Source organism: Aquarana catesbeiana, unplaced genomic scaffold (assembly GCF_042186555.1).
Source record: "Aquarana catesbeiana isolate 2022-GZ unplaced genomic scaffold, ASM4218655v1 unanchor226, whole genome shotgun sequence".
Classification (NCBI taxonomy): Eukaryota; Metazoa; Chordata; class Amphibia; order Anura; family Ranidae; genus Aquarana; species Aquarana catesbeiana.
The window spans coordinates 830,649-902,737 of NW_027362653.1; the positions used below are offsets into that span (position 1 = coordinate 830,649).

Sequence of the window (72,089 nt, forward strand, 5' to 3'; positions counted from 1 at the left end):
GGCAAACAGTTAAACACACCAACTTCAGGAACAACATGTTCACTTGCTGCCTAATATATCCCACCCACTTTCAGGTGCCATTGTAATGAGATAATCAGTGTTGTTCACTTAACCTGTCAGTGGTCATAATGTTAGGGTTGATCAGTGTACAGTACATACACACTTAGCACAAGGACGTGTTCGCTCTATAAGACGTTTCTCGGGGCTGCAGTTCTTCTGAATTCCACATGGTGGTGATCTCCACCCAGACAGGACAACTCTATGGAAGACAGACAGGAAGTGATGTCAGGTACAGGCAGGAAGTGATGTCAGGTATATATACGAAGTTCCAGGTGAGAGGTGAGTCAGGAGGAAGTATAGAGAAGACATTGCTGGAAGTGGCAGTAGTGGAGGTAATAAGATCTTATTTTCTATTTACACCCAGTAACCCCCGTCATGTCCGTCCTCTTCCTCCATAGTCACTGTGATGTCTTTTATCTCCAGCAGATGATGATACACACATATATAATGTGGAAACCTAGATTAACCCCTTCAGGGGCAAAACATTTCCCCACTTAAGGGGCCGAAACATTCTCCTAATTCTGGAGATGTGTCACCTTTCCCACCAATCACCTTCTGACCTCATTAGTCTATACTAATGGATTATACAACTTTTTTTAGTGGCAGGGGATGGGAGGTTTATTCAGGGGGGGATTGGAATATGTATGTCTTATAAAATAAAGATTCAAATAGGAAGAAAGAGGGAAAATGTAATTTGTAGTAAATGTCCTGAAAACAAATTTTTTCCATAATGATCCCAGTCTCAGATATCCATCCTAAAATGTGATCAGTAAAGTCTCCGGAGTACATGGAGATCACAGGAATATGATGTGTCCTGCAAAGCCCAATGTTCATTTTTCAGTTTAGGAGAGGTGGGACACACCCGGGAGAAACGATTGTGTGCACAGATAACTCACAGAGTGCCCCCCCCCCACAGCTCCGCCTCCCAATGTCCCTCCAATCAGAGTCAGAGAATCCTTTGACATCACACTGGGAGGAGGAGCTGTGAGTTCGGTGTGATGTCAAAGGATTCTCTGACTCTGATTGGAGGGACATTGGGAGGAGGAGCTGTGAGGTCAGTGTCCCTCCAATCAGAGTCAGAGAATCCTTTGACATCACACTGACCTCACAGCTCTTACTCCCAATGTCCCTCCAACCAGAGTAAGAGAGTCCTATGCAATCACACTGACCTCACAGCTCCTTCTCCCAATGCCCCTCTGTACAGAGTCAGCCCATCCTATGACATCACAGATTAAAACATCCCTCCATCTAAAGTCAGCATGTCCTATGACACCACAATAACCCTACATTCACCTCACACTTCCTCCTTTAACTGTCCTTCCATCTGGAGTCAGCACATCCCATGCTATCACATTGACCTTACACTGATCTCACAGCTCCTCTTCCTAATGTCAATAAGTCTGTAGTCAGCATGTTCTATGACATCACACTGACCTTGCAACTTCCCCTTCAAATATCCCTCCATCCAGAGTCAGCCCATCCTATGATATCACACTGACCCCACAGTTCCTCCTCCAAATGTCCCTCCATCCAGAGTCAGCCCATTCCTCTTTACATCTTCAAAATCTTTAAACGCTGGAAACCAATACTGTATTGCTCTGGTGAGAGTATGTAAAAAAATATATAATATTATTATTTTTTTTTTTTACATACTGTCACTACTCAGTGTCCCTAATCACTGCCACCTGCTCACAGTGTTCCTTATCACTGCTGCATCAGTTACAGAGCCCACGATCGCCACCACACCACTCCCAGTGTCCCTGATCACCACCACACCAGTTACAATGCCCCTGATCATTGTCCCAATGTCCCTCCAATCAGAGTCAGAGAATTCTTTGACATCACACTGACCTCACTGCCACACCAGTTACCGTGTCCCTGATCATTGCCATACCAGGTACAGTTCCCCTGATTATCCCCAGCACCAGTTACAGTGCCCCTGATCACTGCCACACCAGTTACAGTGCCCCTGATCACTGCCACACCAGTTACAGTGCCCCTGACCACTTCCACACCAGTTACAGTGCCCCTGACCACTTCCACACCAGTTACAGTGCCCCTGATCACTGCCACACCAGTTACAATGCCCCTGATCACTGCCACACCAGTTACAGTGCCCCTGACCACTTCCACACCAGTTACAGTGCCCCTGACCACTTCCACACCAGTTACAGTGCCCCTGACCACTTCCACACCAGTTACAGTGCCCCTGATCACTGCCACACCAGTTAAAGTGCCCCTGATTACCACCACACCAATTACAGTGCCCTTGCTTATTACCACACCAGTTACAGTGCCCCTGATTACCACCACACAAATTACAGTGCCCTTGCTTATTACCACACCAGTTACAGTGCCCCTGATTACCACCACACCAATTACAGTGCCCTTGCTTATTAACACACCAGTTACAGTGCCCCTGATTATCCCCACGCCAGTTAGAGTGCCCCTGATCAGTGCCGCGCCAGTTAGAGTGCCCCTGATCCCTGCCGCGCCAGTTAGAGTGCCCCTGATCCCTGCCGCGCCAGTTAGAGTGCCCCTGATCACTGCCGCGCCAGTTAGAGTGCCCCTGATCCCTGCCGCGCCAGTTAGAGTGCCCCTGATCACTGCCGCGCCAGTTAGAGTGCCCCTGATCACTGCCGCGCCAGTTAGAGTGCCCCTGATCCCTGCCGCGCCAGTTAGAGTGCCCCTGATCCCTGCCGCGCCAGTTAGAGTGCCCCTGTTCCCTGCCGCGCCAGTTAGAGTGCCCCTGATCCCTGCCGCGCCAGTTAGAGTGCCCCTGATCCCTGCCGCGCCAGTTAGAGTGCCCCTGATCCCTGCCGCGCCAGTTAGAGTGCCCCTGATCCCTGCCGCGCCAGTTAGAGTGCCCCTGATCCCTGCCGCGCCAGTTAGAGTGCCCCTGATCCCTGCCGCGCCAGTTAGAGTGCCCCTGATCCCTGCCGCGCCAGTTAGAGTGCCCCTGATCACTGCCGCGCCAGTTAGAGTGCCCCTGATCCCTGCCACGCCAGTTAGAGTGCCCCTGATCCCTGCCACGCCAGTTAGAGTGCCCCTGATCCCTGCCACGCCAGTTAGAGTGCCCCTGATCACTGCCACGCCAGTTAGAGTGCCACTGATCACTGCCACGCCAGTTAGAGTGCCCCTGATCACTGCCACGCCAGTTAGAGTGCCCCTGATCACTGCCACGCCAGTTAGAGTGCCCCTGATCACTGCCACGCCAGTTAGAGTGCAGCACACTGACCTCACAGCCACACCAGTTACCGTGTCCCTGATCACTGCCACACCAGTTACAGTGCCCCTGATTATCCCCAGCACCAGTTACAGTGCCCCTGATTATCCCCAGCACCAGTTACAGTGCCCCTGATTATCCCCAGCACCAGTTACAGTGCCCCTGATTATCCCCAGCACCAGTTACAGTGCCCCTGATTATCCCCAGCACCAGTTACAGTGCCCCTGATTATCCCCAGCACCAGTTACAGTGCCCCTGATTACTGCCACGCCCATCACAGTTCCCCTGATTATCCCCACACCAGTTACAGTGTCCCTGATTACTGCCACACCAGTCCCAGTGTCCTGGATCACCATCTGTAATAAAATGCAAAAGTAGGGCAGTTTTACCCCGAGAGGGGATGTGATCTATAAAAGTAGTATGATTATATCATTTAATTCTGTGGTATTAAAGATACAGTATTCCCTTTTTTTCATAATCACTTTTTCTTTATTAAGACAGATTTCAACATACAACATAAAAATACACATTAGACAATATATCTTTATAAATCTTTTCATTAACATACACCACACTAACCCCCCACCCCGAGAAAACACACCGAATCCTTGATCATGTACTCTTCAAAAGAGAGAAAGAAAAAAGAGAGAAAATTATTTTTTTTTTAAAAAGGAAAAGGCCCACCCACTTGCCTACCCATAACCAAAACTCAATTTGTGCAAAACATTATTCAAAGATCCAGTATTCCCTTAATCGGTAAACAATAATTGACATATGTTCTTCAATTAGCATTTGAAAAGGACAGAACATGCCTCTAAAACAGGAGGGTCACCTAGATGCTAATAAAATTCTTTTCCTCGTAGGTGTAAAATTGTCACCTTTCTGAAGCATCAAAAGAAGTCCTAGTCATTTCGGCCAGAAGAACCAGCAGGGGAAAGTGAGGAGCCCCGGGCTGTCTGCTAGCTTTGATTCATATCAACAGATCAGAGGAATAGGTTTTATCACTTATAAAAGCTAAAATATCAGTTGCAGGTAGCTGAAAATAATTTATTTTGATTGTGCACATTTTGTGCTGCCTGTATGTGTAAAATTTTGTAGTGTTTAGTTGTGCTCAAAATTTTGCACACTATGGCAGAAATCATGAAATTTGGCCATTGATATTGAAACCATGACTGATCATGCCAATATAACTGTCCTTTATTGAAGGATAGTGATGATATGAAGCCATTTATTATCACATAGTTGTTTGGCTCCTTTTTAAATCATAATGATGACCAAAATCACCCAAATGGCCCTGATCAAAAGTTTCCATCCCCTGGAATGTTTTGCCTTGGTACAGACACACAAGGTTACACACGCAGGTTAAATGCCAATTAAAGGTTAATTTCCCACATATGTGGCTTTTTAAATTGTTATTAGTGTCTGTATATAAATAGTCAATGAGTTTGTTAGCTCTCATGTAGATGCATTGAGGAGGCTACTCATACTGAGCCATGGGAGCAGAAAATAACTGTCAAAAGACCTGCGTAACCAGTTAATTGAGATTTATAAAGATGAAAAATGTATATAAAAAGATATTCAAATCCTTTAATATGCCAGTCAGTACTGTTCAATTATTAAGAAGTGGAAAATTTGGGGATCTCTTGATACCAAGCCAAGGTCAACAAGAAAGATTGCAGCCACAACTACCGGAAGAATTGTTTGGGATACAAAGAAAACCCAAAAGGTAACCTCAGGAGAAATACAGGCTGCTCAGGGAAAAAGATGGTGTGGTTGTTTTAAAGGTCACAATACGACGATACATAAATGAGCTTTATGATCGAGGTGCCAGAAAGAAGCCGTTACTGCACCAATACCACAAAAAAAGCCTGGTTACAATATACCCGACAACACCTTGACACATCGCACAGCTTTTGGCACACTGTAATTTATATACAGCTCTCATGTAGATGCATTGAGGAGGCTACTCATACTGAGCCATGGGAGCAGAAAATAACTGTCAAAAGACCTGCGTAACCAGTTAATTGAGATTTATAAAGATGAAAAATGTATATAAAAAGATATTAAAATCCTTTAATATGCCAGTCAGTACTGTTCAATTATTAAGAAGTGGAAAATTTGGGGATCTCTTGATACCAAGCCAAGGTCAACAAGAAAGATTGCAGCCACAACTACCGAAGAATTATTTGGGATACAAAGAAAACCCAAAAGGTAACCTCAGGAGAAATACAGGCTGCTCAGGGAAAAAGATGGTGTGGTTGTTTTAAAGGTCACAATACGACGATACATAAATGAGCTTTATGATCGAGGTGCCAGAAAGAAGCCGTTACTGCACCAATACCACAAAAAAAGCCTGGTTACAATATACCCAACAACACCTTGACACATCGCACAGCTTTTGGCACACTGTAATTTATATACAGCTCTCATGTAGATGCATTGAGGAGGCTACTCATACTGAGCCATGGGAGCAGAAAATAACTGTCAAAAGACCTGCGTAACCAGTTAATTGAGATTTATAAAGATGAAAAATGTATATAAAAAGATATTCAAATCCTTTAATATGCCAGTCAGTACTGTTCAATTATTAAGAAGTGGAAAATTTGGGGATCTCTTGATACCAAGCCAAGGTCAACAAGAAAGATTGCAGCCACAACTACCGAAGAATTATTTGGGATACAAAGAAAACCCAAAAGGTAACCTCAGGAGACATACAGGCTGCTCAGGGAAAAAGATGGTGTGGTTGTTTTAAAGGTCACAATACGACGATACATAAATGAGCTTTATGATCGAGGTGCCAGAAAGAAGCCGTTACTGCACCAATACCACAAAAAAAGCCTGGTTACAATATACCCGACAACACCTTGACACATTGCACAGCTTTTGGCACACTGTAATCTGGAGCGACAATACCAAAATAGAGCTTTATGGTCAAGGACGGTTGGTCCTGTATTGTATTTAATGGCATCAGAATGCCTGAAACAAAGCTTTTATCCTAAGTAGTGAAGGGTGGGGGGCACCTCAACCTAAAGTGGGACTGTAATGAAATGGAGACCAGAATGGTGAGGTGAGAAGGATTCTGGGAGGTCACATGACATCACTATTTTCTCTTTATAAAACACAGACCAGGGAGGTGAGGAAGATTCTGGGATTCTAACTTGATATTCCTATTGGTTTCTCCATACAGTTCTTTCCTCGAAGTCAGGAGATTATATGACCATCACAGTATCTCCATGTGACTCCCTAAAACCTGAGAGATGCACCATGCAGAAGATTCTAGAAGTCACCAACATGATTGAAATGTAGAGTTTTCCTCATGTGAAGTCTGGAGATCATATGACCATCACATTGCCTCCACCTCACTTCCTGATAGAATAGAGAAATAAAAAGGAGATTCTAGAAGCCCCCAGAGAGATCACTGAGCTGCTGACAGGAGAGGTGAGCGGTGCTGGGAATTCTGGGACATTATCCAGTAACAGACAAGGGATGTGTCTGGATGGTGACTGTATCATTGTGTGTTTCAAGATGTAACTGTTTGTTTCTCCATGGAGAAGTGGGAGTATTTAGGACACAAGGATCTCTACAAGGACATCATGATGAAGAATCAGCCGCCCCTCACATCACCGGGTAAGAGGAGACTTTATTGTAAAGGAGAGAGCAGTACAGAGGGTCCACCTAGATCCCCCATCATCTGATAAACACATAGAAACAATGTATTCAGTCAGTGTGTGTGTTTCCTACAGATGGATCCAGTAATGGGAACCCACCAGAGAGATGTCCCCCTCCTCTGTATTCCCGGGATTCCACACAGGAAGGTCACATCATCCCTCACCATCATCAGGTAGATGATTGACAATTATTGGTAATTCTAATTTACACACAAGCTTGTTTGTTACAATGAATGTTTTATTGTATATTTCAGAGTTCAATCCTCGGCAATGATAATATTGTTGTTAAAGAAGAGTATAAAGTGAAGGATGAGGAGTATGGAGTGATGGGGGAGTTTTCAGGACACAAGGATATGATGGAGTCACCTAATACCAGGAACCCACCAGAGAGATGTCCCCGTCCTCTGTATTCCTGGGATTCCACAAAGGAAGATCACAGCATCCCTCACCATCATCAGGTAGATGAGGAAAAATTATTGGTAGTTATTACTGTATTTATCGGCGTATAACACGCACCCCAAGTTTAGAAGGGAAGTTTAAGGGAAAAAAAACTTACATTTAAATGCCCATCATTGCAGCCTTCTCAGTGCAGCCATGTCGGTGCAGCCTTGTCAGTGCAGCCATGTCAGTGCAGCCTTCCCCAGTGTCCATTGCAGCCTTGCCCCAGTGTAGCCTTCCCCAGTGTCCATTGCAGCCTTGCCCCAGTGCAGCCTTGCAGCTCGCAGTTTGAAAATCCTGTGATCCCCTGCGATCCTGAGCTTCAAAATCGCTGACCGCGATTTGAAAATGGCGCCGCCGGCGCCGAAATACACAGAGCCAGTCCTCGGCTCTTCTCGGCAGCTCTCGTTCACTTTCGGCTCCACTCGTAGTCCCATCCGGGATGGGCGTGACTGTGAGCGGAGCTGTCCGAACCTAGCCGAGTACACTCGGCTAGGTTTGGGCGGCGCTCGAGTGAAGCCGAAAGTGGCCGAGAATAGCCGAGGACCGGCTCTGTGTATTTCGGCGCCGGCGGCACCATTTTCAAATCGCGGTCGGCGATTTTGAAGCTCAGGATCGCAGGGGATCGGCGTATAACACGCACCCACGATTTTCCCCTGATTTTAGGGGGAAAAAAGTGCGTGTTATACGCCGATAAATATGGTACTTATACACAGCATGTTTGTTTCAATATGTGATTATATATTCAGAGTGGAAACCTTGAAGATTATAATATTGTTGTCAAAAAAGAGTATAAAGAGGAGGATGAGGAGTATGGAGTGATGAAGGAGGTTTCAGAAGGACACAAGGATATGATGGAGCCACCAAATACCAGGAACCAGGAAGACCACACCATCCCTTACTGTTACAAGGTTGGTGGGACAGAGCACCTAAAAAATGAACAATGTGTGCATTTTTTGATGTAATGTCTTAATATTAGTGCTGATGTTTTACAGATGGTATTACTGATCATTCTCATGGTTTAGGGTGAAGATCTAAAAGATATAAAAGTTGAGGATAAAGCAGAAGAAGAAGAGAGATATGTGAGGGATGATCAGCAGTCTATGGAGGAGGATGGAATAACAGGGACATTTATAGAGGAGGACACTCCTACAGAGATCAGCACAGGTGGGTCATTAACACTAAATACATTCCTCCACCCATACTGCTCACTGATTGGTCCAGAGTAGGGCAGGGACTGGGTGATATCAGCCTGTAATACCCTGGTCACTTTCCTGAGCTGTGTTCCCCGTCCTGTACATAACATTTTTTTCTCTCTGAGCCTTGATTTCTATCCAGATTGGGTTTATGTAGATTCAAGAGTTAAGTTGCCAGCAAAACGTTGCTGTTCATCATAGGTGTTGCTTGGCTTAGGCACCTGGGGCATGTTCCTTGGGTCTTCTCCCCCATGGCCAGATCTAGCACGTTCTCTGCCTGTTTTTGTTGGCTGTCCTGGGTGGAGGGATATGTCTGTATAGTCTCAGACCCAAGTCACTGAGTGCAGTCTCAGGAGATGGGAGGCAGCGATGTGGGACCTCTGCAACTTGTCTCATGTAAACATTTAAGCTTCCACTGATTACTGAATACCAAGTCCTTACACTATATCATTTATGTTGTACATTGCATACGCCTGACCCCTGTATTATATACTCCATGTTGTATATTACATAATTCTGACACTATATAGTGCTAAGGGTTGTATCTTATACAATATGGTGTACATTACATAGTCTTGACTTCTGCCCTCTACTCTCTACCCACTGCTATATATAAACATAATATGTACAGTATTTGTTTTTGTTACACCCATTTTCTATCAGCTGAACATTTTATATCTGATGATTTGATTGGAGCACAGACTTTTACATGTTGATAGTAATGTGATAACATCCTCAAACTTTGGAACCCTAAACAGAAAGTGATAATGACGTGTGTGTGTGTGTGTGTGTGTGTGTGTGTGTGTGTGTGTGTGTGTGTGTGTGTGTGTGTGTGTGTTCAGTCTTGGTTGTTCTCCCCCATCCTCACTCTCTGTCCTCTGGGCTGTTATTGATGACCAAATCATGGACTAAAAAAGGAAGTGCAGGACTTCTTGTGTTGGGAAGATAGCAATGAGTGATAGAGGGGGGTGGGGACACTCGTCCTATGATCTCCTCACCGTATGCTCCTCAGAGACAGAGCTGCCTGATGTGGGCGGAGTCCTGGTTTAGGGGAACCAATCTGCTCATGTCTAGTAATAATCTTTTTATTTCTATTTTAGTAGATGGACGGGAGATGAGGAAAACCTCAGAGGATTGTCTCACTTTGTCTCCAGACTGTAAAGTAGAAGATGAGGACATCACACAGTATAGTCCAGGAGAAAACCCGGCTACCTCAAATGTCCATCCGGCACCACACAGTGTAGATGGACCATGGTATTTCTTTTATATTAAGGAACCTCAGACTGTGAGGGAAAGTGTCGTTCTTCCAACAGATAAGAGGTTTACCTGTACTGAGTGCGGGAAGGGTTTCCATTTTAAATCAAATCTTAATGTGCATAAAAGAACTCACACAAATGATAAGCCACATTCCTGCCCTGAGTGTGGGAAATGTTTTTCAAAGACATCCAATTTCTACAGACATCAAAGATCCCACACAGTGCAAAAGCCATATTCTTGTTCTGAATGCGGGAGATGTTTTTCAAAGAAATACAATCTTTATACACATCAGCGATTGCACACGGGGGAAAAACCATATTCCTGTTCTGAGTGTGGGAAATGCTTTGTACAAAAATCCAGACTTGCCCTACATCAAAAGTCTCACACAGGAGAGAAGCCATTTTCCTGTTCTGAGTGCGGGAAATGTTTTGTGCAAAAATCAGCTCTTGTCTCACATCAGCGATCTCACACGGGTGAGAAGCCATATTCTTGTCCTGAGTGCGGGAAATGTTTTTCAGAGAAGTCCCATCTTTACAGACATCAGAAATCTCACACAGGGGAGAAGCAATATTCCTGTCCTGAGTGTGGGAAATGTTTTTCATTGAGGTCCCATCTTTACAGACATCAGAGATTGCACACGGGGCAAAAGACACTTTCCTGTTCTGAGTGCGGGAAATTTTTTTTAGACAAGTCCAATCTTTCTATTCATCAGAGATCGCACACGGGTGAGAAGCCATATTCCTGTTCTGAGTGCGGCAAATGTTTTTCAGTGAAGGCCTCTCTTTACACACATCAGAGAATGCACACGGGTGAGAAGCCGTATTCCTGTCCTGAGTGCGGAAAATGTTTTTCAGTGATGTCGTCTCTTCGCAAACATCAGAGATTGCACACGGGGGACAAGCTGCATTCCTGTTCTGAGTGTGGGAAATGTTTTTCACAGAAGTCCACTTTTTCCAGACATCAGAGATTGCACGCGGTGGAAAAGTTGTATCCCTGTCCTGAGTGTGGGAAGTGTTTTGAGCGGAAGGCAAATCTGCAGAGACATCAGAGGTCTCACACGGGGGAGAAGCCGTATTCCTGTCCTGAGTGTGGGAAATGTTTTTCACAGAAGTCCCATCTGTGCAAACATCAGAGAATACACATGAAGGAGAAGACCCCTTCCTGTCCTGAGTGAGGGAATTGTTCCTCACTGAAGTCCTGTCTTCCTGTACATCACGGATCCCACACAACCCTCGAGGTGTATTAGTGCCTTGAGTGTGGGAAATGTCTTCTATATGAATATTGCTGGACATCACAGCTCTCATGTGGGGAAGAAGCACACCCTGATATACACCTCAGATATACTCCATGGCTGATCTTCATCATGGAAGAAACAGTTCATAAGGAGATCAGAGATCGCCAAAGACATGGATGAAGTGTTATACTGTGTTGGCCATTGATAGCAGTAGAAAAATAAAAATGGAGTCATTAATTTTCATTGGCTGAGTACATGTTGTGGTGTAAACTTTTGCATACACTTAGAGGTCTGTTTATAATAAATTAGTTGGAGCCATGCCTATCGAAGGAAACCAAGGGGTCTGTTTATTCAAAAATTGTTGGACGAATGTGATAAGCAGTGATCCAGCTGTTACAAATTCTGGCTGTATTTTTTTTTTTCATACAGTGATTTCTTATGAACATCAGCTCCATCTAGTGGCTATAATGCGCTATTGCAGTATTTTTCCTGATTGAGGTATTTCAGTAAAAATACCACTAGAAGGAGCTGAGGATTGTAGGATCTGTTTTCTTTGTTAGGCATGGTTTCATACAGATAACTGGGCCTTCATAGTTATGTACAATAGACATTGAAGAACACAAGTTGATTAAATCAACAGTGACACCAAATAAACGGCAGTGAGCCCCTGTGCGTCAACGCGTTTCGCTGTTTTGCTTCGTCAGGACAAACTTGGGGGTAGTTGGAAGGAACAGGTCTCACTATCAAAGATAAAATAAATCCATCAGACATTATATTACAATAACATATGATAAATAACTTTCAAACATTGCTATATCCAGAGGACATATGCACATCAAATACAAGTAGCTACCTTGTCAGCATAGAAATATCTCCACATGGAGAGTTGGAAGACTTTATGGAAGCTGCACAGAACACAATATGGCTGATCCTACTACAGGGCCACATTCAGAAGCTATTGAACACACTGTCTGAAAATCAACTGCATCCATTGTCTTGATGCTGGAGGTAGAAGGTGAAGAGGTTCCTCAGGTTTTGGGTTGAGATCTGTGGGCACATCATGGAACACCTGCAAGGAGAAGACAGAAGTGTGCCATACCTGCTCCAGGTGTAGCACCCTCTAGTATGAGTGCTAGAATTAGTGTAGGTCTGTTAGGGCAGGCAAAATATAGTTAGCTCAGGGCTTTAATCTGGGTCAGGGTTACTTTAGGTCAGGGCTGGGTGACTCATCTGGCAGCTCTCTCTGGCACTTCCCCCTGGTCTGGAAGTTTGTAGAAACTGTCAGAGCTGGAGAGGGGAGGGGCTGCAATGAATATTTATGAGGGCCTCAGCCAGTCCCCAGTAAAATGGCTGGCAGAGGGCAGGCCACCTCATAAATAGGCATGAGTCATGCCAACAGGGTAGTATGATGGAAGGTGGAGATGAAGTGCTGAGGAGACTGTTGGTGGCCCTTGTAGGAGCCCCCTATTTTGGGGGGGTGACCTCGGGCCGATGCTTGGGTGCTGGAAGGTCCCTTCTATGATACACAGGAGGAGGCTTTCCTGGAGGCAGGGATTGAGGACAGCAGAAGCAGGTCAGTATATCTTGTAGATCTCCTGAGAGTCAGCCGGGTGGGCTGGTAAGTGTCAGTCGGAAGGACTATGGGGGAAAGTTAGCCTGGAGGGCCAGTAAAAGGGGCAGCTGAAGCCAGGTGGGTTGGCAGTGCCTGAAGAGGTGGTACTGGGATCAGTAGCCACAGGAGTGATGTAAGCTGGACACTAAATTACTACTACACACCTAAGGGTTCCTGCCCGTAATGGGCCGTTGCTTCATCGGAGTGACTGTCAGGTATACACAGTGTTCCAGCTAAGTTCTGCAAGCAAGTGTGTGCTGGAGGAACAAGAGGAGCTGTATATAGAGACTGTATATAGAAAGAGTTGTCCCTGAAGTTGTTGAATTAAAATGGGCATCCCATAATCTCCCATTCCTATCCAAGTTATTACCCTCAATAAAACAAAGTCGAGGACTGTTCTCTGACTCAAGTGTACTTGTGAAAATAAGGTGTGCCTGGCTGTGTAGGGTGGGGGATCTCAGTTACTTGCGGCTCCTTAGGAGGTGTTCTACACAGGTAACAGATTAGGTTCTGTTTTTGGTAAGGCAAAGCAGCTCTGTAAATCCCAATATAAGTGAGGTGGTAGATCACGGACCGACCCAAAGAGGACAGACTATCGTAAACCACAGAAAGTGGGTTCACATTGACGGGCAGAGCAGCGGACCTGTCGAAAAAAAGAGGTAAAAACTGAATTCCAGGTATGTTTTTTTTTTTATTTTTGCATAGTTACATTGATCTAGCTTAGATTCATTTAAAGCAGAACGTCACCCTCTCAGACCACACTGACTCATTTTAGTAGTTTTGCTGCTAACATTGGCAAAAAGATAGGAAAATATATCATATTTACGTGTTTTAAACTTGTTTTTTTTTTACATTTCTCCCATTACCTCCTGGTTTTCAGGTCTAGACTAATAATGTCATACATCCTAGGAGTTTTCAGGATGGGGGGAGGAGTTTTCTTAGCTAAGCACACCCTCCTGCCTGCATGGCTGAGCTAAGAGCAGATAGATTCCAGGAAGTAAATGCTATTTTTTTAGCAAAGAACCTAGAGAATAAAATGGTGGGGTTGTTGCAATGTTTATGTTACCTGGTATTATTTTTCAAACGCAATTCAGGGCTGGTAGTGGACAAGTGTAATCCAGTAAGAAATCTGAGGTCAAATCAGGCAACAATCCAAAAGAGTCATCCAGGACCAAGGCAGGGGTCAGCAATGAGGAACCCAAGTGACAAAGCAGCCAGTGCATGGCAGGAAGGGATCTAGGTAGCAGGTGCTATGACAAGCCTAGAACCCCTGTGCTTGTGATGCTTAAATAATGCACCAGATGAGTGCAGGCAATCAGGACAGCCAGAGACAGGGGTTTGTCTGCTGACCAATCCAAAGTGACAGGGACCTAGAAATGAGGATACCAAGCATGGGCCTGCTGCTGCTTTGCAATTGGACCAGAGTGGGCGCTGTCCTCATTACCCAATAATGAGCATATGAGTGGCTGAGCAGTGGAAGAAGAAGCGTGATACCGACACATGCTTATAACATGTACTGTGTGGTGTAAAGATTACAATCAAGGGTTGTGCTATAATTTACACTTCTGGGCTTTCACTACCCCTTTTATTGAAAGAAACGTCCTTAACATCAGGATTTCCCACACAGGGGTTTCCAGCATCACTTCACAACACAAAAGCCATAGTATTCAGCCTCCTGGCTTCTTCCTGAAAGACTTCTGATCTGGCCTCAGGTCTAAGTCCTTTGTTCCTTTAGAACAGGGGTGCTCAATCTTTTAAAGAGTCAGGGCCACCTCAGTGATTTGGTAACCGGTCACAGTCCACGGTTCCAATCTCTGCAGATTCCTGTTTTGACACGACAGATGCTAGTCTGGAGGGGTGAATCTTTAACCTGGGGGGGGGGGGGTTTCCCTATCTGCAACTACTTTTGCTAGCATCACAGTGGGAGGGTCGTAAGGCAACTAGGCTCCCTTGTATTAGGAATAGCAATACAGCGTGTGCTTTCTGTGGGGTCTACAGGGACCTTTTCACTCTCAGAGCCGCTCTGATCAGCCTGCTGAACTTCACGGTTCCTGGAGGCTTCTGCCCCCTCCTCAAAAACAAATCATGCAGTCCCCTGGGTCCTCTTTATTTTTTCACACCTTTTCCTCTGCATGAACCTGTTTGTTTCTTGCATTGAAAGGTTTTTGCTGCCAAGCGACCTTTTCTGTTTCCGATGAATTGGTCTCATTTGGTTACAAAACAGAATTTCAGTCCTTCCCTCCAGACCATTCCTTTCCTTCCAAATTGTGCCTTTCCTCACAGTGTTTGGTCTGCTCCCCTTATTCCTGATCCCAGTCCAGGTTCCTCCCTCTTTCTTACATCTCTGATTTCACCCCGTTTATCTACATTCCTCGTTTTTGTACATGTTGTATATAGTTAGTTTGCTAGTTAGGCTTCCTATTACTTAGGGTTGAAAATGTGTTTATTGTCAATTTCACAAATATCACAAGGAACAACATAAAAGTTACAACTTATTGACAACCGCTAGTAAACATAGGCAATGAGTCAGCCTGATGGCTATCACCCATAGCTTGACTCCCACTAACAAACAATGTATTGTAAGGGTTGACAACTGTCGTCTGTTGCAGGGAAAAATTCAGGCTGGAGAGCCTTGTTGTTCATAATAAAACTATATGGAGAAATAATTAGAAAATAAAAGGGGGAGACCAAATCAGATAAAGGGGGGAAGTGACCCAAGTAAGGGCGTAGGTAGAGTGAGAGAGGGAAATAAAGAAGGGGAAACAAGATCGTAGAGGGGAGAGAAAGCTGCTGGGGAGACACGTGTAGATAGAAGTAAATAATGGTCAGAGGGTGGGAACCCAATGGGTAGACACTTCAACTCTCCCTATGGTTAGGCTGCATATTAGGGTGACCCTGTCGGGTTCGAGAGCATAGTCATGAAGGTATCTGAAGCGGAGCCAAATGGACCACAACACCTTGTACTTATCAAAGGTGTCATTGTCTAAGGCCAGCATCTCCTCCATTCTCATAGTATCGTTCATGATCGAGACCCATCGTGACAGAGGAGGAGTGGTGGTTGTCTTCCAAAATGATGGAATTAGCTATCTTGCTGAAGACATAAAAAAAAGGAGGAGATTCCGTTTCTGCAATGTTAAAGATAGGGATGGGCCGAACGGACCCCTGTTCGGTTCGCACCCGAACTTTCGAACACCGCGAAAGTTCGGACCCGAATAACGAACCCCATTAAAGTCAATAGGACCCGAACATCAAAAATCCAAAGTGTCCATTTTGAAGGCTTATATGCAAGTAATTGGGCATACAATGGTTATAGGGGTCCGGGTCCTGCCCTGGGGGACATGTATCAAAAAAAAAAGTTTGTGAAAAACGTCATTTCTTTCTCGAACATCACGGGACACAGAGCCACAGTAATTACTGATGAGTTATATGGGTATCACTGGTGATTGGACACTGGCACACCCTATCAGGAAGTTCAACCCCCTATATAATCCCTCCCCCTTGCAGGGATACCTCAGTTTTTACGCCAGTGTCTTAGGTGATGGACGTGTAAAGATGTCCTGTGCTGAGCTCCAAAGGGAATATCCTAAGATCCTATACTGGGGCAAGCCAGGTGAACCGGATCCATTCAAAGTGAGGGGCGCTGTCCTCATTACCCAATAATGAGCATATGAGTGGCTGAGCAGTGGAAGAAGAAGCGTGATACAGACACATGCTTATAACATGTACTGTGTGGTGTAAAGATTACAATCAAGGGTTGTGCTATAATTTACACTTCTGGGCTTTCACTACCCCTTTTATTGAAAGAAACGTCCTTAACATCAGGATTTCCCACACAGGGGTTTCCAGCATCACTTCACAACACAAAAGCCATAGTATTCAGCCTCCTGGCTTCTTCCTGAAAGACTTCTGATCTGGCCTCAGGTCTAAGTCCTTTGTTCCTTTAGAACAGGGGTGCTCAATCTTTTAAAGAGTCAGGGCCACCTCAGTGATTTGGTAACCGGTCACAGTCCACGGTTCCAATCTCTGCAGATTCCTGTTTTGACACGACAGATGCTAGTCTGGAGGGGTGAATCTTTAACCTGGGGGGGGGGGGGGTTTCCCTATCTGCAACTACTTTTGCTAGCATCACAGTGGGAGGGTCGTAAGGCAACTAGGCTCCCTTGTATTAGGAATAGCAATACAGCGTGTGCTTTCTGTGGGGTCTACAGGGACCTTTTCACTCTCAGAGCCGCTCTGATCAGCCTGCTGAACTTCACGGTTCCTGGAGGCTTCTGCCCCCTCCTCAAAAACAAATCATGCAGTCCCCTGGGTCCTCTTTATTTTTTCACACCTTTTCCTCTGCATGAACCTGTTTGTTTCTTGCATTGAAAGGTTTTTGCTGCCAAGCGACCTTTTCTGTTTCCGATGAATTGGTCTCATTTGGTTACAAAACAGAATTTCAGTCCTTCCCTCCAGACCATTCCTTTCCTTCCAAATTGTGCCTTTCCTCACAGTGTTTGGTCTGCTCCCCTTATTCCTGATCCCAGTCCAGGTTCCTCCCTCTTTCTTACATCTCTGATTTCACCCCGTTTATCTACATTCCTCGTTTTTGTACATGTTGTATATAGTTAGTTTGCTAGTTAGGCTTCCTATTACTTAGGGTTGAAAATGTGTTTATTGTCAATTTCACAAATATCACAAGGAACAACATAAAAGTTACAACTTATTGACAACCGCTAGTAAACATAGGCAATGAGTCAGCCTGATGGCTATCACCCATAGCTTGACTCCCACTAACAAACAATGTATTGTAAGGGTTGACAACTGTCGTCTGTTGCAGGGAAAAATTCAGGCTGGAGAGCCTTGTTGTTCATAATAAAACTATATGGAGAAATAATTAGAAAATAAAAGGGGGAGACCAAATCAGATAAAGGGGGGAAGTGACCCAAGTAAGGGCGTAGGTAGAGTGAGAGAGGGAAATAAAGAAGGGGAAACAAGATCGTAGAGGGGAGAGAAAGCTGCTGGGGAGACACGTGTAGATAGAAGTAAATAATGGTCAGAGGGTGGGAACCCAATGGGTAGACACTTCAACTCTCCCTATGGTTAGGCTGCATATTAGGGTGACCCTGTCGGGTTCGAGAGCATAGTCATGAAGGTATCTGAAGCGGAGCCAAATGGACCACAACACCTTGTACTTATCAAAGGTGTCATTGTCTAAGGCCAGCATCTCCTCCATTCTCATAGTATCGTTCATGATCGAGACCCATCGTGACAGAGGAGGAGTGGTGGTTGTCTTCCAAAATGATGGAATTAGCTATCTTGCTGAAGACATAAAAAAAAGGAAGTTCAACCCCCTATATAATCCCTCCCCCTTGCAGGGATACCTCAGTTTTTACGCCAGTGTCTTAGGTGATGGACGTGTAAAGATGTCCTGTGCTGAGCTCCAAAGGGAATATCCTAAGATCCTATACTGGGGCAAGCCAGGCGAACCGGATCCATTCAAAGTGTCTTTTCATGGCCGAATTGAATGGTACCCGGGCCTCGTGTCCGAAGAAACGAGGTTTTACCCGTAATGCTTCTCTTTTTAGAGAGCTGGACCCCGCAGATCAGAAAATGGCTTTAAACTTCCTAATTTCTGGCGAGGTGCTTTACGGTCCCAGAACTGTTGGATCCCCCTACTGATGGGGGCCCCAGTCTCTGATGGTTTTTTCAAACGGAGCCCACCGTGAGAGGTGAAGATTGGGTCTGTGTAAACGGCACCCTGCGGCTGGATAAGGTAAGAGGAGATTCCACAGAATTTTTGAGTTCTAGTGGCTTTTCTCCTTTAAGGTAAATGCATGCTATGCCTATTGTGACCACCGGGGGCTGCCAAGAGCACAAACCTACACATGCTGAATGTCTGTCTCAGGTGTTGTAATCGCTGTGTATGTCCCAGCGTATCAAGCAGGCTGCAAGCAGGTAAGGTGGATAGGGGGATTTCTCATGTTTGAATGTTCCCCCCCAGGCTAGAGAGGGGCCACAGGGGTCTAGAAAGTGGTTATACCACCCGGGCTCTGTGGCCTAATGGCCACCATCTCTGAAGATAGCCGTTCAGGCAAATCTTGTTACCAGTCCCCCCCCCATCGCCAGCCTTTTCTCCAGAGCATGACAGGAGAGTCGGCAGTGCGGGAAGCGCTCGTTTTTTTCAAAACTCGAGGGGGGGGGGGCGGTAGAGGAGGGGGCGGGATGTCAGCACAGAGTGTTTAGACTCCCACTCAGGCCAGCTGCAGGCTATTAAAGGCACTCTGTACAGGTGCACTCAGCCTTCTGAGAGACACAGAGCTGACGGTCGCATGTAAGGGGGGACACAGGCATTCTCCTAGGCAGCATTTACTGAAGTAACACCAGACTGAGCATTGGGTAGCAAGGCTTTTAGCCAGACTACATCGCTCAGCGGACAGTGTTCATTTGTATACCTCACACCTTGTTGCTTTGCACTATGGGTAGAAGAGGTTCAAGCACCCCAGGAACCAGAGACACTAGGGGATCTCGTTCAGGTTCTGAGGGACCCCTGTCGGCAGCATCCTTCCCCCCTAAAGATGGGCCAGGGACGGCTAGCCAGGGAGAGCCATCGGGGTCAGGGGCTACACCTGCTTCTGGCACTTCAGCCCCTGTATATATTACACAAGAGGTTTTTTCCTCAACCATTAATGGTCTAGAGGAAAGATTAATGGCCGTGATTACGTCTTCACTCAGTGGAAGAAAACGCACTAGGCTTTCCTCTGTTCCCCAAGACCCTCAGACAGAGGAGCTCTGGGATAAAGGAGATGAATCCCTTTCAGAGGATCGGGATGGGATGGATGATTCCTCTTCGGAGGATTCAGGTGGAGAGGGACCCTCTGCGACTTCCCAAGAGGAGAAAGTCTTAGTGCAGATCCTCACTGGATTGGTCCGCTCCACATTTAAGTTGCCCATACCTGAAACTGCTAAAGAATCCTCTTCTGCTTTGGGGTCACTGAAACCTTTCCAAGCAGCACATGCTTTTCCTGTTCATACTTTACTTGAAAAGCTTATTTATTCTCAGTGGGATCACCCAGACAAACGTTTTTTTCCGCCGAGAAAGTTTTCAACACTTTATCCGATGGAAGAAAAGTTTATTAAAATGTGGGGAATACCGGCTATTGATGCCGCCATTTCCTCCATAAATAATAGCCTGACTTGTCCTGTAGACAATGCTCAGGGATCCTGTAGATAAAAGGATGGAATCCCTATTGAAGGATGTTTTCTCCTTAGCAGGATCAGTGGCCCAACCTGCAAAAGCAGCGATTGGAGTCTGTCAATACTTAAGAGACCATGTTAAGCAGGTCATCAAAGTATTACCTGAACAGCAGGCCCAGGGGTTTGCTAACCTTCCAGCGGCCTTATGCTTTGTGGTTGACGCCATTAGAGATTCTATCGTGCAAACCTCCCGTCTTTCACTGGGGTTGGTGCATATACGTAGAATCCTATGGTTGAAAAATTGGTCAGCTGAAGCACCATGTAAGAAGCTACTGGCTGGGTTTCCATTTCGTGGTGCAAGGTTGTTTGGAGAGGACTTGGATAACTATATCAAGAGAATCTCTTGTGGGAAAAGCACTCTCTTACCTGTCAAGAAGAAGAGTAAGCGTCCCTCTTTCAAACGGACTCTTTCCCCAGCGCCGGGGGCTTCAGCCTCCAGGCAGTCTCGACGGCCACCTCCATCGGGGTCCAGAGACAAGAGTCAACCCCAGGGACAAAAGAAGTCCTGGGGAAAGAAGCCTACTAGGCAAAACACTAAGACCTCTGCATGAGGGGGCGCCCCCGCTCACTCGAGTGGGGGGAAGACTGCGACAATTCTCAGAGCTCTGGCAGGAGGACTTCCAGGACAGATGGGTAGTCTCCACGGTAACCTTAGGGTACAAGCTGGAGTTTCAGGAATTCCCTTCTCCTCGGTTCCTCAGATCAAATGTTCCCAGAGACCCAGAGAAGAAGCAGTCGCTCCTTCTAGCGTTAGAGCGACTTTTGTCGCAGGAGGTCATTATGATAGTTCCCGCAAAGGACCAGGGATTGGGCTTCTATTCCAACCTTTTTACGGTCCAAAAGCCAAATGGGGATGTCAGGCCCATTTTGGACTTAAGGGATCTGAACCGATTCCTAAGGATTCAATCCTTCCGCATGGAATCAATTCGAACAGTAGTTCCCACCCTGCAGGGAGGAGAATTTCTGGCATCAATAGACATCAGAGATGCATATCTGCATGTGCCCATTTTTCCTGCTCATCAGAAGTTTCTGCGCTTCGAGGTAGGAGGGCGCCATTTCCAGTTTATGGCTCTGCCCTTTGGGATAGCCACTGCACCTCGAGTGTTTACAAAGATCTTGGCTCCTCCTCTGGCCAGATTAAGGGCTCAGGGTATAGCTGTCATAGCATACCTAGACGACCTGCTCTTGATAGACCGGTCGGTAGCCTCTTTGAATGGAAACTTGAGGACCACGGTCAGGTATCTAGAACACCTGGGTTGGATCCTCAACTTAGAAAAGTCTTTCCTAAAACCAGTAAGAAGACTGGAATATTTAGGTCTGATTATACATACAAGCCAGGAGAAAATATTTCTACCCCAGGCAAAGATCACTGCTTTGAGAGAGCTGATTCTGACAGTAAGGACCAAGAAGGGTCCCTCAGTCCGCCTTTGTATGAGGCTACTAGGGAAGATGGTGTCTTCATTCGAAGCAGTTCCCTATGCTCAGTTTCACTCAAGAATGCTGCAACACAGTATTCTGTCGACCTGGAACAAGAAGGTTCAGGCATTAGACTTTCCGATGCACCTGTCGCATGCGGTGCGTCAGAGCCCCAATTGGTGGCTCATACCCGAAAACCCTGCAGAAGGGGAAATCCTTTCTACCGGTTACCTGGACGGTGGTGACAACAGATGCCAATCTGTCAGGTTGGGGAGCAGTTCTGGAACAGGCTGCGGTCCAAGAAGTATGGTCCAAGACAGAGAGGACCTTACCCATCAACATTCTGGAGATCTGGGCGATACATCTAGCTCTAAAAGCCTGGACTATCAGGTTACAGGGTTGTCCGGTCAGGATCCAGTCCGACAATGCCACAGCAGTGGCTTATGTCAATCATCAGGGAGGCACCCGGAGCCGAGCTGCTCAAAAAGAGGTGAACCAGATCTTAGTCTGGGCAGAGATGCATGTGCCATGCATATCGGCAGTTTTCATCCCGGGAATAGAGAATTGGCAGGCGGACTATCTAAGTCGCCAGCAGTTACTTCCAGGGGAATGGTCTCTGCATCCCAACGTCTTTTGGGCCATATGCCAAAGATGGGGGGTTCCAGATGTAGATCTCTTTGCATCCCGATTCAACAAAAAGATAGACAGATTTGTGGCAAGGACAAAAGATCCTCTTGCATGCGGGACGGATGCGTTGGTGATTCCGTGGCATCGGTTCTCACTGATTTACGCATTCCCGCCTATTCTGCTACTACCACGACTCCTTCGCAGGATCAGGCAGGAAAGGAAGTCGGTACTTCTGGTGGCCCCCGCTTGGCCCAGAAGGACTTGGTATGCAGAAATAGTAAGGATGACGGTAGGTTCCCCGTGGACACTACCGGAACGCCCAGACCTGTTATCTCAAGGTCCGGTGTTCCATCCTGCCTTACAAACGCTAAATTTGACGGTTTGGCTATTGAGACCCACGTTCTGAAGAGTCGTGGGCTCTCAGGTCCTGTCATATCTACCTTGATTAATGCAAGGAAGCCAGCTTCCAGGATGATTTATCATAGAGTCTGGAAAGCTTATATAACCTGGTGTGAATCCAGAGGTTGGCATCCCAGGAAATATGTCATAGGTAGAATCCTTGATTTTCTACAGATGGGATTAGAGATGAAGCTGGCCTTGAGTACCATCAAGGGCCAGGTCTCTGCTTTATCAGTATTATTTCAGCGGCCACTTGCTTCGCATTCTTTGGTCCGAAACTTTATGCAGGGGGTGATGCGTCTTAATCCTCCGGTTAAAGCGCCCCTAAACCCCTGGGACTTGAATTTGGTCCTGGCTGTGTTACAGAAACGGCCTTTTGAACCAATAAGTCAGATTCCTTTGGTCTTGTTGACAAGGAAATTAATTTTTCTGGTGGCCATCTCTTCTGCTAGAAGAGTATCAGAATTAGCAGCTCTTTCCTGTAAGGAGCCTTATTTGATTATACACAAGGATAGAGTGGTACTACGCCCTCATCCTAGTTTTTTACCGAAGGTGGTTTCTGATTTTCATTTAAACCAAGACATTGTTCTACCTTCCTTTTTTCCAGATCCCTGTTCTCCGGAAGAGAGATCTCTACATTCGTTGGATGTAGTAAGAGCAGTTAAGGCCTATCTAGGGGCAACTACTCAGATCCGCAAGACGGATGTTTTGTTTGTGCTGCCAGAGGGTCCCAATAGAGGACAGGCAGCGTCAAAAGCTACCATTTCTAAATGGATTCGACAGTTGATCATTCAAGCTTACGGTCTGAAGCAGAAGATTCCTCCGTTTCAGATCAGGGCACATTCCACAAGGGCTATTGGTGCTTCTTGGGCAGTGCATCTCCGGGCCTCTATGGCTCAAATCTGCAAGGCCGCAACCTGGTCTTCAGTTCATACATTCACCAGATTCTATCAGGTGGATGTGAGAAGGCATGAGGATATCGCCTTTGGGCGTAGTGTGCTGCAGGCAGCGGTACAGGGTCCTCAGGTCTGATTGCACCCTACTTGGTCGTGGTTCCCCCCCCTCAGGTAGCATTGCTCTGGGACATCCCATCAGTAATTACTGTGGCTCTGTGTCCCGTGATGTTCGAGAAAGAAAATAGGATTTTTTAAAACAGCTTACCTGTAAAATCCTTTTCTTTCGAAGGACATCACGGGACACAGAGGTCCCACCCCTCTTCTAATACACTATATTGCTTGGCTACAAAACTGAGGTATCCCTGCAAGGGGGAGGGATTATATAGGGGGTTGAACTTCCTGATAGGGTGTGCCAGTGTCCAATCACCAGTGATACCTATATAACTCATCAGTAATTACTGTGGCTCTGTGTCCCGTGATGTCCTTCGAAAGAAAAGGATTTTACAGGTAAGCTGTTTTAAAAAATCCTATTTTTTAAATGAGCAGTCATTTTTTGATTTTTTTAAAGTGAAAGCATAAAAATGAAAAATTCCTTCCAATATAGTGCCTGGGGGGTCCCCTTAGTCTACCTGTAAAGTGGCAGATCTGTACCATGTCTAGAATCTGCTGCAGCAATAATTGCATTTATAAAGCCAAAAAAATGAAATTTTCCCTGCAAGCTGCCTTTATTTTGCTCAGCAACAACTGGGGAGCCAGTGTGTATGATGAGGCCACAATGTAGTGCACTGGGAACAAGATTAGAGATTTTTTGGATACATTCTGGTGTCATTTTGACTGGATAGAAGTAACGGGTGCGTAAAAAATGATCTTTGTGTGTCGGTGGCGCCTTCCCACCATAACCCTATAGAGGTACTCTTGATGAAAGCAAGAATTAGCCTTGCTGTAAAAAAAAATTGCAATGATATGCACCTGTCAAACAGGTGCAGAAAAATTGGTCTTTGGGTGTCGGTGGTGCCTTCCCACCGTAACCCTATAGAGGTACTCTTGATGAAAGCAAGAATTGTCCTTGCTGTAAAAAATTGCAATGATATGCACCTGTCAAGCAGGTGCTGAAAAATTGGTCTTTGGGTGTTAATTGTGCCCATGAAACCTATACCAAAAACATTCTTCCAGATGAAATGATTGAACACCCTCAAAGCTAGGTAGCCTCGAAGTCCTGCAAAGATTCCACATCCCAAAAAGACTTAATCACATTGGCATCAGGGGCTTCATAGCTGGTAATCCAAGACTGATTCATTTTTATAAAAGTCAAATGGTCCACGGAGTCTGTGGACAGACACGTTCTATGATCAGTAACGAAACCTCCTGCAGCACTGAATGCCCGTTCTGAAAGCACGCTGGATGCAGGCAGCCCAAAACTCAATAGCATGGTGGGCAAGTTCTGACCAGTGGTCTATTCTCATGACCCAGTAAGTCGGTGGATCGTCAGCTAGAAAGCTCTCCATCTCTGTTTTGGCCCCGAGGTAATCGTCCACCATGTGATGCAGATGCTGCTGATGAGATGTGGAAGCTGACAGCCCTGGGCGGCGAGGACTAAAAAATTCCGAAATGCCTCACTTAGGCGGACGCCTTCTCCAACGCTTCTCCAGGGATTGTGTCACTGATGCATGCACTGTCACTGCTCACCATCCTTGTGGCCTCCTCAAATGGTGACAATATAGTGCATGCATTCTTAATGATCAGCCATTGGCGTGGGGGAAAAAAAGCTGAGGCGGCCTGAGCCTGTTGTTGTGCCGTACTGGCACAGGTACTTGTTGACGGCCCTCTGCTGCATGTATAGCCGCTGCAGCATTCCCAAAGTTGAGTTCCACCTGGTGGGCATGTCACAAATCAGGCGGTTTACGGGCAGGTGGAATTCCCGCTGAATTTCAGCCAACCGAGCACTGGCTGTGTATGACCGCCTGAAATGGCTACAGATTCTTCTGGCCTGCTTTAGTACATCTTGCAACTCTGGGCACGTACTTAGGAAAGGCTGCACAACCAAATTGAGGACATGTGCCAGGCATGGCACATGTGTCAACTTTCCCAGTCTAAGGGCGGACAGGAGGTTTGAGCCATTATCGGATACCACCATTCCTGGCTCCAGCTGGCGTGGTGTGAACCCTGGGCCTGTCCCTGCAGAGCTGCAAGAATCTCTGCTCCGGTGTGGTTCCTGTCCCCTAAACACACCAGCTGAAGCACTGCATGGCACCTTTTAGCCTGACTCTGGGAATAGCCCTTTGAACGCTTAGGGGGCAGTGTTAATTTTGTCGACTAAAACATTTTAGTCAACTAAATGAATACTATTTCAGTCGACTAAAATACGACTAAAACTAAAACAACTGAGATGACTAAAATACGACTAAAACTAAAATGGCATTTTAGTCAAAAGTCTAAAATGGGACTAAAACTAAAATGCCATTTTAGTCAAAAGACTAAAACTAAATTGAAATTTGACTTCAAAATTAACACTGGTCTGTAGTGCATGTTCATATCTCAATACCATAAATAATAACATTAGATTTTTCACTCCAGCAGTATATAATGAGTTTGGAAATTGTAGAGAAATGTTTAACTAATGCATTACAATTTAATTACACCCATTAGATTTTAAACGACTAAAATGAGTTTTAGTCGACTAAAATGTACTGGAGATTTTAGTCGACTAAAACGTAAGACATTTTAGTCGACTAAAATGTATTGGAGATTTAGTCGACTAAATAGGACTAAATCTAAAACAATTGCAGAAGACTAAAACGGGACTAAAACTAAAATGCCATTTTAGTCCTAATGCCCCGTACACACGGTCGGACGTTGATCGGACATTCCGACAACACAATCCATGGATTTTTTCTGACGGATGTTGGCTCAAACTTGTCTTGCATACACACGGTCACACAAAGTTGTCGGAAAATCCGATCGTCCTGAACGTGGTGACGTAAAACACGTACGTCGGGACTATAAACGGGGCAATAGCCAATAGCTTTCGTCTCTTAATTTATTCTGAGCATGCGTGGCACTTTGTCCGTCGGATTTGTCTACACACGATCGGAATTTAAAGGATCAGATTTTGTTGTCGGAAAATTTTATAGCATGCTCTCAAACTTTGTGTGTCCGAAATTCCAATGGAAAAAGTCAGATGGAGCCCACACATGGTCGGAATTTCCGACAACAAGCTCCGATCGCACATATTCCGTCTGAAAGTCCGACCGTGTGTACAGGGTATAAGACTAGGACTAAATCGAAATTTGCTGCCAAAATTAACACTGTTAGGGGTACCTGATGTTCATAGGTCAGTTCTGCAGATGAGGGCATGGAGGTGGTGGAGGAGGAGGGAGTAGAGCTTACAGGTCTGGCATCATCACCACCAGCTGTATGGAGACGTAGGGGCACAACAAACTGCAGCACCGAGCCCTGATCATCCTTTTGAGTTGCAAGCAGCGTTACCCAGTGTGCTGTGAACGAAATATATTGTCCCTGCCCATGCTTGCTGGACCACATGTCAGCAGTAAGGTGGATTTTACGGCTGACTGCCTTGCCCAACTATGCCAGAACATTCCCTTCTACATGATGGTAGCGAGATGGAACGGCCTTATGTGAAAAGTAGTAGCGACTGGGAACCTGCCATTGTGGTACAGCACATTGTGCAAATTCACGGAAGAGGGCAGATTCAACCAGGCTGAAAGGCAGAAGTCAGAGAGCCAACAGCTTTGACAAGCTTGCATTCAGACGCTGGGCATGTGGGTGGCAGGGACTGTATTTTTTTTTCTGCTGCAGCAGATGGGGCAGAGAAATTTGCCGGCTACAGTCTACAGCTGGTAGTGTGCTGCTGGCAGATGTGCTGCTAGGACCTGAGACACCCTGTGCTATACCATCATCCCTGTCAGTGGAGGCTGTTTAAAGGTAATGACTTGGTATCGCAGGGCCAGACTGAAGTGGGTAAAGAGGAGGGACAGATTTGTGCCCCTTTTGTGTGGCTTCTAGGTGCTCTTGCCAACGGGCTGAGTGGTTGGAAGTTAAATGCCTTGTTAGGCATGTGGTACCCAAATGGTTGGTGTTTTTGCCATGTTTGATGTGCCTGAGACACAGTTTGCAGATAGCAACAGTGCGATCTGCTGCAGATGCGCTGAAAAAGGCTCAGACAGCTGAGCTTTGGGGAATGGGCTGGTAGATAACAGCTGCAGAATGTGATGGAATAGGGTGGCTGCTCTCTACTCTTTCTTGATGTTGGGCTCCTTGGGGTTGTGCCGCCTCACCTTCAGTTTTCTCCTCTGCTCTATCTGGCACCAAGTCACATCAGTGACCTCATCATCATCTCCATCTCCTCCATCTTCATAACCACTGGAGACAACTTGGCAATACGCTGCGGCTTGGGGAACATAAATGCCAATTTGTCTACCAGTGTTCCTCCGTCTCTCTAGGCTCATGTTCCTGTCATCCTCAACCTCAGAACCAACATCTGAATCCAGTAATGGCTGGGCATCATCAAGGAGCAAGTGGCTGATGCTGTGGTCAAATAACTTAGCTGACTCCTCAATGGCTGATGGTGGGGCTATGGTGGGAATAGATGTGGACAAGGAGGCAGGTTTATCCACTCTGGCAACTGCAGGGGACTGCACACTTGTCTCTGCTTGCGTGACAGAGGATGAGAAAGGTTTAGTAAGCCAGTCCACCACCTCCTCTGCATGCTGTGGCTGGATAGCACGGGCAAACTCACTAAACAGAGGAAATGATGCCCTGCCTGAGGACTGACCACCTCGTCCACCTTTGCCTGTGGACACATTTGTTGCTGGCCCCCTTACAGTGCCAAGGGAATGTCTGCCTTTCCTTGTTGTCCTCCCAGACATTATTGTGAGGGAGGGGGCGGTGCTTATAAGCAAATGTAAAGAAGAAGTTGAAATCTGTACGTAGATGCACTTTAATCAATGTAAAGAGGTGTTTGGTGCACTTTAACTTGAATATTCACACTTCACAGACACACTCCACGGATACACAACAATATACTACAATATAATGCACCAAACGTACAATGACGCACAGAACTATATGGCGTTAAACTGGCAGTAAGGCACACAGAAGTAAATGGCGGTAAACTGGCAGTAACGCACACAGAACTATATGGTGTTAAACTGACAGTAACGCACACAGAACTATATGGTGTTAAACTGGCAGTAACGCACGCAAAACCATATGGCGTTAAACTGGCAGTAACGCACACAGAAGTAAATGGCATTAAACTGTCAGTAACGCACACAAAACGATATGGCGTTAAACTGGCAGTAACACACGCAACACTATATGGTGTTAAACTGGCAGTAACGCCTGCAAAACTATATGGCGTTAAACTGGCAGTAACGCACACAGAAGTAAATGGCATTAAACTGTCAGTAACGCACACAAAACGATATGGCGTTAAACTGGCAGTAACACACGCAACACTATATGGTGTTAAACTGGCAGTAACGCCTGCAAAACTATATGGCGTTAAACTGGCAGTAATGCACACAAAACAATATGGAGTTAAAATGGCAGTAATGCATGCAAAACTATATGGCGTTAAACTTGCAGTAACGTACATAAAAGTAAATGGCGTTAAACTGGCAGTAACGCACACAGAACTATATGGCGTTAAACTGCCAGTAACGCACACAGAACTATATGGCGTTAAACTGGCAATAACGCACACAGAAGTAAATGGCATTAAACTGGCAGTAAGGCACCCAAAATGATATGGCGTTAAACTGGCAGTAACGGACACAGAAGTAAATGGAGTTAAACTGGCAGTAACGCACACAGAACTGTATGGTGTTAAACTGGCAGTAACACGCGCAAAACTATATGGCGTTAAACTGGCAGTAATGCACGCAAAACTGTATGGCGTTAAACTGGCAGTAACGCACACAGAAGTAGATGGCGTTAAACTGGCAGTAACGCACCCAAAACGATATGGCGTTAAACTGGCAGTAACGCACACAGAATTATATGGCGTTAAACTGGCATATGGCATTAAACTGGCAGTAACGCACACAGAAGTAAATGGCGTTAAACTGGCAGTAACGCACACAAAATGATATGCCGTTAAACTGGCAGTAACGCACACAAAACTATATGGCGTTAAACTGGCAGTAATGCCTGCAAAACTATATGGTGTTAAACTGGCAGTAATGCACACAAAACAATATGGAGTTAAAATGGCAGTAACGCACACAAAACTATATGGCGTTAAACTTGCAGTAACGCACATAGAAGTAAATGGCGTTAAACTGGCAGTAACGCACACAGAACTATATGGCGTTAAACTGGCAGTAACGCACGCAAAACTATATGACGTTAAACTGGCAATAACGCACACAGAAGTAAATGGTGTTAAACTGGCAGTAACGCACCCAAAAATTATATGGCGTTAAACTGGCAGTAAAGGACACAGAAGTAAATGGAGTTAAACTGGCAGTAACGCACACAGAACTATATGGTGTTAAACTGGCAGTAACGCACGCAAAACTATATGGCGTTAAACTGGCAGTAAAGAGCAGATGTAAATGGCGTTAAACTGTCAGTAACGCACACAAAACAATATGGCGTTAAACTGGCAGTAACGCACACAGAAGTAAATGGCGTTAAACTGGCAGTACTGCACACAGAACTATATGGTGTTAAACTGGCAGTAACGCACGAAAAACTATATGGCGTTAAACTGGCAGTAACGCACGCAAACTATATGGCGTTAAACTGTCAGTAACGCATGCAAAACTATATGGCGTTAAACTGGCAGTAACGCACACAGAAGTAAATGCCGTTAAACTGTCAGTAACGCACACAGAACTATATGGCGTTAAACTGGCAGTAATGCACACAGAATTATTTGGTGTTAAACTGGCATATGGCGTTAAACTGGCAGTAACGCACACAGAAGTAAATGGCGTTCAACTGTCAGTAACGCACACAAAACGATATGGCGTTAAACTGGCAGTAACGCAGGCAAAACTATATGGCGTTAAACTGGCAGTAACGCCTGCAAAACTATATGGCGTTAAACTGGCAGTAACGCACACAGTATTATATGGTGTTAAACTGGCATATGGCGTTAAACTGGCAGAAACGCACGCCAAACTATATGGCGTTAAACTGGCAGTAACGCACACAGAATTAAATGGTGTTAAACTGGTAGTAACGCACATAGAAGTAAATGATGTTAAACTGGCAGTAAGGTACACAGAACTATATGGCGTTAAACAGGCAGTAACGCACACAGTATTATATGGTGTTAAACTGGCATATGGCGTTAAACTGGCAGAAACGCACGCAAAACTATATGGCGTTAAACTGGCAGTAACGCACACAGAAGTAAATGGTGTTAAACTGGCAGTAACACACACAAACCTATATGGCGTTAAACTGGCAGTAACGGACACAGAAGTAAATGGAAATAAACTGGCAGTAACGCACGCAAAACTATATGGCGTTAAACTGGCAGTAACGCATGCAAAACTATATGGCGTTAAACTGGCAGTAAAGAGCAGACGTAAATGGCGTTAAACTGTCAGTAACGCACACAAAACGATATGGCATTAAACTGGCAGTAACGAACACGGAAGTAAATGGCGTTAAACTGGCAGTAACGCACACAGAACTATATGGTGTTAAACTGACAGTAACGCACGCAAAACTATATGGCGTTAAACTGGCAGTAACGCACACAAAACGATATGATGTTAAACTAGCTGTAACGCACACAAAACTATATGGCATTAAACTGGCAGTAACGCACACAGAAGTAAATGGCATTAAACTGGCAGTAATGCACATGGAACTATATGGCATAAAACTGGCAGTAACGCACACAAAACAATATGGCGTTAAACTGGCAGTAACGCACGCAAAACTATATGGCGTTAAACTGGCAGTAACACACACAGAAGTAAATGGCATTTGTTAAATCTGATTTAGGGGTCTCAAAACAAGACAGATGATGAGATAATGAATCCAGATCTTAAGATAAGATAAGGTGCTTTATAGTATACACTGCAGTGGAGAGACACAACACACACACCGATATTCAGCACTACCAGGCCGAACGTAGAAGGAAGTGTCTCTGACTTACAGACATTAAGTTTAACAATATATATACTTTATGAATATGCATAAACACTAGGCGTGTTATAGGTGTGATCGTATAATTTAGTCCAATCAGCATTCATATCTTCTGCGTAGCAAGGGAACAGTTAAATAGGTGGTTACATCATGTGACTGATAGAAAGCGAGAGAAAACATGGGCTCCGCCATCTTGGTACTGGTTCAGACCAGGTAGATAAGACTGTCCATTTCTCGGAGCAAAAAAGGGAGTAAGCTGTTGCTTCTTATGATGAAGGTCATCATAGACTGAAAACTCTAGGAAGAAGCAAGAAAGTTGTATTACAATTCTTAAAGTGACAGTCTCAATATACATACATATATATAACTCAACATTATCAAACCCCTATAATTCTGCTTACTAGCAGTAACGCAATTAAATAGACGGTGTTCAACCGTCACTACACTATCTGAACTGTCCCTACTCTAGCTATACACTAATGTAAGGATTACTGACACGGTCTCACTACACTGCACTGAAACTATATGAGCGGTCCCTACTCTACACTATTGTATGTATGAATGACACATTCTCACTACACTACAGTGAAACTATCTGAGCTGTCCCTAATCTAGCTGCACACTATGCAAAGTTGAATGATGGTCCTCCTCACTACACTCACACTATCCCTAGACTGATACTAAACTAATATTCTACACTGACAATTGAAGCAAAATAGCACATTATAGCACACTAACTAATAGCACTGAACAGAGCCCTGTTTGATCTCTCTCCACGCCAAAATCACACTGAAAATGGCTGCCAATAAAAGAATACTTTTATACTGTGGTGCGGGAATTAGCCATGATTGGATAAAGTCATGATGAAAGTGTGCAATCATGACTCTGACAGTGCTCTGTGCCCAGGGCTTGCAATGCACTGTTCAGTGCTGCAATGCAATGTGGTCGGTTCGGGGGCTGAACAAATGGTCAAACAACCCGTTTGGTCGGCTGTTCACCGAACGACCGAACAACGAAAGTTTGGCCCGAACATAAGCTTGGGCCGAACCGTTCTCCCATCCCTAGTTATAGACCCAAGGAGTATCGAGAGGAGGGCGATCGTTGGGGTAGGTGATAACGTTTCCTCATAAATTTTATTGTAACATTCAAATACCTGAGTCCAGTAGGGGCGGATCCTCTCACATTCCCACCAGAAATGTAGATAGGTCCCTGTAGCGGAGTTACAGCGCCAACAGGAGGCTGGAGTTGACGGAAAAATTTTGTGTAACGTGGATGGGTCCTTGTTCCTACTACTTACTTGCTAGTTAGGCATTTTGACTATATGATTATGGTTCACTTATATGTTCATGCTTGCTGTGTTTCTTGTTTGCTGGAGTTTGGATACATTTTGGTTTCATTATAAATAAATCTTACTTAAAGCATGCACAGTCTGGTCTCAATTTCCTAGGTGTAGTTATGCAGAGCTGGCCATCCCTGCTGCTGATTCCTGACAGTGCAGTGCATTTGAAGTTCAGTCAAATCTAAGGCTAAACCTACTCTCACCCCCATTCTAAGCCTATTTTACCTTACCCTGTAAAGAAAAGATGTCTATACTTACCTATACTAGAGTCCGGTCCCATGATCAGCTGTCAGTGGTGGCTTCAACGTGGAGCAGTCGACAGTAGATGCCCCATTGTAAGCCTATGGGTGATGCCATCTCCCAGGCATTTGCAGCTGTTATTGGCATAATCATACCTCACAGAAGCTACCACTGGAGTAGGGTTACCTCCTCATCCCTTTAAACCCAAACACATATTAATTTACACGGGTTCTGTGGCTAATTGAGGTGGTAATTAAACTCACTTAGTGCCTTATCTGCATTAAATCAGCCTCAGAACCTGTGTAACTCATATGTGTTCAGATTTAAAGGGATAAGGTGGCAACCCTACGCTGAAGAGAGATGCCGGAGCAGCTTCAGAATAGGTAATTATAGACATCTTTTATTTACAGGGTTAGATAGAATAGGCTAATGCCCCGTACACACGGTCGGATTTTCCAACAGGAAATGTTGGATGTGAGCTTGTGGTCGGAAAGTCTGACCATGTGTACGCTCCATCAAACATTTGCTGTCGGACTTCCCGCCAACAAATGTTTGATAGCAGGTTCTCAAGTTTTCCGCCAACAAAAGTTTTTTGTCGGAAAGTCCCATCGTGTGAACACAAGTCCGCGCACAAAAGTCCACGCATGCTCGGAAGCAGAAGCGGCTGGTCTTGTAAACTAGCATTCGTAATGGAGAATTAACATTCATGACGTGGCAAACTATGAAAACGCCAAATGCAGCGCACAATTCTCTTCTTCTTTAATGGGATAATAATGAAGCTGCTTTGCTGGTGATACTGATTTATCGCAAACAAAATTTTCAAAGGCTTTTTTTTCAAGTGATATCAAGAAGAATTTTAATAATAGCGCTAAATGAAAAAAGCAAAAAGAAAAGCATGAATCAACACTCACCAAACTTCTACTAACATGAAATTAGCAGAAGGAGCCCAAAGGGTGGCTCTAAAGAACTGAAAAACCACGTGGTACGTCTTGTACGTCACTACGAACATAATTGTTGGGCAACATTTGTGTGACCGTGTGTATGCAAGACAAGTTTGAGCCAACAACCTTCGAACAAAAATCCACGGTTTTGTTGGCGGAAAGGCCGATCGTGTGTACGGGGCATTAGAGAGGGGATGGGGGTGAGTAGGTTTAACCTTTGTTGTATGACCGAAGTTCCACTTTAAGGGAAGTTTGGATGCTGATTCCAAATCCTATTGAAATCATTGGGAACCAAATCAAAAATGCCCATTTTCTGGGCTGATAGGCAAACAGGTGTCATAAAACAGCATGGGGGCACTGCTCTGGCAAACGTACCAAGGCAAAAAAAAAATGCATTTGGCCAGAAGCAATGTTTTTTTTTTAAATACTTAGGCCCCTTTCACATGGACGGACCGTCTATCCGTTTTTCTTCCATCCGTCAACGGACGACAATGCATTCCTATGGGCAAACGGATGACCATCCGTTAACCTCCGCTTCAGTTTTTATCCATGCTTTTTAATGTGCAAAGCTACGTCCAGATCCGTCAAAACGGATATTAACCGACGTTAACTGACAATGTCCGTCAACGTCCGATCAGTTAAGATCCGTTTTGAAGAAATAATTCAAAGTTCATACTTTGACAAATAAAAAAACAAAGTGAAAAAACCTTTATTTTAAAAGGGTTATGCAGAATAATAAAACCAAAACTGTTTTGAACATATCATGTGCTTTTGTGTCTTTTTATGCTATCAAAACACAATGAAATACCCAAATTAATGAATTAATAAATTTTAATTTGCACTGCATTATTTATATATATATAGGAAGGCCGGTTTACCGGCCTGAAGTTATGGGAGGAGCCTGGAGGGTATTTAACCAGACCATCCACGATGGTCTGTGTCGGTTCCAGTGCGCGGTACCTACGTCACCAGGCCGACTTTTCGAGAAAAATCACCGCACGTTAGCAAGTTCCTACTCTCCAGTTCCAGCGTCGCTGTTCCCCGTTCGCAGTCCCTGATTTTCGATCGTTCCACCGACGCAGGTAGGAGGTATTGTTACCGTTATAGAACGTATTGTTACCTTATCCGTACGGAGCCACGCACGGGACAAGTCGCCCACAAGTCCCGAAACCTTGTTCCACACATCACTCCCTCCCCCCCCCCCACTACTAAACCATACACCTTTTACAAAAAACCACCACTGTCATCTAAAACTGACTCTACACCTTCACAAAGCACTCACCAACAGTGCGCTTCTTTCATCCGACCGATCCGAGTCCAGTCGCAACAGCGGCTCAACAATTCGCATCCTCAGCATACACAAGCACTCACTAACAGTGCCTCTTCATCCGACCGGTCCGAGTCCAGTCGCAACAGCGACTCAATGATTCGGATCTTCAGCATACACAAGCATTCACCTACAATATGCTTCTTTATTCGACCGATCCGAGTCCAGTCGCAACAGCGGCTTAATGATTCAGATCTCCAGCATACACAAGCACTCACCAACAGTGTGCTTCTCTTCATCTGACCGGTCCGAGTCCAGTCGCAATCAGCGGCCCAATGATTCAGATCTTTAGCATACACAAGCACTCACCCACAATATGCTTCTTTAGCATACACAAGCACTCACCAACAGCGTGCTTCTTTTATCCGACCGATCTGAGTCCAGTCGCAAAAACGGCTCAATGATTCAGATCTTTAGCATACACAAGCACTCACCAACAGTGTGCTTCTTTCATCCCACCGATCCCAGTCCAGTCGTAACAGCGGCCCAATGATTCAGATCTTCAGCATACACAAGCACTCACCAACAGTGTGCTTCTTTCATCCGACCGATCCGAGTCCAGTCGCAACAGCGGCCCAATGATTCGAATCTCCAGCATACGCAAGCACTCACCAACAGTGTGCTTCTTTCATCCGACCGATCCGAGTCCAGTCGCAACAGCGGCCCGATGATTCGGATCCTCAGCATACAAGCACTCACCAACAGTGTGCTTCTTTTATCAGACCGATCTGAGTCCAGTCACAAAAGCGGCTCAATGATTCAGATCTTTAGCATACACAAGCACTCACCAACAGTGTGCTTCTTTCATCCCACCGATCCCAGTCCAGTCGCAACAGTGGCCCAATGATTCGGATCTTCAGCATACACAAGCACTCACCAACAGTGTGCTTCTTTCATCCCACCGATCCGAGTCCAGTCGCAACAGCGGCCCAATGATTCGAATCTCCAGCATACACAAGCACTCACCAACACTGTGCTTCTTTCATCCAACCGATCCCAGTCCAGTCGCGTACCGGCTCAATGATTCAAGATCCTCGGCACAACAAAACCCCACCGTCCATTCTGAATCTAGTCGTAGCACCGGCTCAACGATTCGGATTCTCGCCAATCCAACTTTCACTGACCGATCCCAGTCGCATACCGGCTCAATGATTCAGGATCCTCGGCACCGCAAACCCCACCATCCAATCCGAGTCCAGTCGTAGCACCGGCTCAACGGTTCGGATCTCTCACAACAAATACCATAAACACACAACTCACACCATCTATTTTTTACCGATGCTGCGCACGGTTTTTCCTACATAATCAAATTTCTGTAAAAAAAAAAAAAAAAACTCTTTCACTTTGTAATCACCGCAAACATTTACGAAATGGCTTCATACAGCCACTCATCTCCAGTAGCAACACGGCTACTCATCGATTTCTCTATCCCTTCCCCCTTTTCAGGTCAGTAGAGTTCTCCAGTAGATCCATCCTGCACCAGGTGTGGACAGTATCTTCCTCAGCTTCCCGGTCGACCCAAGTCTCGACCCCAAACTAAAACTCCACTACTAGGGCTTCAAGACAGGTGCGTAATTCAAAAAAAAAAAAAAAAAATCTATCCCCTCCTACCTTTTAAACTTGTCTAAAACATACGCATTTCCCCCCCTATTTTAGCGGACGCCATGTCGCAGGCCGACAGCAAGGACGTCGCCTCCACCCTGTCGTCACCTGGGGCAGACTCAGCAAACGACGACTTACAGTCTCTCAGAGCTTGGACCATCCCCAAGCTTACAGCTGAACTACGGTGCAGGGGTATACCCTACCCTGCGACGGCTAGGAAAGCTGAGCTTTTCAGGTTGCTATTTTCTCCGCCAGCGGCAGCCCAATCAGGCACCTAGGCGTCACTACAGTCAATCTCATCAGCAATCACTCAGCTGCACTCCTTGGTGACCACACTATCGGCAGCAGTTACCGACGTCCAGACAAGAGTGGGAACCCTGGAGGTACATCAAGCTGCACCCTCACCATCTACAGTAACCACCGCCATCCCCATGCCTCTCCTTACAGGTACGCCCGACATCTGTACCTACGTCCTCCCCGCACATCTCGTCCCAGCAGGCATCAGGAAGGACATCATGGATGGGAAGGACATTAACTTAGCATCCCTCCTCATCGCAGTACACGACCCGGCTGAAAACAAGTCCTATTCGTGGGGAGACGTTTCCGTCGTCCTAAAGGCCAAAGATCATAGGCTTACCCGCAAACTCAATGTTGCGGAGTTCGTGCTAGCATTCGGCATGTTCAGAGACGTGCTATGCACGATCAACCCCAACAGGAGAGAGGAGCTGGATCTATACTTACACGCAATAGTAGATCTAGGTTATAAATATGGGGGGTGCTCGTTTTATGACTATCACAGGTCATTTTCAGCAAAAGCAGCAGCCAGACTTTCCCAGTTTCAGGCAACTACCAACTGGAGTACCATCGATACAGAGCTGTTCTGTCGCCATTTCGCTGGCCTACGTTCCCCACTCTGTACTAACTGCCAGTCGTCCACCCATACGGCTAACTGGTGCTCCGAGTCAGGTGGCAGACGCCCCCCCAACCTTTCCTCCTTTCCCAGTGTCACTCATTACTCAACGGCATTTACTCAGCCGGCTCAGGCAGACAGATTAGGACGACCCGTCCATGCACTAGGGGGAGCAGCCATATGCAATAACTTCAACTTTGGGGGTTGTAACTTCCCCACTGCAAACTACTTCATATCTGTCTCACATGCCACAAAGCTCACCCCAGGTACGCCTGCGCTGTAAAACAGCCCAAACCCGAATGACTAAGCCGAGTGCACGTCGGATGGCTCGCGTTTTACCTCACCTCACACCCAACACCTTCACTGGCAGCCTTTCTCATCCGGGGATTCACGACAGGCTTTCACACCGGACTTATCACACTCCCAAACACAACTCACGAGTGCAAAAACCTGCTTTCAGCCGCTACCGACGAGGAAGCCATCACCACCCTGCTGCAAACAGAACTAGACCGGGGATACATAATCGGCCCCTTTACACAATCACCTTTTTCTGTATGGAGAGTCAGCCATATCGGCCTTGTGAAGGGCAAGTTTTCAAATAAACTCCGTTTAATTTATGATTTGTCCGCGCCTCATGGTTCCCACATACCCAGTTTAAATTCCCTAATACCTTCAGAAGAGTTTTCACTTAAATATTCATCGGTAGACTCAGCTATTCAATCTATCATTTTCGCAGGAGCAGGCGCCTGGTTGTCTAAAGCAGACATCTCGGACGCATTCAAATTGTTGCCAATTGATCCGTGCCTATGGCGATGGCACGGAATCAAAAGGAAAGGCCTATACTATTTCGCCACCAAATTAACGTTCGGCTCCAAAAGCAGCCCGTAGCTATTTGACACTTTTGCTCAGTCCCTTTCCTGGATTCTCTCACAACATGCGTCCTGTCAGAAAGTGATTCACTACTTAGACGACTTCCTACTCATAGAGAAACCTAACAAGCCCCCAGTCGATCTAAACAGCCTAAGAACAATCTTCCACAATCTTAACGTGCCTTTAGCGGATAAGAAGGTGGAAGGCCCGGCACAGATCGTCACTTTCTTGGGTATCATACTCAACACTCACACCATGCAAGCTAGCCTGCCTCCCGACAAATTGACCCGCATCAGGACAGTCATCCACACGTTTACTAATACGCAAGGCTGCACAAAAAAGCAACTACAATCCCTCCTTGGCATGCTGAACTTTGCCATAAGGATCATCCCTCAAGGGCGATCTTTTGTCTCACGTCTCCTGGTGTTCCTTTCCCAGGTACAAGACCCTGACCAAATATTTAAACTAGACAAGGCAGCCATAGCTGACCTAGCCATGTGGGACGATTTTCTAACAAATTGGAACGGCATTTCGATGTTTATATCATCAGCGTCTCCCACGTCACCTCAAATAATCACGGACGCCGCAGCCTCCACAGGCTTTGCAGCTATTTTTGGCCACCACTGGTTTGCAGCACCATGGCCGCCAGAAATACTCTCGATCCCTGGGTTCAGTCAATCCTCCTCGATGTTTAAGATCTACCCCATTGTTGCAGCAGCCCACGTCTGGGGCAACAACTGGGTAGGACAAACAGTCACATTTTCCACAGATAATCAAGCCACAGCCTCTATTATAAATAAAGGTCGCTCCAAGTCCTTGGCCATCATGTCCTTCCTACACAGGCTGGTGCAACTCTCACTACAGCACCAATTTAATGTCCTCTGTGTCCATATCCCCGGTAAATGTAACACTTCGGCCGACGTGCTATCTCGTTTTAACTTCACAACCTTCTTTTCGCAGGAACCTGGAGCCGACCCGACCATGTCTGCTATCCCACATTGGTCACAGCTAACTCTGGATTAAAGCGACATCTTCATGACGCCACTAGTCTGATTAACCAGTCACTATCTCACAATACCCTGAAAGGCTACCATGCTGCCTGGAAAATCTATCACAGGTTTCTAGCTGCTAACCCCGAGGCAATACCAGGAGATCTCCATCATATCCTGGCCTTCATATCATACTGCCACACTCAGCTGAAATTATCCTACAATACTATTAGACTCTACCTAGCTGGCATCCAGCATTTCACCTCTTTACTAGATCCTACTAAACCATCTTTGTTCGCTACCCATGCGGTCAAGGCCATCCTCCGAGGCATCCACAAGCAAAAGCCCCAAGTTAGCGGTAAACGCTTACCGGTCACCAGTGCCTTGTTTCGAGACATGTCCACTATCCTTTCACGCTCACCTTTCAGTTTTTTGCCCAGCTTGGTCAACCAAGCAGCCATCTACCTGGCATTTTACGGCTTTCTATGACCCAGCGAATTCACAGTCAGCAGCACCAGTCATAGGGCCTTACGCAGACGCCACCTCACGCGTCACCACAGTCATTTCACAATACACCTCGAGGTGTCCAAAACACAACAGTCCGGTCCAGGGGTTGACATCAAGCTCTTCAGAACACACAACGCCTGGTGCCCCGTAGCCATCCTAGATCATCTATTAGCCCATCTATCTGATCCCTCGCAGGACAGCCCATTGCTGCCGTTCCCGATCAGCCCGCTCAGTACCAACCAGTTCACTACTCACGTCAGGATCCTTCTGCGCAACTTAGGCTTTGACCCCAACCGTTATTCTGGACATTCTTTCCGCATTGGAACAGCATCAGCAGCCTCACGAAAGGTCCCGGTCCCGGACCACGTGATCAGGAAAATGGGAAGGTGGAAATCCACCTGCTTTGCTCGCTACATTCCCAATCCACAAGTAGAAACGTCACGAGCCTTTGGCAAGCTTGCCCTGTAGTATGTCCATAAAACTTAAATAAAGCATTACCTCCCTAAACCAAGTCTTTTTGCGCCCTTCTCTGGCATACCGCCCAGCAGATCTGGGTTTACCATACAGCAGGCCAGGGCACACTTCAGGTCTATTTATGTTGTTAGTCTTGTGACGTGTTTATGTGTTTCATATCTGTCAGGACGGAGGGCTCCGACCATAAATAGGAAGGCCGGTTTACCGGCCTGAAGTTATGGGAGGAGCCTGGAGGGTATTTAACCAGACCATCCACGATGGTCTGTGTCGGTTCCAGTGCGCGGTACCCACCCACCCATTCCTCTTCTCAAGGTACTTCTCTTCAAACAATTTCTCTACAGAAACATCCATTACTTTCTTAAGGTATGCGCCCTTCTCTGGCATACCGCCAAGCAGATCTGGGTTTACCATACAGCAGGCCAGGGCACACTTCAGGTCTATTTATGTTGTTAGTCTTGTGACGTGTTTATGTGTTTCATATCTGTCAGGACGGAGGGCTCCGACCATAAATATATATATATATATATATATATATATATATATATATATATATTGGTACTGCCATGGATCTTCTCCTGATGGAGATAGAAAGTAGTCATCAAATTGTTCACGCAAGGCAATGTAGGATGGGTGGAGCAAGGCTTTCTGGGTAATTTCCTTAAATGCAAAGAAACTGCTGTAAATGGATGAAAACGGATACAAAAACAGACGAAAAAACGGATGTAAACGTGTACATTAACGGATGAAAGCGGATATTAACGGAACGGAAGATGGATGAAAATGGAGATTAACGGAACAGATGACGGATGAAGACAGATGAAGCAACGAATAAGAACTGATACGTTTTTAACGTGGCTAAACTGACGGTGCCCGTGTGAAAGGGGCCTTAAAGTGAAACAATAAAAATGTCAAATTACTTTTAATAACATTCCTTGGGGGATGTCCTAATCCTGCCTGTGAAGGGGCATCTCTGTGATGCAGCAGTGCTGACATTTACAAAGGGAAAAAAGTCTATAAGGACAACACACACACAAAGCCGCATTCAAACGATGAGATGTTTCTCAGGGCTGCAGCTCCTCCGAGCTCCACAAGGTAGTGATCTCACTAATACTGAGAAAAGATGTCTCCATGTAATACAGACAGGAAGTGATGTCAGGTACAGACAGGAAGTTCCAGGTGAGAGGTGAGTCGGGAGGAAGTAGAAAGGAGACATTGCTGGAAGTGGAGCAGAGGAGGTAATAAGATCTTATTTTCTATTTACACCCAGTAACCCCCCGTCATGTCCGTCCTCTTCCTCCATAGTCACTGTGATGTCTTTTATCTCCAGCAGATGATGATACACACATATATAGTGTGGAAACCTAGATTAACCCCTTCAGGGGCAGAACATTTCCCCATTTACGGGGCCGCAACATTCTCTTCATTTTGGAGATAAATTCTAGTAATATGATCCTCTAAACAATCATCACTGACAATAAATAGACAAGACAATGACCATACGTGGCTAACAAAGGGCAATTATTACACTACAAAGGCAGCGAATGGGCAATCATTACAATATGCAGCCAACACAATGATGGAGTGCAGGGGTCAGGAGTATGGAGCATAGAGCCCCTTACATTACTGGTCAGGAGGTAGAAAACATCCCCCATCCTGCCATGAAGAATATGTTCCATCATTATTGTCAGAGGGAGGAAAATAGCAAGAAGGCAGGAGGATTGTGTTTATAATTCTCTGTCCGCAGATCTAACACTAAACAAAACCAGTTCAAACACAAAACAACCCAACAGAGAAGAGGGGCAGGTCAGGAGGGTTCTGGGATCTTTAAAAACTAACAAATACTAAACAGTCTAAACTAAATGTGTTCCCATGGAGGCAGTAGTCCTTAATTGGACAACAACCCTCCTATCACCCCCCTCACATCCACGTCCTATTATTGTGTGACCAACACCATCCAAATAATTCTTACTTTCATTTCCCAAACTTATCCGTCTACAAGGAGACCTGTAAAGATCAAATGACGGCACCAATGAGGATGGAGGAGGACCGGAGTCACATGACTGAGAAGATACTAAACCTCACCCTGGAGATCATCTACCTGCTGACCGGAGAGGTGAGGAGGATTCTGGGAGGTCACATGACATCACTCTTATCTCTATTAATAAAACACAGACCTGACCGGAGAGGTGAGGAGGATTCTGGGAGGTCACATGACATCACTCTTATCTCTATTAATAAAACACAGACCTGACCGGAGAGGTGAGGAGGATTCTAACATAATATTCCTATTGGTTTTCCAATACAGAGATTTCCTCTTATGAAGTCAGGTGATCATATGACCATCACAGTACCTCCATGTGACTCCCTAAAACCTGAGAGACACAACATGCAGAAGATTCTAGAAGTCACCAAGAAGATGATGGAGCTGCTGACAGGAGAGGTGAGCGGTGCTGGGAATTCTGGGACATTATCCAGTAACAGACAAGGGATGTGTCTGGATGGTGACTGTATCATTGTGTGTGTCAGGTTCCTATAAGGTGTCAGGATGTCACTGTCTATTTCTCCATGGAGGAGTGGGAGTATCTAGAAGGACACAAGGATCTCTACAAGGACGTCATGATGGACAATCAGCCGCCCCTCACATCACCGGGTAAGAGGAGACTTTATTGTAAAGGAGAGAGCAGTACGGAGGGTCCACCTAGATCCCCCATTATCTGATAAACACATAGAAACAATGTATTCAGTCAGTGTGTGTGTTTCCTACAGATGGATCCAGTAATGGGAATCCACCAGAGAGATGTCCCCGTCCTCTGTATTCCCGGGACTCCACACAGGAAGATCACACCGTCCCTCAACATGAGCAGGTAGATGTGGAACAATCACTGATAGTTAAGATTTATACACAAGCTTGTTTGTTACAATGAATGCGTTATTCTTTATTCAGAGTGGAAACCTCAGGGATTATAATATTGTTGTTAAAGAAGAGTTTGAAGAGGGAGGTGATGAGTATGGTATAATGGATGAGCTCTCTGAGGAACACCAGCAAATCTACAAGGACATCATGATGGAATCACCTAGTAACAGAAACCCACCAGAGAGATGTCCCCATCCACTGTATTCCCGGGATTCCACACAGGAAGATCACACCATCTTTCACCATTACAAGGTTGGTGGAATGGAACATGGACTCATGTAGATGGTGTTAAGGTTTTTTATATTTTACAGATGTTATATTTCTCCTTCTCTTTTTAAGGTTGAGGTTAAAGCAGAAGAAGAGGAGACGTATGTGAGGAATGATCAGCAGTCTATGGAGGAGGATGGAATAACTAGGACATTTATAGAGGAGGACACTCCTACAGAGATCAGCACAGGTGGGTCATTAACACTAAATATATTCCTCCACCCATACTGCTCACTGATTGGTCCAGAGTTGGGCAAGGACTGGATGATATCAGCCTGTAATACCCTGGTCACTTTCCTGAGCTGTGTTCCCCGTCCTGTATTTCTCCTAGATAATCTTCCCTCTCTGTGCTGCAGACTTAATTTATGTATCTAGACTGGATTTATGGAGATTCTGGGGTTCAGCTGGCAGCAAAATGTTGATTTTTATTATAGGAATTGCTCGACCTAGGCAACTGGGGAATGTGTCTTGAGTCTTTTGCCCCATGCCCGTGGCTTCATGAATACATGTGAGCCCTGACCCTTACAATATGTTGTACATTACATAGTCCTGACTTCTGCTTTCTCTCCTCCACCCACTGCTATATATAAACACAATATGTATTCTCTTTTGTTAGACCCATTTCCTACCAGCTGGACATTTTATATCTGATGATTTGATTGGAGCACAGACTTTTAGACTTAGAGAGCAGCACCATCTATTGATTTTACTTTACAGATTTTTATATGTTGATAATAATGTGGTAACATCCTCAAACTTTAGAACCTTAAACATAAAGTGAGAAAGGAGTCAATAACCCAATGATGGTGGTCTTCAGGATCAGTCCAGTCTTCATTTTGGTTATTCTACCCCCATCCTCACTCTCTGACCTCTGGTGGGGCTCAGCCCCGCTGTTATTTATGACTAAATTGTGGACTAAATAAGGATGTGCAGGACTTCTTGTGTTGGGAAGATGGCAGTGAGAGATAGAGGGGGGTGGGGACACTCATCCTATAATCCCCTCATCACTGTCACTCCTATAAAAGACAGTTCTCGTTGTTTCTTCACTCTCTGACTAAGGTCCATGAATAAAGAAATTAACTGGTAGGAGATCAGAGGACCCATTTACTAGTTACCTTGAGGGTGGAATTGTATGATCCTCAGAGACAAAGCTGCCTGATGTGGGTGGAGTCCTGGTTTAGGGGAACCAATCTGCTCATGTCTAGTAATAATCTTTTTATCTCTATTTTAGTAGATGGACGGGAGATGAGGAAAACCTCAGAGGATTGTCTCACTTTCTCTCCAGACTGTAAAGTAGAAGATGAGGACATAACACAGTATAGTCCAGGAGAAAACCCGGCTACCTCAAATGTCCATCCGGCACCACACAGTGTAGATGGACCATCGTATTCCTCTTATCCTGAGGAACCTCAGACTGTGAGGGGCGGTGCTGTCCTTCCAACAGAGAAGAGGTTTTCCTGTACTGAGTGTGGGAAGGGTTTCCATTTCAAATCCAGTCTTACTGTGCATAAAAGATCTCACACAGGTGAGAAGCCATATTCCTGCCCTAAGTGCGGCAAATGTTTTTCAGATAAGTCCAATCTTTCCATACATCAGAGGTCTCATATGGATGAGAAGCAACTTTCCTGTCTTGAGTGTGGGAAATGTTTTTTACAAAAATCAGAACTTGTAACACATAAAAGGTCTCACACGGGGGAGAAGCTTTATTCCTGCCCTGACTGTGGAAAAGTTTTTTCAAAGAAGTCCAATCTTTCTGTACATCAGAGATCTCACACAGGGGAGAAGCCTTTTTCCTGTTCTGTATGTGGGAAATGTTTTTCAAAGAAGTCCAATCTTTCCACACACCAAAGATCTCATACAGGGGAAAAACCGTATTCCTGTACTGAGTGTGGGAAATGTTTTTCAGATAGGTCACATGTTTACAGACATCAGAAAATGCATGCCAGCGAGAAGCCATTATCCTGTCCTGAGTGCGGAAAATGTTTTTTACAAAAATCAGAGCTTGTAACACATAAAAGGTCTCACATGGGGGAAAAGCTTTATTACTGCCCTGACTGTGGAAAATGTTTTTCAAAGAAGTCCAATCTTTCTGTACATCAGAGATCTCACACGGGGGAGAAGCCGTATTCCTGTCCTCAGTGTGGGAAATGTTTTTCAAAGAAGTCCAATCTTTCCACACATCAAAGGACTCACACAGGGGAAAAACCTTATTCCTGTCCTGAATGCGGGAAATGCTTTTCAGATAAGTCACATCTCTACACACATCAACGATTGCACACAGGTGAGAAGCCGTATTCCTGTTTTGCATGTGGGAAATGTTTTATCCAAAAATCAGAGCTTCTCAAACATCAGAGATTGCACACAGGGGAAAAGCCATATTCCTGTCCTGAGTGCGGGAAATGTTTTTCACAGAAGTCCAATCTTTACAGACATCAGAGATCTCACACGGGGGAGAAGACACTTTCCTGTCCTGAGTGAGGGAATTGTTTCTCACTGAAGTCCTGTCTTCCTGTACATCAGAGATCCCACACAACCCTCGAGGTGTATTAGTGCCTTGAGTGCGGGAAATGTCTTCTATATGAATGTTGCTGGACATCACAGCTCTCATGTGGGGAAGAAGCACACCCTGATATACAGTATCTCATAAAAAACTGAGTACACCCCTCACATTTTTGTAAATATTCTATTCTATCTTTTCATGTGACAACACTGAAGAAATTACACTTTGCTACAATGTAAAGTAGTGAGTTCACAGCTTGTATAACAGTGTAAATTTGCTGTCCCCTCAAAATAATGTAACACACAGCCATTAATGTCTAAACCGCTGGCAACAAAAGTGAGTACACCCCTAAGTGAAAATGTTCAAATTGGGCCCGATTAGCTATTTTCCCTCCACGGTTTCATGTGACTCGTTAGTGTTACAAGGTCTCAGGTGTGAATGGGGAGCAGGTGTGTTAAATTTGGTGTTATCGCTCTCACTCTCTCATACTGGTCACTGGAAGTTCAGCATGGCACCTCATGGCAAAGAACTCTCTGAGGATCTGAAAAAAAGAATTGTTGCTCTACATAAAGATGTCCTAGGCTATAAGAAGATTACCAAGACCCTGAAACTGAGCTGCAGCACGGTGGCCAAGACCATACAGCGGTTTAACAGGACAGGTTCCACTCAGAACAGGCCTCGCCATGGTTGACCAAAGAAGTTGAGTGCACGTGCTCAGCGTCATATCCAGAGGTTGTCTTTGGGAAATAGATGTATGAGTGCTGCCAGCATTGCTGCAGAGGTTGAAGGGCTGGGGGGTCAGCCTGTCAGTGCTCAGACCATACGCTGCACACTGCATCAAATTAGTCTGCATGGAAGTCATCCCAGAAGGAAGCCTCTTCTAAAGAGGATGCACAAGAAAGCCCGCAACCAATTTTCTGAAGACAAGCAGACTAAGGACATGGATTACTGGAACCATGTCCTGTGGTCTGATGAGATTAAGATAAACTTATTTGGTTCAGATGGTGTCAAGCGTGTGTGGTGGCAACCAGGTGAGAAGTACAAAGACAAGTGTGTCTTGCCTACTGTCAAGCATGATGTTGGGAGTGTCATGGTCTGGGGCTACGTGAGTGCACTGGGAGCTACAGTTCATTGAGGGAACCATTAATGCCAACATGTACTGTGACATACTGAAGCAGAGCATGATCCCCTCCCTTCAGAGCCTGGGCCGTAGGGCAGTATTCCAACATGATAACGACCCCAAACACACCCCCAAGACGACTATTCCCTTGCTAAAGAAGCTGAAGGTAAAGGTAATGGTCGGGCCAAGGATGTCTCCAGACCTAAACCCTATTGAGCATCTGTGGGGCATCCTCAAATGGAACATGGAGGAGCGCAAGGTCTCTAACATCCCCCAGCTCCGTGATGTCGTCATGGAGGAGTGGAAAAGGACTCCAGTGGCACCCTGTGAAGCTCTGGTGAACTCCATGCCCAAGAGGGTTAAGGCAGTGCTGGAAAACAATGGTGGCCACACAAAATATTGACACTTTGGGCCCAATTTGGACATTTTCACTTAGGGGTGTACTTGCTTTTGTTGCCAGCGGTTTAGACATTAATGGCTGTGTGTTGAGTTCTTTTGAGGGGACAGCAAATTTACACTGTTATACAAGCTGTACACTCACTACTTTACATTGTAGCAAAGTGTCATTTCTTCAGTGTTGTCACATGAAAAGATATAATAAAATATTTACAAAAATGTGAGGGGTGTACTCACTTTTGTGAGATACTGTACACTTCAGATATACTCCATGGCTGATCTTCATCATGTAAGAAACAGTTCATAAGGAGATCAGAGATCACCAAAGACATGGGTGAAGTGTTGTACTGTGTTGGCCATTGATAGCAGTAGAATAAAAATTGAGTCATTACCTTTCATTGGCTGAGTACATTTTGTGGCTTTTGTAAATATTTAGAGGTCTATTTTTTTTTTTTTTTTAAATGTTGAACAAATGTAACCAGCATTCGCCCAGCCATGATGAGTATTGGCCATTATTCATTTCAAAGGGCTCGTTTACACTTGTTTCAAAACATTGCTTCAGACACACTTTGTTCTGAAGGCCAGTCAAAGCTCCTGTCACTAAATAAAATGGTTAGCTTACAGTCCTGTTTACACCATGCGTTTGTTTTGCTTTGGCTTTGCTTAAAAAATTATGCCCATGTTACTTTAGTAGTGCTTCAAAGCATCTTCAAAGCCTCCATAGAAGTCTATGGCAAAGCTTGCTTGAAGCACCTGCAGCTTTTGAGAGGCTTTAATTTAGCTTTAGCTTCGCTTTGTTTTGGAGAAATTGCAGGTATGAGATATCAACACCACACGGCATCTGCCAAGGTTCAATGAAGTATCACTGAAGCATCACAGAAGCATCATCGAGGCATCACAAACACATAAAAAAGCATGTTAAAGCGGTAGGTGCTTTAATGTGTGTTGAAGTTGAAGCAAGTATAATGAACCCATACAGTTATTTCCCGTGATTATTGGCTCCAGTTGGTGGCCAATGGAAACATACTACATTGTAGCCACTAGATGGAGTTGACGATCATAGGAAACCGCTGTGTTACCACCTAAAATCTGGAAAGTTTGATCCCCCTTCCTCTTTCTACTATATATCAAGCCCTTCACCCTCTATACATAAAGGCCTCGGCTAGCTTTTGTCTTGTTGGCATGAAGAGGTACTGGAGCTAGACAGACTAACTCTATTTAAAATACTGCATTTTACTCCCCAAAAGCTCCACATGATCTTTCTGTCAGAAACTATGAAATCGGACCGAGACAGAAGTACAGTTAAATCACACTTGTTTAATAATAGAAGTAAATAGAACAAACAAAGTCAAAACATAGCCAGAGTTCAGGAATCGGAACAGATAGTTCCGAAGCCAAATGTCAGGGAGCCGGAGATGAGCGTAGTAAAACAGCAAGCAGGATCTGGAGCCAGAAGAGATTTCAGCCAAGGAAGTCTTTTAACAGGAATGCAGGAGAGCGTCTCTGTGATGTTGACTAAGGCGAAGGCAGAGATCCACTGGGCTGAACAGCTTAAGTAGGCAGGACTGACGAGCAGGATATCATCAACAGCTGAGTAACTGTGGAGAGATAGGAGCTGGCAATTAGCAGACAGCTGAGCGGCCAGCTCAGAGAAGGAAGGGCTGAGCCCAGCTCTGACACTTTCCTTCCCACCCATCCAAATGTTGGTGTCTGGAAGATCCTGCCACATTTTTCCATGTATTTTGGGACTTTCCAGTCATCAGGTCATTTTGGTCAAATATTTCTAAATTTGGCCGGCCAGTCACAACCATCTCAGTACCACTTTCCATTGACGTCTGTATGCTGGGCCTGATCCATTTACTAGCCACTTGCAGAGCCCTGAGAACCCTGATATGGTTCTTATTATTGTATGCTCACAAGACTATACTCCTTAAATGGAAATCCCCTCAAGCTCCCACTTTGGACTTTTGGAAGTCCACAGAATGGTGCCACTATCCAAATTTACCTTCGAGTCTAAAGGATGCCCTACTAAAATTCTCCAAGGTGTGGGATCTATGAACAGAATCCAAGGATAATTTCACCTGCACTACATCGCCCCTCTAGATGACAACAGTTTATTTCTCCTTAACTGTATTTGTATTTCCACAAACTCTGTGGGACAGAGTATTTTACTATTCTTCCATTTAATGACCACCAGCAATTTAGAATACGGTTGCCTTCGGGTATTGGTTTCCAGATCAATAGTGCTATGTGTTAAGTTTTAAGTAGCGTTGTTGTTTTTGTCTCTCAAGCTTTTGTATGCCCAATAAGCTTTGTTTTGTATGTTTTATTTTTAAAACTAATAAAAAGAATTTCCAAAAAATAAAATAACCCAAACCAGTGTATATTATTTAGTCTGTGTGAAAGTTATAGATCCGAAAAACTATGGTATATACAGTATATTTAAAAATTGAACAATCCCAGTGTACTGATAGCCTCGTGTCTTGAGGCCCTAAAATGTCAGGACAGTACAAATACCACCCCCCACCCCCCCAAATAACCCTTTTTTGCAAAGTAGACAGGCAGGTGCAGTATTTATTAAGAGGCATGGCAAGTTTTTAATAGTTGTAATTTTTTTGTCAATTTAATTAAATACAATGTGTTTTTTTTCCACAAAGTTTTTTTTTTAACAAGTAATTTCTCACACACAGCATAGGAATACCTATAATTACACCCCAAAACACATTCTGCTATGTTTCCTCAGTATGGAACACCACATGTGTGAGACTTTTTCACAGGCTAGTTGCAGGGGCCCAAAATTCAGGGAGCGCCTTCAGGCGTTCCAGGGGCATAAATTACGCATCTAATTTCCTGGCTACCCATTACAATTTTTGGAGGTCCTAGAGCACCAGGACAGTGGAAACACCCACAAAATGACCCAATTTTGGAAAGCAAACAATCCTGGGTATTTTTTGAAAGGCATAGCGTGTCTTTTGAAAATGTTATTTTTTGCCACAAGTTTTCGGGAAATGCTGGAAAGAACATGAAAATGTTTTTTTTTTTTTTTTTTAAACAAAGTTGTCAATTAATAAGATATTTCTAACACGCATACAAAAAATGTGCCACTGCCCTCACCTATAACTGGCCTTTGCAGCAAGGAGCATTGGAAGGCAATGCATATCAAACAAAAGCCAAGGAAAATCCTTGGAAAAATTCCAAGCTCTACTTACCAACCAGCCTGCGACCAACCAGATTAACCTGTCTAACAGTATGCGTTTAAAAACAGGGGTTTAGTTGCACACATTTGCAAATACTTGCGTAAGCTACAGGCCCCAGAAAGGCACTCTGTGATCTGTAGACCCTACCTCTAACTTATAAGAGGCTCCACAGTGGAAGCACATGCATTCTGAGGAGATAGATAAACGCAGATGGACTGGAGGGGAGCCCACCCCTCCTTAAAGGTACAGGGGCACATTGAACACCCATTTTATTTATGTTTAGCGCCGCACATTTGGTATATCAGTTTGTATTGTCACATTTGGGAAGTGTGGGTAGTGTTGGCAGCTGTTTATTTTTATTTTAATTTTAGTTTTATTTATTTGTATTTATTTTTTATTTTTATCTGTAATTTTATTTTTATTTTTTTTATTTTCATTTTTTTATTTTCATTTTTTTATTTTATTTTTATTATTTTTTATTTTTATTTTTATTTATTTAGTCTCAATTTATTTTTATTGAGGTTAGTAGGGTGGCAGCTCACAAGGTTATACCTACTTGTTTCACATTGAACACCCAACTCCCTCCAGTCCATCTGCCTTCATCTATCTCATCAGAATTCATGTGCTTCCACTGTGGAGCCTCTTCGAGTGGCACAGTGGCACGGGTGCGCAACGCAATGTACGCGTACGTTGCTGCGTCATCCGGGGGCTAGCGGGCGCGCATTATTATTATTATACGAGATTTATATAGCGCCAACAGTTTACGCAGCGCTTTACAATGTATAAGGGGGACAACACAATTACAGTACAGTTCAATACAAAAGGTACAGGAGGGCCCGGCTCGTAGAGCTTACATTCTAAAGGGAGGGGGTGGTGGTACAAAAGGTAATAGCTGCAAAGAATGATTTGATGGGGGTGGCTCAGGGACAGTTATGTGGGTGTGGGATAGGCTTCCCTGAATAAATGAGTTTTCAGGGATCTCCTAAAGGTGGACAGGGTAGGGGCTGATCGGACATACTGGGGCAGGAAATTCCAGAGGATGGGAGAGGCTCTGGGGAAGTCCTGAAGGCGAGCATGGGAGGAGGTAACAAGGGAGCTAGAGAGCAGGAGGTCCTGGGAGGAGCGGAGGGGACGATTTGGGCGATATCTGCAGATGAGTTTGGTGATGTAGATGGGGGCGATGTTGTGAATGGCCTTGTAGGTTATGGTTAGCATTTTGAATTTTACACGGTGGGGTAGGGGAAGCCAGTGAAGGGATTGGCAGAGAGGAGCAGCAGTCATGGATCGATTAGTGAGGTGTATTAGTCTAGCAGCAGCATTCATGGCCCGCGGGTCCCATGAACTCGATGTCCGCTGGTGGCCCGCAATCGTGGCTGGGAGAGGCAGAACGGGGAGATGCCTATGTAAACAAGGCATTTCCCTGTTCTGCCTAGTGATATGACAGAGATTGGGAGCAGTAAACTCTGTCATCTTCTAGTGAAGCCCATCCTCCCTGCAGTTAGAACATGCTGAGGGAACACACTTAACCCCTTGATCGCCCCCTAGTGTTTAACCCCTTCCCTGCCAGTGACATTTACACAGTAATCAGTTCTTTTTTATAGCACTGATTGCTGTATAAAGGCCAATGGTCCCAAAATAGTGTCAAAAATGTCCGATCTGTCCGTCGCAATGTCGCAGTCACAATAAAAATCACCACCATTACTAGTAAAAAAAAAAAAATTATAATAAAAATGCCATAAATATGTCCCCTATTTTGTAGACACTATAACTTTTGCGCAAACCAATCAATATACGCTTATTGCTAATTTTTTTTACTAAAAATATGTAGAAGAATATATATTGGCCTAAACTTAGGAATACATTTTTTTTTTATATACTTTTTGGGGATATTTATTATAGCAAAAGGTTAATTTTTTTTCAAAATTGTCTATTGTTTATAGCGCAAAAAATTAAAACCACAGAGGTGATCAATATGAAGAGAAGTTGAGGAAATTGGCGCTGCCCTATTAGCAATGTTTAAATGGTTAACAAATAATAAAAAATGTGTAAACTCACTAAGAGTGATCATGCAATTTCTATGCAAAAAAACAAATATGGGGCTAGGCATGTCAGTGAATTAAGCCTACAATTTGTTCACTAATTGAGCAAGGCCTTGCATATGTGTAAAGGTAAAAATAAAAATAAAAGGATAAATAATTATTTGTTTAAAAAATAAAAAAAACCCTAAAGATGAACCTGTGTAATATACAAGTGTGATGATAGGTCCCGTGTAATACGGAAAGTGAAATAAATTTACGATACATACACTAATTATAAAATTCTAAAACTCTGTGACAGTGTAATGCCCCCTTTGGGGCTGACAGTATCAGTAGTGGAAAACAATAATTATTAGTTATAACATTTAAGCAACGTGTGTATTAACTCCCATATGTGCTATTTCTAATAAAGTGGACAGTAAATTCCTAAAACTCCGTATTATCATATATTAAGCCCCAATGGGACTCAATGCAATGTATGAACAGAATCTATATAACCAAAAGTATGTGCAGTTAGACAATTCCTAGTAAAATTCTTGTGAACTGCATATAACAAAATTAATCTCTGTGAAAAGCAACCAAGCAGAATGAGAGTCTCTATGGAGAAAGCAGAAGTTCTATAGAAACCAGGGTCCGGCCATTATACAGTTGTAAATGCCAAAGTGACTTCCGTGCTCGTACAAACTGGTGACTCCAAGTGCTCCCCCCCCCGTGCTACCCCACTCACCAGAATCACTCACCCCTACAGGGGTATTGGGCAAAGAGTAGGTGTCTTGGGATGGATGTCTCTGTAGATGTCCCGATTGCGTTCCGCTGCTCCGTGGGATCCCTCCAGTGATTCAACATAAAATTCCCAACAGATGTTCCAGGGCTGGGCTCCTCCACAACTCCCCACCACCGTTCTGTTTTATCCTCCGCATACAAAGAAAGAAACAGGGGGCTTCCGTAGTGAAGTATGTCCAGTTCATTAAAAATACATAAGTTCCGGGGGCGTGGCCTGGACATGAGACGGTGAGGACGCGCATCGTGTGAGCTCCGGCGCCGGCGACTGGAATCCTTACTTTTACACATAACCCACGACTCCTCCGCACACATGCCAGGCACGGGCAAGAAGTCGGGTAAATCCCACGCTAAAAAAACCGCTCCGACGAGCTCTATCAAGCGTTATCTCGCTACCGAACCTGAAGACCCTGGTGAGTCAGACGGCCTAGGCCGCTCGCCTTGTGGGATGAGTGTTAGCTCCGCCCCTCGCCATAGGCCGGAGACAAGACACCGCTCTCCGGTTTCCTCGTGTGGATCAGACAGGGAGAGAAGCTCGGGAGAGGGCTCGAGAGTAGCGGACTTAGTAAGCGGACTCCCCACTAAATCAGACCTTGCCCTGATGCTATCGGGCCTGGAAAAGGTAATCAAGAAAGAACTATCAGCCGTTCGCACAGACTTAGCACAAGTCCTTGAGCGCGTGGAGGAGACGGAGCAGAGACTAGACAGACACACCACCGCCATTAGAGACTTAAAATCCTCTACACGAAGTCTGTATATTGCGCACAGAATGGCGTTATACAGGCTGGAAGACCAAGAGAATAGAAACAGGAGGAACAACATTCGTATCAGGGGTCTTCCAGAGGCGACCAGGGATGACGACCTAGCAGCCTCTGTCCGCGGCATCTTTAATACCCTGCTGGGGAACCAAGCTGATCTTTCACTAAAGATAGACAGGGTACATAGAGCGCTCCGTCCACGCAATCTGTCCACTGATGCGCCAAGGGACATTATATGCAGACTGCATTACTATGAGGAGAAGGAGATTATAATGAAGAAAGCAAGAGAGGCACAATCACTGGACTTTGACGGAGCGATCTTGTCCTTCTTTCCAGACCTAGCCAGGGAAACCTTGGAGAGGCGCAGAGCGCTAAAACCCCTCACGGAGAAACTACGTAATACCGCCATCTCATACAGGTGGGGGTTCCCATCTGCACTGATTGCTCAAAGGAATGGAAAGACGGCGATCCTACGATTCCCGGAAGATTTGCCGGCGTTCTGTATGGATCTCAGCATTGAACCACCTGAACTCCCTGGATGGCAAGATGGCATCCCTGGATCGCCTTCATTCACAACCGAAGATCAATGGCAGAAAGTTCCCCGTAAACGTCACCCCGCTCATAGGGGCTCCACTGATGAGGCAGTCTGAAGGCATTTGACTGCTAAAAGCTCAAAGGAGGTCGCAGTAAGCTAAGTATCGGGCTCAGCTATTGTCTCTATTGGTCAGACATACGGAAAAGGGAAGGAAAACAACTTTTTTTTTTCTTTTTTCTGTTTCAGCAGTTTGATTAAAGTTTCTAATTGGTTCGCGTTATACATTTAATAACGATTACTAGAGATATATGAGCTGGTTGACTGACTTGACTTACTCACAGCTCGGGTTATTTAACTTCATTGCACTGAAGTTGCTGGCGCCGGATCACGTGTGTGGATCCGAATTGGCCACACGTACATCAATGTGCGAGTTGGGTTTTCCCCCCCATCTAGGGGCGACGGGGGGATCCCCTTGGTGGCGCGGACGACCCTTCGGGGAAGGACGCGCGGCTGGGGGGATCCACACGGGGCCCCTGTTTTTGCACCGCAAAAGTTTGCGTGCAGTTTTTTGTTATTTCTACATGACGGAGATCCCGGATGTTTTCCTCCTGGGTCTCTTTTTTCTTTTTCTGTCTCTCTTCCTTTTCCTCGCTCTTCTCTCCTCCCCTCTTCTTTTCCTCTTCCCCCTCCCCCTTGAATTACCCATGCCAGCCTTGCAAATGTTGTTCATGTGTATAGCCCCCCTAGGGACCTGATGGCCAACACTAAGCTAATCTCACTTAACGTGAGAGGTCTGCACATGGCAGGCAAAAGACACATGTTATATAGAGAATTAAGACGTATGCAGGGAGACATCATATTCCTGCAAGAAACCCATCTAACGCATACTACGCATACTAAATTATTTGATCACCATTATCCAAATTGGTATTATAGCCTATCAGATGTGTCTAAGGCGAAAGGTGTGGCTATTGGTTTCCGAAGGGGCACCGCATTTTCAGTTGAGGACCTCCTAGCTGACCCTCTGGGTAGATTTCTGTTTATAAGAGGCAGCCTGGGTGACTTTTCATGCACATTGGTGAATTTATATGCCCCGAACCAGGGACAAGCCGATTTTATGTCTACAATTCTAACTAAATTACAAGATTTTGCGCGTGGGTGCATCATTCTGGGGGGAGACTTAAATGTCCCCCTAGAACCACTAATAGACGCATCTAAAGGAAAGTCATGCATCCCGCATAAACGGCTGGCATATATCCGAAGGTTAATGCATAACTCCCAACTCATAGACACATGGAGGATGATGCACCCGGGCGCAAAAGACTATACCCACTATTCACAAGTCCATGACTCTCATTCGAGGATAGACTATTTCTATATACAACATCACTATCTGGACCTTTTAGTTAAATCACATATTGAAATCTCGACAATATCTGACCATTCCCCGATTAGCATGACGCTCCAACCCCCAGCCCTCCCTACGAAATCCACAAACTGGAAAATGAATGACTCTCTTTTAAATGATGAAATAGACGTAAAAGAAATTGAAAAGAATCTTTCCCTCTATTTCAGAGATAATGCTTCTCCAGAGACTTCCCCTGGAACTCTCTGGGAGGCCCATAAGGCCCTTATTAGGGGTAAACTTATTGAACTGGGAGCAAGAAAAAAGAAAGAGAGAACACATCTACAATCTGCACTAATTAAGGAAATAGGAACACTTGAGCAGACCCACAAACACAGCAACTTTAAAACAATACTCCATGCCCTCACTAAAAAAAGAGAAGAACTGAAAGCTCTTTTCCATTCTGAGTATATATCCCGTCGTAGGGTTGTTGATCAACAATACTACGAATGGGGCAACAGACCGAGTAGAATCTTAGCCAGATCTCTGCGACAAAGGAAATCAGCATCTTTTATCGCTAAGATTAAAACGACATTAGATATAATGGTACACAAAACTAGGGACATTGCTAAGGAATTTCGGGCTTTCTATCAACAGCTTTACCAGGTCAGGAACACACAAACGTCTGATGACACCAGAGGAACACGCATAGAGGAATATTTATCTGAGGCCAACTTGCCAAGGCTCCCGGCTGACATGCTAGAAGCTTTGGAAGGGGAATTTACCGTAGCGGAAATCAGGGGTGCACTTAAGTCAATGGCTAATGGTAAGGCCCCTGGCCCAGATGGGCTGACAGTGGCCTACTATCGAGCTTTCGCGGATGTTTTGCTTCCACATTTGACTGCATATACTAACTCAGTGCCCGGCAATGGTGGGTTCAGATCGGAAACTCTCCACGCGCATATTACGGTAATCCCTAAGCCGGGGAAAGACCCTACCCTGTGCGGTAGCTACCGTCCAATATCACTGTTGAATCTGGATGCAAAGTTGTACGCTAAGGCACTAGCCATTAGACTTTTACCCCTGATGCCACAATGGATCTCCAGGGACCAAACCGGGTTTATCCCGGGGAGGGAGGCGCGGGACAACTCGCTCAGAACTCTTTCTTTAATGTCCTATGCCCGTGGATGCTCCCAGCCCACCCTTCTCTTGTCCACAGATGCTGAGAAAGCGTTTGATAGGGTGGACTGGGAGTACCTTATGGCCACACTGTCACATTTTGGTCTAGGCCCAAACATGTTGGCAAAAATTTCTGCTCTTTATCAAACACCAACAGCCCAATTACGAATTAATGGAACGCTGAGTGACCCCTTCTCTCTCTATAATGGAACTCGACAGGGGTGCCCCCTTTCGCCCATTTTATTTGCTCTTTCCTTGGAACCCTTCTTGACTAAGATACGCCATAATCCTAACATACATGGGATTACAGTAGGTACAACCGAACACAAATATGCGGCGTACGCAGATGACGTGCTCTTTTATATTCAGCAACCACTCATAACTTTACCCAACCTTATGTTAGCCTTTACACAATTTAATGACATATCCAACTTTAAAATAAATTTATCCAAATCGGAAATTCTAAATATCTCAACTCCCCATCCAACCGTAATTAATCTACAAAAATCTTTCCCCTTCCATTGGCAACCATCGGCTATGAAATACTTAGGCATATATTTAACTGCAGACCCGGCCTCACTTTTTCGTAAAAATTACATCCCTTTACTCAATGCTATTCGGTCAGACTTACAAAAATGGTCGCAGATGGCGCACTCCTGGTTGGGAAAAATAAATATTGTGAAAATGAATGTGTTACCACGGCTGCTCTTCTTATATCAAATGATTCCATATAAGGTTCCTATAGGTTTCTTTAGGATCATTCAATCTGTGATAAGTAAATTCGTATGGAACCGTAGAAACCCTCGCATTGCCCACAGGTACCTAATTAGACCTAAAACGGAAGGCGGATTAGCACTCCCGGACCTCAGAAAATATTATTTAGCGACAGTTCTTAATCGGATTTCGGACTGGAAATACCACAAATCATCAAAGCTTTGGGTGCAACTAGAAATGGACTTGGGTAGAACGGACCTTTTCCCTCTCATATGGATACCTAATAAGTTTCGCGAATTAGCTCCAACTACTTCTCCACTGACCAAATCCTCATTGGCTTCTTGGGACTCGCTATGTCATAAACAGCATTGGCCATACAACTCGCCACTGATGCAACTAAAGGGTCATAACTTCTTCCCGCCAGGGAACATGAACTCAAAATATGGTGAATGGTTTACAGACCCATCCCTACTTCTTGGTAAAGTGGTAAAGGACCAAAAGGTACTGCCCATATCTGCACTCTCAGCCAATGCACCAATATCGTTTATGCAACAATGGCAATATCATCAGCTACTACAATTTATAAAAGCCCTACCACAACCCTTACGGTCGGATGCAGAAATGAATCCTATAGAGTCATTACTGTCAGGAGATCTCCCACCTGACAAGCCTCTGTCTTGCTTCTATCACGCACTACTTTCTCTACCACCAACGAATAAGGTACCCTTCCTGTCTAAATGGGAACTGGAACTCCAGAAACCGCTTTCCGACCATCAACGCAGTGTGATTCTCCATCTGTCACACGTCTCATCAATCGCATCTAAGACTGCAGAGGTAAACTATAAATTACTAACCAGATGGCACTATACACCTGATACTCTCTACAGATTCTTCCCATCCACCTCAGATCTATGCTGGAGGGGATGCGGGTCCATAGGGACTCACGCACATATTTGGTGGTATTGTCCTTTTATTAGACCGTACTGGTCCACTATCCTGTTTTGGTCTGAAAAAATTCAAGGCTGTTCAATTCCAAATGATCCATGGGTGTTATTGTTTCACTGTACAGATGAACCAGTCGGATCATATAGAAGGTCAATTACACCCCACTTGTTAAATGCGGCAAAGGCCCTTATACCAAAATTTTGGAAACAGCAAAAAACACCCTCACTACGCCAGTGGTTGCTGGAAGTAGATAGAATATATTACATGGAAGATAGCACTTTAAAACTCAGAAACAAATCGGCACTGGCATCTAAGATTTGGTCCTGCTGGTTCATCTTTAAATATTCATCCGTGTACGCTGAGATTATGGAAAATAGAGATGCTTCATAGATAGAACAGTAGAAATAACTCTGAAAATATAAGGTCGATGTGAATCTTAAATAACATAGCATGCACTGCAATGGCTGGCAACAAACCCCTCCCCCCTTTTCCCCCCCCCCTCCTCCCCCTCCTCCTCCATCCTCTTTCCCCCCACACCTTTCTCTCTCCATACTACTCTTCTACTTTTTCTCTACTGCTTTTTCTATTCTCTAAGGTTTCCTTTTTACTTTTGTGTAATTTATTTGTTATTGGCGGTTTAAACTGGTTTAAACATGACATTCAGGAAATGGGTAATAGAAGCTCCTGGACTTTAAAAACGGCGACCTTCTGATGGCGCTTTAGTTCACAGAAGCAAGATCCATCCCACATGCAAGGACGGGTCGGTCGTACATTGCCCATCTACTAATTGCTTTCCAAGCTTGATAGAAGGATAATAGGTTCAGAACTTGAAATATGTAACAGGAAGTCAATTTAAGTAAAATTGTCGACACACAACAGTACAGAAATTTGTATTTCCTAATGTCAATAATGTAAATGTTAACAATATGTTAATTCTTTATACCTTCAATAAAAACTTATTGAACAAAAAAAATACATAAGTTCCTTAAAACCGTAGACCCAGTACAAACACGGCTGCATACAAGGATGAGACCAGGAAGCTAATCCGAACACTCGAGGCCAAACGAGAAGTTTGGCCTCGAGTGCCGACATCGCGGGCGCCCTGGAAAGGTAAGTGTCCTTATTTTAAAAGTCAGCAGCTGCAGTATTTGTAGCTGCTGACTTTTTAAAAAAAAATTTTCGCGGGAAAAAACAGCGATTTTCAAAACTTTTTTTTGCATTGATCCATGTCCCCTGGGGCAGGACCCAGGTCCCCAAACACTTTTTATGACAATAACTTGCATATAAGCCTTTAAAATTAGCACTTTTGATTTCTCCCATAGACTTTTAAAGGGTGTTCCCCGGCTTTCGAATTTGCCGCAAACACCCCAAATTTTTCGCTATTCAGCGAACAGACGAACACCCGATGTTTGAGTCGAACTAACGTTCGACTTGAACATCAGGCTCATCCCTAGTCATTACCAGGCTGCAAATAGGGGGAGCTCTAATGCTTAGAGTGTGACCCCAGGAGAGTGAGTCCATCTAGCTCACATTTTCTTTTTTGCACACCTGCTAAAATGCACATTTTCAGCCTGAAGCTTAGTTAAAACCCCCCCAAAGATATATTTTCCAAAAGCAGAGGCCCTGGAGAATAATATAGTGGTGTCTGGTAAGGTGTTCCTCGTACACAAATTTCACCTTGAACTGGAGCTCCATCCAAAAGGGGAAGCTATGCTTTACCTCCTTCCCTCTCCCCTGCCACATTTGGCACCTTTTGGGGGAGAGCGGTTACCTGTCTTTCACAGGTATCCTTATACCACTTCCGGGAGTCCGGGCCGTGGCCTTTAACGTCATCGCTTGGGCTCCCTTCTCCTTCTTCCAGGCCAGTAGGAGAGAGGAGCTGAGCCTCGCGCATGTGCAGTAGGGTTCCCAGCGTGAAGCCATAAGGCTACACTGCTGGGTTCCCTTACCCGCAATAACGGCGGCAGCACCCGACAGCTGATGGAAACATCAGCTGCGGTGCCGACAGCGCTGGACTCCAGGACAGGTAAGTGTCCTATTATTAAAAGCCAGTAGCTGCAGTATGTGCAGCTGTTAGCTTTTGATTTTTGCCGCGGTGGGCGGACCTCCGGTTTAATGTATGAAATGGCTACACAAAATATATTTTAAAAACACAGACTACACGTGTAGTCTGTGTTTTTGATATATTTTGTGTAACCATTTCATACATTAAAGTTATTTACAGAGGGTGAGACTGTGCCTGCTTTAGTCCCTTCCTCCTTACAGAACCCCTTTGGGGTCCTCCCCAACTTTTGGGCAATTGTGCAAGACAAAATGAAAGCCACCAAAGACTTGGTGTTTAGTGTGATTGAATGAAGTGGAGAGTGAGCAGGAGGATGTGGAAGCTCGTGTTGTAGTTACCCAAGGATGTGGAAGACTTGTATTGAGGGAGAAAACCCTTTCCACTGACCCCCTGTCTGTGGTGGAGACTGCCATTTGAAAGCTGCCTGAGTCTCACTTTCATCCGGCAGAAAGTTTCAGCTTTAAAATGGGAGTTGGGGCAAGCTCCGCTGGATAACAACCCCCTTTGAAAGGGTTCCCGATATGAACAGGAGATGTTGGCAGTGTGTTCGTTAAGGGCATATAGTGAGATACTGTAATTGTAAGGAGTACAGGAATTCTCCCCACCAAGCCATTTAACTGGATACTCCCAGGGCAGAGGGAGAACCTACAGGAACTACTTCAGCATGTTCCAGATGTGACTCCAAATTGATATCTTCATTCCCTGTGGTCATCGCAGAGATGAATGGGTGACAATCTCAGTGCTTAGTGGCTATAGGGTCAGAGTTATCCACGATGGGCTATGTTTTCTACTAACAGCAGTTTGGACTGGCCTCTGCTCTAGACCCATCCTGGCTAACTTTAAAAGGCTGCGAATAATCTTGCCACTTTGGTAGAAGGGGTCACCTGAATGTCCATTAAAGTTTTTGACCACACAGCAGATTGCATAGGAGCGATGGTAATCCATGGGTCAACTCTAGTAGATGTCCCATTTCTATTAGTTGGCAACCAGAGAAGGTGGGTGTGGTGATGCTGCTACCAAGACGCAGGACGCAGTTAAAGCCAAGGCAAGAGATAGTCTGCCACCTCCCTGTGGGGGCTCAAAAAATTGCCTGTCATAGTGGAATCCAAATGAGCCTTAAAGGTAACAGGTGAGTGGTTAGTGGCCAGGACTTTGTCCAAAGTACACAGGGGCAAGATAATAGTCTAAAATGGTCCGTCTGGGTACCACCCCCATCTTGTTGCCCAGATTCCCCTGGACAGTTCAGGTTTTGAATGATGTGTCCAGGTTTCAGTCCGTCTGAAACCCGGACACAATATTCAGACATAATGTGGCTCAGAACAGGGCCTGATAGAAGGGTGAGGGGGTACTATCCATGCCACATTAGTATTCTCTTTGGAGCATCCAAAGGTGTCCCAGGTTTGTTACAATCCTATAGTGTATGCCAGGTTTCGGACAGCCCACCTGGTAATTTTGACATGTATATCTTTTGTGGCCCCCAATGAATCCCAGAGCGCCGGGGGGCACAAAAGATATATATGCTGGCTGCCTTGGAGGGGACGGGGAGGGGACGGGGGGGGGGGGGGCAGGACGAGTGCCGTACAGACAGGAGAATTTCCTGTTTACACGGTGGCCTCTATAATAGGAAGTGTCGTCTCCTGCGCTGCCATTGGATGACTGTTCTGTCCATCATAGGAGGCGGGACTTTCTATTAAAGAGGCCGCCGAGAGAACAGGAGTGTCTCCTCCAAGGTTGCAGATGGGCATCGATCAGGCTGCACTAATGGCAATGGTGAGTCTGTATTCATGTCAATGTGGGTGCTGCATTCATGGCAATGGGGGTGCTGCATTTATGTCAATGGAGTTTGCTGCATTCATGGCAACGGGGGTTTGCTGCATTCATGGCAATGTGGGTGCTGCATTCATGGCAACATGGGTGCTGCATTCATGGCAACGGGGGTTTGCTGCATTAATGGCAACGTGGGTGCTGCATTCTTGGCAACGTGGGTACTGCATTCATGGCAATGGGGGTGCTGCATTCATGGCAACGGGGGTGCTGCATTCAAGGCAATGGTGGTGTTGCATTCATGGCAATGGTAAGGCTGCATTCACGGCACTTGTGAGGCTGCAGATGGGCACTTATTAGGCTGCATTGATTGACACTGACCCTTATTTTGCTTCACAGTTCTTTAGTTAAAATTTAAGATTTTTTTCCTGAAACTTCCTTGAAATCCAGATGTCTTTGGCTAGCCTCTTTCTTTAGTTGTAAATAAAATAATCAAACAAGGTAAGATGTAAAAAAATTAGCAAAGATATGATTTATCCTGGTGATAGTATAGCTTCCTTCTTTCTTATAATCCTAAAGATGTCATCTGATGTGGCTACTGGAAACAGTAATATGTACTGAGCATAGGCATCTACTGGCTGTGGCCTGTATAACAAAGAGTTTAACTTCCGTGGGACTACAAGTACCACCAGCCAATCTGTGTGGGTGTTGTTTAACAGCAGTGGCTCAGGAGGTGGGGAGATACACCATGCTTTTTTCTTTTTTTCAGCCTTGAGGGTCTTGTATGGCTGTTGGGGTTTTTTTTTTTAAAGAAGCTGGAAATGGAATGCCCTTTACCAGCAATTTAAATTGTATCCTTTATTTCTTTATAAATGTCACTTTTGCTGTAGCACACCCTACAGTAAGAGAGAAAAATACATTTGCATAGAGTCCCCCCCCCCCCAAATACATACCAGACCCTTTCAGTCTGGTATGCATTTTAAGCAGGATGATCCTCAAGAAAAATAACAAAAAACAAAATACCTGAGGCCCCCTATGAAATCCATATTAGACCCTTTTGCCAGAGGGCGACCCCCCAGGCAAAGCACCTTGTTGATGAAGACAAGGGCCTCTTCCCCACAACCCTGGTTTGTAGTTGTGGGGGTCTGAGGGAAAGGAGCTTATTGAAATCAGGAAGCCCCCTTTAATAATAAGGGCCCCCCGAGATACCGCCCCTTCAACATTAATGAATATTTATGTTGGCGGGGGATACCTGACGGTATTACTAGCTGAATGAGCTGCAATCAGCTATAGAAAGGTGGGGATAGGGGTGTACAGAGTGCAGGGTTCTGGGATGAGCTATGTACAGAGTGCAGGGTTCTGGGATGAGCTAGGTACAGAGTGCAGGGTTCTGGGATGAGCTACGTACAGAGTGCAGGGTTCTGGGATGAGCTATATAAAGAGCGCAGGGTTCTTGAATGAGCTACATACAGAGTGCGTAAGATACCCAAGATACCGCCCCTCAAACATTAATGAGTATTTATGTTGGGGGGATACCTGACGGTATTGTTAGGGGCAACTCTTAAACAAGTTGCTTTAAGTTTATATTGCTTTGTCAAATTATTGCTTCTATAGGAATTAAGACACAGAGTCAGAAATCCGTGCATCAGTTCTGAGCATAAAGGACTGCTCCCTTTACTTCTTTCAAAGGCCTTTTATAGGCAGCTCTACAAGCAGTAATCTTATCGGCATTACCAAATGAGGTTAAGGTACAAAGAGTTTCTTATCAGCGAACATGTAATGATTATTCAGCAGTTCCAAATTCCATCTAGATACAGATTGATACATACACAGAAGAGAAAAGCACAAACAATTTAAATAGAACAATTGATACGTACACAGGTAAGAAAAAAGCACAAACAATTTAAATAGAACAATTGATACGTACACAATTTAAGTGGAACTCTAAGTCATTATTTCAACCCTATCAATTTCCCCCTTTGACATCATCCTCTCCCTCCCCCTGGGTCCTCATGAATAAGTTCTAGTCAGTTTTTCCCCAGAGTCCTTTCCCTGACCGCGAGTTGTCAGAGGGGTAGAACCCATCCCCCTAGGTATTACCAACATCTTAAAATTCAAGAAGAGGAGTTTTATAGGAGTAGGGTGATGTCAATACACATTTATCGGTATGCCCTGTCTATTCTCCTAATTTTCCTATTTATTTTCCTGTATACACATATATTTGTGATTGTAAGTGATATTAATATTAGAATAATAATTACCATTGGACTTAACAACCAGTGAAAGGTATTGGTTGCTGTAGAAGACATTCTACTAAATATATCCCACCAATGTGGTGCAGTATCCTGTTGTATCTGTGAGGAAAGATGTACTAGTCTACCTTTGTCAATAATTAGGATTTCTCCAGAGCCTCTCCCATCCTCTGGAACTCGCTACCTCCATCTATCCGGCTATCCCCTACTCTTGCTACCTTCAGGCAATCCCTGAAAACTCATCTCTTCAGGAAAGCCTATCACGTCTCCAACTAATCTCCTACCACTTCCACCAGCTCATTCCCCACAGTTACAACCTTTTGTACCACCTGCCCCACCCTATTAGATTGTAAGCTCTTCTGAGCAGGGCCCTCTTAATCCTATTGTATTGTATTATATTATAACTGTATTGTCTCCCTTTTATATTGTAAAGCGCTGCGTAAACTGTTGGCGCTATATAAATCCTGAATAATAATAATAATAATAATAATTGCAGATACAAGGTTATTCTGTAGGGTATGTTCTAGTGTTAATTACCTACATTATAATCCTTATTCATCTCATATCCTGAATCATTTGCTACTTTAGGATCATCTATAGCCCATTCGAAAGTCATTGTTTCCTCTACTTCAAGTACATTAATACCAGGAGTCCATGCATATATTTGTAAAACAACAATCTGCAACAACCAATATGTAAGTAGATATTTCATCATGTTGTTTTCTCGGGTTGTTTCTTGCAATGTGATGCGTGTATCCAGGTAGGTTTTCCTTCCAGCTTTACTGAAGTGGCCGTGGTCAAGAGTACTTGATAAGGACCTTCAAACCTGGGTTCCAATGTCTTTCTGGTGTGTTTCTTTACATATACATAATCCCCTGGTAGCAGCGTATGTGTACCTGTTATTGAATTAGGGTCTGGAAGAGAAGAATACACACTTTTGTGGATCTTAGTTAGACGTTGTTGTAATTGTATCACATATGCAGTCAAACTATCACATTGCAATTGCATACTCTGTGGAAAGTATAAACCTAATCTAGGTGCATTCCCAAAAAGTATTTCGTATGGGGATAATCCTGTTTTTCCTGTTGGAGTGTACCTTATAGAGAATAAAGCCAGAGGCAGGCATTCTGGCCAAGGCTTGTTTAACTCTTGCATGGCTTTTTGTATTTTTAGCTTTATTGTCCCATTTACTCTCTCCACTGATCCTGAACTCTGTGGGTGGTAAGGGGTGTGAAAACTTTGTTGAACCCCTAACATGGTCATTACATTCTGCATGATTTCTCCTGTAAAGTGTGTCCCCCTATCTGATTCTATGGTTTCAGGAAGGCCAAACCTAGGTATTAACTCAGTGATCAGTTTCTTAGCTGTGGCTTTAGCTGTAGCTGATTTTACTGGATAACTTTCGGGCCAACCTGAAAATAAATCGATACACACGAGGACAAATTCAAAGGGGCCGCTCTTAGGCATTTGTATGTAATCAATTTGCAGTCTCTGGAAGGGGTATTGGGCCCGGACCTGGTGTTTTCGTGGGGTTTTCACTTTCTGTCCTTAGTTATTCAGGAGACAGATTTGGCAGGCTGCACAGTAGTTTCTTGCAGTGCTACTGAATCCAGGGGCGAGCCATCCTTGGTTCACAATCCTATACATGGAATTGGAACTGACGTGTGTGGGTAGGTGAACTGCCGCTGCCATTGCTGGGTACAGAGAGGCAGGTAGGCATATTTTGCCTCCTTCCCTCCATACATTGTCATGGTCTGGTGCTGCTCCCATCCTGACCCACTTATCTTTCTCGCTCTCCCCTGCTTGCTCCTGTAATTTACTCAGCTGCTGCCATGTTGGTTCTGGGATACTCACCTCTACCGCTGCTAAGGTCTCAGGGCTTCCTTCCCCTAGAGCTGCCTGTTTTGCAGTCAAATCTGCAAATGCATTTCCTTTTGTCTCAATTGTTTTTGCGCTCGTGTGTGCCGCTATCTTCATAATGGCCACTCGTTTAACCTTTTGAAGATTGTTCAGGACTCTCTTAATCCCTTCTCCATGTTTTACAGGTGTACCTGCTGCTGTCAGATAACCTCTAGCCCTCCATATGTGGCCATAATCGTGCGCTACACCATAAGCGTAGGCAGAGTCAGTGTAAATATTCCCTTCTCGTCCTTTTAAGTATTCTAGGGCTTGTTCTAAAGCTTTTAATTCTGCTTCCTGTGCTGACATGTGGGCTGGTAAGGGCTGTGCTTCAATCACCCGGGTATCAGTCACTACAACATACCCTGTGTGATATTTACCTTTGTACAAGGTGTACTCAGCATTTAAAATTGGTGTATCTGTAACGTGTGGGAATCCCATTGTCTCCTGTTCCATGAGCTGAAAACAATCGTGTTCATCTACTTCTTTAACCGCTTCATATCCGGGCCATTGCCAAATGACGGCAACAGCGCGGATCTAAATTGCCGGGACGACGTCTATTGACGTCGTCCCGTGCACGAGCGGCCTGCGCGCCCCCTGCAGGGCGCGCGCGGCGCGCTCGGTGATCAGCGAGTCTATGAGACTCGCCTGATCACAGATCAGAGTAAGGGGTTGGTCCCGACCCCTTACCACATGATCAGCTGTCAGCCAATGACAGCTGATCATGTGATGTAAACAGAGCCGGTAATCAGCTATTTTTCCTCCTCGCGCTGACAGCGCGAGGAGGAAAAAAAAAACCCGATCACCGGCGGCTGTGATCGGGACATCAGTCCCGATCACGGCGATCTTATAACTCAAAGCAATAGGCAGCAGTGCTGCCTACCAGTGCCCACCAGAGTCACCCATCAGTGCCCACAGTGCCATCAATCAGCGCCACCCATCAGTGCCCACAGTGCCACCCATCAGTGCCCACAGTGCCACCCATCAGTGCCCACAATGCCACCCATCAGTGCCACCCATCAGTGCCACCATCAGCACCCACATCAGTGCCACCCATCAGCACCCACATCAGTGCAACCTATCAGTGCCCATCAGTGTCACCTACCAGTGCCCATAAGTGCCCATCAGTGCCGCCCATCACTGCCCATCAGTGCCACCCATCAGTGCCCCCCATCAGTGCCGCCCATCAGTGCCCCCCATCCGTACCACCTATCCGTGCCACCTATCCGTGCCACCTATCCGTGCCACCCATTCGTGCCACCCATTCGTGCCACCCATCCGTGCCGCCCATCCGTGCCGCCCATCCGTGGCCATCAGTGCCGCCTTATCTGTGCCCATCAGTACCGCCTTATCTGTCCCCATCAGTGCCGCCTTAACTGTGCCTATCAGTGCCGCCTTAACTGTGCCTATCAGTGCCGCCTTATCTGTGCCTATCCGTGCCCATCAGTGCAGCCTATCAGTGCCCACCAGTGCCGCCTCATCAGTGCATATCAATGAAGGAGAAAAATTACCTGTTTGCAAAATTTTATAACAAACTATTAAACATGATTTTTTTTTTTTCAAAAATTTCCATCTTTTTTTGTTTGTTTAGCAAAAAATAAAAACCCCAGCTGTGATTAAATACCACCAAAAGAAAGCTCTATTTGTGGGAAAAAAATGATACAAATTTCATTTGGGTACAGTGTTGTATAACTGCGCAATTGTCATTCAAAGTGCGACAGCGCTGAAAGCTCAAAATTGGTCTGGGCAGGAGGGGGGTTTAAGTGCCCAGTAAGCAAGTTGTTAAACAAAAGAGTGTCAGTGTCCTCATTTCTTTTCTCACTAGTACTATTAGTACTATCATTCCCCCTTGCCAAATCTGGTGACTGAAGAGGCAAAAAGGTGGCCAAATTTAAGGTTGTACAGCGCTGAAAAGTGACATTTGGAGGTAAAAGTAAAGTACACTGTAACCTTAATTGCCTAGCCATTGAAATGTGTTTGGGCTGTACCTGAGACAAGATTGCATGTATGTCATGTGTGGTATGCACTACGACTGGATTGTCTAGAACAATCTCTGATGACTTATCTATGATAATTGACACTGCAGCTACCGCCCGTACACAAGACGGTGAACCTCTGGACACTGGATCTAACGCCGCAGAAAAGTAAGCGACTGGTCTTTGTTTTACATGTGCCTGTGTCAGAACACCTGTGGCGTGTCCAGTGATCTCAGCAACGTACAGATTAAATATCTTGGTGTAATCTGGTATACCAATAGCCGGGGCAGAAATCAACAACTTTTTCAAAGTGATAAACGATTCATAAGCTACTTCTGTAAGCATATACGGTACAATTTTCAAACAATCGTATAATGGCTGCATCAAAGCGCTAGCGTGTGGTATCCACTGTCTACAATATGACACGATACCTAAAAACATACGCAATTGTTTGAAATTCCGTGGGGGTAACATTCCCTTTATCACTTGAACCCTCTCCTCAGTGAGATGTCTCGTACCCTGTGATATACAATGTCCCAAAAAGATAACTTTTTCCTGGCACACTTGCAACTTTTTCTTATTAACCTTGCAACCTTTTTCTGCCAAAAATCGCAACAAATTAAGGGTGGTGGCCAAACAAGTTTCCTTGTCAGGGCAGCATAACAATAAATCATCCACATATTGTAACAATACACAGGAATCTGGTGGTACCCATTCTCCCAACACCGTTTGCAATGCTTGCGAATACAAGGTAGGTGAATGCGCCATACCCTGAGGTAGGCGTGTCCAGGTTAGTTGCCGATTTTTGATTGAAAATGCGAACCAAAGTTGGCATTCTTCAGCTAGCGGGACGGAAAAGAAAGCGTTCGCTAAATCTATAACCGTAAAGTACATACTGGTTGATGGTATTTGTGACAGTAATGTATGTGGATTGGGTACTAAAGGTGTCATCGGGGCTAGTATTTTGTTGACCGCTCTAAGGTCTTGGACCATTCTATACTTAACCGGACTACCGGCTACTGATTTCTTTTTAACCGGGTACAAGGGAGTGTTTGCCGGTGATTTTACCTCTTTTAGAACTCCACTTTTTAAGAAGGATTGGACCTGCATTTCTATGAACGCCTCTTGGGGTGCACTGGGTGGATACTGTTTTTGTTGGGGAAGCACTGCTCCTGGAATCAGCTGTAGGGTAACCGGAGGTATGGGCAAAAGTCCAACATCAGCTGGATGTTTCTCCCATAGTTCTCCTGGAAGGGACGACAAAATCTGATCTAAGTCTGAAGGAGGTGGGCCGGACAATTCCGATTCCTCCTCTAGGTATTGTATCAGGTTACACATCTCCATGTGTTCTTGATTATCCCCTATAGCTAAGGTGACAGTGCCATCTGGGTGATAGGTAATGTTAGCTCCTATTTTCTGCAAAATGTCAGCTCCTAACAAATTAGTGGGGGCTCCTCTGGATACCAGAAAGCGTGAAAGGAACATGTGGTTTCCTACTTTAACTTTCAGAGGTTTTGTAAGCGGGGCGTCGGCTAAAATGCCATCATATCCAGTTATTAGTAAAGTGTCAGGTGATTTTTGGCCAGGGAGTAGTTCAGAGTCAGAAAGTAACGAGCGTGAAGCTCCTGTATCGACTAAACAAGAAATTTTCTTATTACCAACCGTTATATTTGTCTTAAGCATTGTTGTTTTGGATTTTTCTAAAACCGGGGCGAGTCATGCTCGTGGACCATCTCCCTGCTGCCTGATATGACTATTTTTGTTGTCCCTGGGCTGGTTCCTTCTCTGATTAACTGGAGAATCAACACCTTCCTCTCCTTCATCCCTTATTCTTTTCCTACAGTTGCGTCTGATGTGACCAATCTTGTTACAGTAGTGACAGGTAAGGGGTTTGCGAAAGGAACCTCTACCTTGCTCTTGGGAACCCCCAAGTGCGTTGATAGCATGAGATTTCCTCCCTTTGGTTTCTGCTAAGTCCGCCTCTATGCCTTGCGCTTTTTGTAACAACGTCCCTCTATCTCTAGTTGCCCTCCACTCTGGTGTGCAGGCTTTCAGTCTCTCACTTATCTGTGGAATTAATCCCTCCATAAATTGTCTATTGAAGGCTCGGATTGTGACTGGCAGGGCCAAGTCCAATCCCTCATCTGCCATCATACTTTCCATAGATAAGTAAAATTCCGATACAGTCTGTCCTGGCATTTGCTTCATGGGTGATATGGACCCCCTCTCCTGTTGTTTTGCTTGACAAAAAGCTTCTAATCTAGCAATAAAAGGGGCCCTTGAGTCTATATGTCTGACATGTCCTGCCTCCAGGTTGCCATCCCCATCAACTTGTCCTGCAGGTCTGTGTGGACCTATTTCTGTCATAAACTGGTTAAACAGGGTCAGAGTCATTTTGTGTCTGCATAGATCCTCCCCATCCTGCCAGGTCGCTTCATGTGTATTCATTAACTGTGTCACAAATCTACAGAAAGCAGCTGGCTTTGCTACCGGGTCTGGGGCGCTCTGTATTAATGCCATAAGGGTGTCTGCCGACCATGGTGCCCAAGTCCTTATTTGCATTCTACGAGTGACAGTAGGCGGGGCATTTGGATGGGCTGCTTGTCCAAATTCTGGATTGTTTACCTGAACAATGCGTGTATCAGTGCGTACGGGAGCTACAGTTTCTGGATGAGGTTTTTGTGCCCCACAATGCACACATTCTACTGCCCATTCTGGGTTTTGTGCTCCACAAACCTGACAAACCCCTCCTCTCCCCTCAAGTACAGGATATATCTTGTGTGGTTTGCGTTCTACGTCAGTGTATGGGGGTGGGATGGCTGAGCTGGGAGCCTCGACATTTTTTGTTCTTCTATC

General features: G+C 45.0%; 1 protein-coding gene across 1 annotated transcript; it reads left to right on the plus strand.

Moving 5' to 3' along the window:
• Positions 1 to 310: 310 nt before the first annotated feature.
• LOC141121630 (uncharacterized) lies at positions 311 to 46,481 on the plus strand. Its single transcript, XM_073611279.1, is given in 18 exon segments — positions 311 to 392; positions 6,474 to 6,913; positions 7,030 to 7,127; positions 7,209 to 7,412; positions 8,142 to 8,303; positions 8,418 to 8,559; positions 9,689 to 11,015; positions 37,100 to 37,227; positions 37,292 to 38,020; positions 39,585 to 39,964; positions 41,803 to 41,829; positions 42,594 to 42,707; positions 42,900 to 43,034; positions 43,121 to 43,244; positions 43,361 to 43,458; positions 43,539 to 43,760; positions 43,848 to 43,965; positions 45,007 to 46,481. Coding segments are annotated over 17 exon segments (5,514 nt in total). The 5' UTR covers positions 311 to 392; positions 6,474 to 6,831; the 3' UTR covers positions 46,431 to 46,481.
• The last annotated feature ends 25,608 nt before the right edge of the window (positions 46,482 to 72,089 follow it).